Genomic DNA, 72,089 nt, shown 5'->3' with positions numbered 1-72,089 from the left:
TTAAAACTATTAAAATAGAACAACCATCCTATACCATCAATGCAAGGAAATGTTTTCATCATCATTTGACTAGTACCGAAAATGAAATCCAGTTGGCGCATCGAGCGAAAAAGTTTCACGTTTGAGGCCCACAGTTTATAATATATTTATATATTTGAAATCAATTAGATTAAATTCACTCAAGCGAATCAAACATTTTACTCGCCATTTTAGTTGTTCACTTCCTTATAGTCTTTTGGTTTGTTATGTTCAGATTAATGATTCTAAAAAAATAAATTAATTTTATTGCTTGAAAAAAAGTTACAAACTAATACTTTTCATGTTTCTCATCTTATTGAGCGCGGACAGAAAAAAAAAAAATGATTTGTTCTCTAATTCGAACCATCGAATTTTAAACAGATATCACTTTCTAGCACAGTCGGCAAATTTCTTAGTTACTTAATAAACTTTAATTAATAAGTTCTATACTTAAGGAAAAACTTTGATTTTTGGAAATGAAAATGAAAAAAATAGGATTTCTCGTACTAATATCCATACAAATTTCAAATGTAAAAACGGGATGCCACGACCTAATATTCTGCATAGTTTCTTAGGACCCCAGAAGAATAAGAAAGCGCTGTTCTAAAAAAAATATTGGAAATATTTTCTTAACACCACTCAACCAAAAACATGTTAGTCAAAGATGAGTAAAATTTGTTAGTCTCGGTCAAAATTCAAGATGTCCTTATTTCGCTTTCAGCCCATTTGGTAACCCTATCTATAGATTATTTTCTTGTTTAAAATGTCAATGAAGTCAAAAATTGCGATCTTTTAAAGTGGGATAAATGATCTAAAAAATTTTCAACGTTCAAGATCACCTAATATAATAATCCTAGACTTTGAAGGTTTGACAACTTCGGGAAGTTATCAACATAAAACAGCGTCTGCTTTGATATAGAAATTTTAGTGATTAATTCTCATAGAGCTAATTATGGTGAATTAATTTTTCAAAAATATTAAGAGACATGGTGCCTTCAGCAAAGTTTTTGATAATGTCATTTCAAACAATTTCGTTGAAAATATGAAGGCTATATGAATTCAACATATAGGGATTTAAATGGACTGGGCCTGCTATATTTCTCCTTAGTGAAGAAAAATTTAGGTGAAAACTATTTTTTTCTGCGCTACGGATAAAATTGTTTTAAACAATCATTGCGAGTTGAGAACACAAAACCTATAACTAAATTATGGATGGATGGAACTGAAACTTGCGTTTCGACTTCATCTCATCAGAATCCGACACTAGCTTGGTGGGCGGAATAAGCCAGCGCCGAATTGATGCTAGCTCCTGAAAATGGAATCACTCTTTGTGTTTTTGAGTCCTTTTAATCCCTGGGAATTATTTGTTTTAAATCCAGTTCCCTTATTTTTTTGTAAGCTTCAAAGGCACCTTGAACGCAATGTGAATTTATTATTTAATTACCGCACCGTGTTGTTAACTATATTGAATTGTTGTCTAAACTCTACACAATCTAAAAAAATACATTTTCAGCAAATGTTGAAATGTATGCAAGTTTTCGGTAAACAAGCTTATGTTTTATATGCAATCAACCTATTCAAATTTAGATTCCCATTCGAAAAATTGTCTCTCATCCATATTTTGAAGCATCTTTCCAAAAATGAGCTCATAATAATTCAACCAGTTATTTTATTTTACATTGAAGTAATTTGACAACTATGAGATTTTGGCTAAGAGATAAGTTACAAGATCCCCTTCCCACAATTTTCCAAAAGTTCTCATGACGCTTTAAACACAGTTCTCAATGTAGTGATCAGAGAATATTTTTCCAAAAATATTTTGTGGAATATTAAATTAAATTCGTCAGTATCAATTATTTTTTTTCAATCCAATTAATTTTGGTTGGGGGGGGGGTTTAACCACCAAACCCCCCCCCCCCCCCTGGCTGCGCCACTGGATCGATCACAGGAAAACTACGCCCTATTGGCCACAGGCCAATGGGGAAGTTGAAAGGTTCAATCGTTCCATTGGCAAAAGACTGAAAATAAGTAACGAAACACCTGGATCCGATTGGCAGCGGGATCTTAGAACATTTGTACCGTAAACTGGGGTGACTTTGATCATCGGGGTGACTTTGAACACTCGAAACTTTTTTCGTAGATCGCTTATTAAACCAGAATAGTCTACAGAATCATTTTAGTTTGAAATGATTTTTACTCTAAACTTATAAAATACTGATTTGTTATACTTTTTGACTATATTGTTCGGTTTTTGGGTACAAAAATTATTATAAACCGAAATTTGATTTTACCTTATTTTTACAAAGCTTCGTAAAGTGTCTATTTTTTATAAAACAAATAAATCTCAGATTTGAGCAAGAGTAATAAATTACAAGCGAGTTTTTATTTTCCTTTAGGATGAGATGTGCCAAATTTACTTTTAAGAGTTTGTTTATTTTAAATACATTTTTTTGTGAAACTAGTTGGCAATTATTTCAAATTATTTTAAGCTAAAATTCGCAACATTTTTTTATTGTTCAACATTCCAACCTGTTAAAATGGATGAAACTTTGTGTACATTGATAAAGCACTAAAATAAACAATTTTAGCAGTTTTAAAGGTGTTCAGAATCATTTATTCTAGTTGGACACAAATTTTGCGAATTTTGATTACTCGAATTTTACAGCACATTGAAATACTTTGTATAATATCAATTAACATCTATTTAACCATGAGTATCTTTCCAGAATTAGTTTAAACAAACATTTGAATGAAAAACATTGACATCAATAACTTAATGTGGGTGAACATGCAGGTTATCAAAGTCACCCCGGAATACGAAAACGGACTTCAACTTGAAATCATTTTTGGAAAAATAGCTGTAAGCGGACAATTTTAGGTAAAATCATCCAATCTTGTTCTCCATATATCAGTACATGGTTTAAAAATATTAAACTTGAAAAAAATGTGTTGTGTCTAAAAATATGTAATGATTAATGCGAAAAGTGATCAATGTCACCCCGGCTTACGGTACTCATGTACAATTCAACACCGCATTCAACAACTGGTGTGGCTCCGTCGATTATGCTGTTCGGCAGAAAACTTAAAGACAAACTTCCTGGTTTAATGATGAAAGATGAATACGTTCTAGAAGAAGTCCGAGACCGTGATCATATCAAGAAGATGAAAGAAGCGGAGTACAGTGATAAACGACGCAGAGCTAGGTCACATGAGATTGCACCAGGTGATACAGTAGTCACTAAACGCATTCATAAAGAAAACTATCGACAACTTTTAATCCTGAGGAATATATCGTAACTGGTCGGAAAGGCTCCGATGTTATTTTAAAATCAAAAGAATCTGAAAGAATCATTCATCGCAATGTCGCCCACCTAAAGAAGCTTTGTCCAACTCATCAATCAGCCGTCGGCGTAAAGGAGACAGAGAACGTTTCAGGAGCTCAAGAAGAATCGCGTGGCTAACCGTCAACTCCAGGGAGTACAACTGATGGATTTAGTCTAGGATCACGACGATAGATAAAACGACCTGCGTACCTTGACGATTATACAATTAACAAAATAATGTAGTGTGAAGAAAAAGAGGAATGTAATGTCTGACGTAGATTAAGAGTTGAATCCCACCTTTATAACAACCTTATCGTAGCTGCACCTTTGTATTGTAGAAGCATCTTGAAATAAAGAGTTAGTTGTGTTTGAGACAACCGCGGAAACGAGTGCGTTCCAGTTTCTATCGATCCGAAAAGTGACATCTCAACACACAGTAGGCCTGGCCGTTTTAATATTTGCGACATATGAAAATATGCTTCAAATATTACTATTGACAAGAAAAACACTACAGAATAACTGCAGTGTTTTCCAGGATGCTTTTCAATACTGGCTGTGTAAGGGTTAGAATAGAATAAAATAGAATAGAAGTACTAGCGTCCGGTTATAGTATTGAAGTCGAATGAAATAAATATGCCAAAAGCTTACTGATGGGTTATATATTATTGTCTGAAAGTTTGAAAAAATCGAAAAAATGTTTCGTTTCCTACGATGAATTTCGTGTAATGTACACTCAATATTTAAAATCACAAAAAAAATTGTTCATCAAGTCGCCATGTTTTTAGATCGTGAAATAAACGAAACCAACTATTTATAATGCACGAAAATGCTTCGTTGCAGAAAATGACAAATGGATTTGTGCATTGTATAATAATTTTCGTTCTATTTACATATTCATTATATATACTGTATACTGAAGAAATTAAGTCGAAAAATTCAATTCAACTAATCGAAGTAGGTGTTGCTACCTTTAGTACAACTAAATTTAACCCAACTTACTTGCGGAGAGACACAATAGAGATATTTAAGTATGCCACCTCTTTTGAAATGAGCTGATTTCTGGAGGATTTAATTTAATTGAAACAAGTTTGCAAATATTCTAATACCTCATTTATCCGGAAAGTAATTACTCATCTCGGACTCAAATACGCAAAATTCCAATTTATAGTGAAAATACGTTTATGGCAGCCAATCGATTGTTCGCGCTTTCACTGTCATGTCTTTAAAAGCTGTTTGCTCCAATCCCTCCATTACCAATTCTAATGTATCAGAAAATCCTTTCCGTACCGCCGTGAAACCGGTGTGAAACAAAAATCGTCCAATTTGCACACTTTTTCCACTGCTAGACTGATCGCATTTCCGTTTCAACCACCGACGACAGTGACGATTTCATGAAAATACTTCATCTACCACCACCAACCATTTCAGGCTAGCTACTTGTAGTGTGCAAACTCCTTCGGGAAGCAACCCGGCGTAAAAGATCCGCTTCGGCGTCGATGCTTATCGCCAGAGTCGGGGAAAGCGATGCTCGAGCACCAACAGAAGCAACAGTAGTAACAGGCGCACAGATAAGAGCCTCGCTCGTCGTCACTTGTTTTATCAATAATTTATCGTGAGCCAGAGTGCACCGTGAGCTGAAATTGTAAAGTGTTTCCCGGTGTTTGGGTGGTGCAACCACTTTTCCGACCATCCGGCGCGACGTCATCGCCGAGGATCCTGTCTGAGGGGAGTACGGAAAGGTGTGTAAGCACATTTACATTTTCTAGGTGCACGGGTTTTACCAACTTATGGAAATCGACGTGAATCCACAGACAAATGGATGTGATTCGAGCAGGGAAATTAAAAACACAGAAGTGAAATACGACCTTTTTGAAGGTGGCAAGTTTGTCGGTCTGTGAATTCTAGTGGCATCCTTGAAAGAACTTACCGGAGCGAGAAATGCGAAAAAGTGAGCGAATCGAAAATGGAAATTATGTTGATATTGATGGTCCGGAACGTTGATTTAAATCAAGCCCGAGTTCATCTGACACGGGGTAAAATAATGACCCAGGAAGCAAAAACATTACCTACCATCGTTTCGCATTAAACGAGGAAGGAAGGAGTCGCACGGTAGCTCAATTAATTTGATTCATTCATTGCCGATGGATGTGGTCATAAATCAAAGAAACAGGGTTATTAATTAACATATGTTTGAGTGTTGGCTTCGCCTCCCCCCTTCACCACTGCACTGGCTCGATTCGATTTGACATTTTATGCCGCTCGTAATCCCGGTTCTGCGGGACCGATGTTCGTTCTGGATTTACTGCCTCCCAAGCAGCGAGAACCATATATCATAAAACTTCATCCTCTCACTTTTGTTTCGTTGGCTGGTAGTTCGTTTGGGCTCGATCAGAATAAGAGATACATGATTCTATTACTAAACGGTGGGAGGGTTGGTTTAGGTTGGACCGACGATTATTGGGATAAGCGTTCTTCATCACCGCGAATTTTATGGACGGGCGCTAGCGCGTTATCGTTGCTTATGATGCTGTTCGATTTCAATTAGTTCGCTCGAACGGAACGACTTTCCGCTTCAGGTGTCTGGAGTTGGGGGGATAGTGATAGGAAGCAATCGGGATAAGTTTCAAGAGCCAACAGAACCGTATCAGCTTATTGTTTTGAAACAGATTGGATCGTAACTTCATAGCGATTCGGTCCACTGCATTTCGAGGTACTGGTAGTTTTGGAAGAAAACAACGATAAAGTAGTAGCCCAACATGGCAATTCGCTGGTTACAGAGCTAATGTACCCTTTTGCATTCCGTTACTAAGGCGTAACAGGTAACTTAGCAAGCTCTGAGAATGCAAACCACTTCCTTTTGCATCAACATATATACACTATGCACAGTAATGCATTCAAAACCATGAGGTGAAAGTTGAATATACCGAGGCTCAGTGGCGTAGCCAGGGGGGGGGGGGGGTTTGGGGGTTAAACCCCCCCCCCCCCCCCAAACCAAAATTAATTGGATTGAAAAAAAAATTGATACTGACGAATTTAATTTAATATTCCACAAAATATTATTGGAAAAATATTCTCTGATCACTACATTGAGAACTGTGTTTAAAGCGTCATGAGAACTTTTGGAAAACGGTGGGAAGGGGATCTTGTAACTTATCTCTTAACCAAAATCCCATAGTTGTCAAATTACTTCAATGTAAAATAAAATAACTGTCTGAATTACTATGAGCTCATTTTTGGAAAGATGCTTCAAAATATGGATTAGAGACAATTTTTCGAATGGGAATCTAAATTTGAATAGGTTGATTGCATATAAAACATAAGCTTGTTTACCGAAAACTTACATACATTTCAACATTTGCTGAAAATGTATTTTTTTAGATTGTGTAGAGTTTAGACAACAATTCAATTTGGTTAACAACAAGAATAACATTTCAGAAACTAGTTGAAAGCTGGTGTAATTTTGTCTCTAGCAGGTCAAAATCGGTTTTATGAGCATTGGATTTTTGTTGTATTATCAACTATATGAATAGCCTCTTAGCAGGTTGCAATGAATGGCGTACTAAAATTTTGTGTGCTACGTACTGCAAGTTGTGAAGTTGACTAATGAAGAAAAGTAAAATTAATGCTCGATAAATTTTTAACGGTCACGATCACATTCATTCGAAACTGCCAAATTTCGATGTTAAGTAACATTGAAGAATTTCAAAACGTAAAACTGTTCATCTGCTGATAGAATAATTTTGATAGTTAATCCTCCTAGAAGTAATTATAGAGAAGAATTACTCTTCAAGCAAATTTAGGTCGAGACTTAATGTCTTCAGCAAAGTTTTCGAAAGTGCTATTTCAAACAACTTTGTCAAAGACATAAATATCCCACATATTCAGAGTATCGAAATATAGTAGTAGAAAACCTTTACAACAAGCTATTCTGAAATTACTGTATTTGATAAATCTCTTCTGCGGTAATTAAATAATAAATTCACATTGCGTTCAAGGTGCCTTTGAAGCTTACAAAAAATAAGGGAACTGGATTTAAAACAAATAATTCCCAGATATTAAAAGGACTCAAAAACACAAAGAGTGATTCTTTTTCAGGAGCTAGCATCAATTCGGCGCTAGCTTACTCCGCCCACCAAGTTAGTGTCGGATTCTGATGAGATGAAGTCGAAACGCAAGTTTCAGTTCCATCCATCCATAATTTAGTTGTTCTCAACTCGCAATGATTGTTTCAAACAATTTTGTTCGTAGCATGTCTCTTAATATTTTTGAAAAATTAATTCACCATAATTACCTCTATGAGAATTAAACACTAAAATTTCTATATCAAAGCAGGTGCTGTTTTATGTTGATAACTTCCCGAAGTTGTCAAACCTTCAAAGTCAAGGATTATTATATTAGGTGATCTTGAACGTTGAAAATTTTTAGATCATTTATCCCACTTTAAAAGATCGCAATTTTTGACTTCATTGACATATTATACAAGAAAATAATCTATAGAAGTTTGAAAACTGTTCCATGTTGATCCTTCTTGTTTGTAGACTGGAACGACGTCTGTTAGACTACTTATGTTTTTGAGTTTTCAATAATTTATCAAACTCATATTAAATTTTAAGATTTTTTCAAAAAAATTGCTATTTTCATCAAAACCCCCTCCAAACCAAATTTCTGGCTACGCCACTGCCGAGGCTATTAATGTAAATATATTGTTATTTAATGGGATTTGTAGAATAATGGCGATTTATGTGTGAATTACTCTTTATCATTATCTTGAAAAAAATGTGTTATAGGCGTAATTTGTCGACTGTCTGTATACAAATAGTTTTCTACTAGAGACGGGTCTGGGTTTTTTCACCGAATTGATCGTGCTGGTTCGCACTAGCGTTGTTTGTGGTCCAACCAGGGTTGCTATGGTTGCAATGAAGGCCGAAATAGTATCAGCAGTTCGAGGCGGATTAAATGGATATCCAACGAACACTTTCTTTGACTTTAAACTAAGGGTTACAGGTGTTCCCAAAATCGTGAATGAAGTGCTATGAATTCTGGAAGAATCACGTTTTCACGATACGAAAACAAAAATTTCTCTTCAGTAACTCATGCATAACGCTTTTATTAGACGAGATATTTGTGTATGTTTCGTGAGTTTCAGTCACGGTATGTGAACTAGTTCACAACTTTATGAACAATATTCATAAAACCAACACAAAATCATGAAATATGGTTACTTTTTGGATGTTCGAAATTTGTCCATTGCCGGTCAAAAAATGAATAAAGGTAGGGTGGGTGAGCCAGTTATGACACTAGTTAAGCATAGCGAACAGGGCCGTCTTAAGACCACTCGGGGCCCCTGGGCACAACTGAGCTGAGGGGCCCCTATAATTAAACAGGTATAAACTGATGTAGAGTAGGATGATCAAAAAATGATCCCCAGCATCAGAGAACCATCTATACCATCTTGAGAATTATTTTTAAAATTTAAGCCAAATCATTCAACCATGTCAAAATATTAAAAATACTGCGGAAATCAAATCATATGCAGAAAAATTTAGATTTCCATCACTAAAGGGCGAATACGAAATTATTGCGACACCGAAAATGTCATGTCAATTTTCTTATAATGTTTAAAATCAAACCAAAATTTTAGGGTACTTTTATACATATATTTACTTCAAAAATCAAAAGAGAAGTTTATCGATGGAGCCTTGAGTGTAAAATTGAACTCATTTTCGCTTGATGCCCTCCATTAAAGTCTTTACAGTGTCATCCGGTACCAATTTCTCAGTTTTTTCCATTTTCTTAACATGTCCTTCTCGTCTTTGACTGTCTTCTTGCTCTTCCGAAGTTCCCGATTCATCATTGCCCAGTACTGCTCCACCGGGCGCAGCTCCGGACAGTTTGGCGGATTCAGAATTGGCCTCATACCACTCCAGGGCACTTTTAGAATAGTGGCAAAATGCCAAATCTAGCCAAAATAGCGGAGCTTCATCGTGCTGCTGCAAGAACGACAAATGGCGCTTCTCGAGGCACTCAGATTTGTAGATCTCGCCATTTACTGTGCCTTTGTCACGAAAAGCTCACTCCTCAGTCCGCAAAAGCAGATGGCCTGCCAAATGAGATATTTGGAGGCGAACTTCGACATTTTCTTCTTCTTAAATTTGTCGTCAATATGGAACTTGCTCTTGCCGGTGAAAAACTCCAACCCCGGAATTTGCTTAAAATCGGCTTTTATATACATTTCGTCGTCCATCACACAGCAGTCCTTTTGTTCTCCGGTCCCGGTTTTCTTCCAGCTCCTTTGCCGTGGTCTGGAGATGGTTGAATGGTGAATATTCAACATTTTTCCCAACTGCCGGTGCGACAGGTCAGGAAATTTCAGGTGTTTGGAAAGAATTTGTTCTCTCGACTCGCGTTGGTTCACCTCCATTTTCGTTGAATCGAAAAACACGACTTCGAGTTTGACAGCATGTAAACAATACACATCAATGAGAAAGTGTGCAAAATTTGGTTGATTTTTACCCAATGGTAAAAAAGTTATACCCTGCTGAATGTGCCGGAATAATTTCGTGTTCGCCTTTTATAGGTGGCATTGTAAATGTCCAGGTACCGGTGAAAAACGGAAGATGATTTTGATAGATCTTAAAAAGATATTAGCATTTCTAATGAATCTGACTGAAAGTGGCAAAGAGTCTAACACACTAACTTTATGCGGTTGTGGGAGTTCGAGGCAAGCTACGTACAGAGTTATGGACTTACCAGCTGCGTCATTCCCCCATATGATAGAGTCTGATCTTAATATTTGTAAGATGCTGTTTGAGGCTGAAAAGTGTCTCCGTCAATAATGAGGAATGATGGAGTAAGGCGGGTTGAACGTCAACACTACAATGTCGACGATTCATTCAATAACTGTCCTTACACTATAACCAACTAGGAAAAAATATTAAGCAATATCCCAATAAAATTCAACTTGGTAATAGATGACGACTACATGATTTACAAAAGTTACATTAATTCGTACAATGTTGTTCTCGATTTCTTACTGTTCCTGATATGATGCAGCTGGAAAAAGTCAATTGACAGCTTGACAAAAAAGCCCCATTTTTTCAATCATAATTCAACATTTACAAAATTGAATATTTCAGCTATTGAAATCAATCGATATTATGTCGAATCGAAGTGCGTGATTCATTTTAGATATTCGCATTTTTCGCTGCAGGGATAAAACGATTCTTTGACATAGTATCGCTTCATGCACAAATTGTTGGTGAGGTAGATTTTTGTTATATATTCTGACAGAAGTTTTCTGCTTCTTTTATAGTGAACGGCTCGGAGAGGCGAAGATAGCAAACAAGTACATTATAAGCAGGCCCGTGCGCAAAAAATTCTCAAGTGGGGGGGGGGGTTGATTTTTTAACGTTTATTTTAAAAAAAACCTACAGAAACCCTCAAACTTTGAAGATTTTTTCAGAGGCCTGGCCAGAGTCTGCTCAACAAATTGGGTAAATGTTTGTTATCGAGAAGGAGTCATCAAAAGACACCGCTGCATAGTGGTCGGAAACCCCAAAAACGTGAACTTAATTCACTAGAGGGCAAACCATCGAATATATCTTTGTATCTTTGGACGAATTGGTCGTAAGAATATTCCCCACAACCTGATAAAAATTAAAATTAGGCATGGCTTACTACGATCAAATTAAAAAAATAACTTTTTATGCTGACGAGGTAGAAAGTTGGTGTCTTCGACAAAGTTTTAGAAATGCTCGTAATAAAAAATTTTGTTGAACTAGTTGAACTTGTAGGATTTAATGTTATCGATTTGTAAAGCGTTTTCAATGGCAACACCCTTAAATTTAGTTTTTTTAATAACTTTTTCCACTGTGATTTTTCGTGCAAACCGTGCTCTAGACAAATATGGAGGTATTAAAACCACATAATATTGTTGAAGACTGTAAGTAAAAATACCCAAGTAAAAAACATTACAAAATGAGCTTAAAACCTTCTTACCTTTATTATGCGTAGTCCGGACATTGAAAATAGTGACTGCTCGTCCATCTTGGTTTGCACCTTTCTCTCTTATACGCAGTTGAACTTGGTGTAAAAAAATTTAAAATTCTTCAATAACTCTAAAACGAATGAGTATTTTTACAAGAGGTGTGTGCCGCGCCGCCGATTTCAGGCGAAATTTTTATATGGAGTGTTCAACAATATTTTTACATGCAGTCTTCAACAATAATTTAATTTTTACATGCAGTTTTCAATAATATTATGTGGTTGTAATACCTCAACATTTGTCTGGAACATCGTTTGCACGAAAAGTCACAGCGAAAACAGCTATATTAATAAGCTAAATTTAAGGGTTTTGCCTTAGAAAACGCTTTATAAATCGATAACATTAAGTCCTACAAGCTCAAGTTGTTCAACAAATTTCTTCATTATGAGCATTCCTAAAACTTTGTAGAAGACATCAACTTTCTACCTCGTCAGTATAAAAAGTTAATTTTTTAGTTCAATCATAGTAAGCCATGTCTCAATTTAAGTTTTATCAGATTGTGGGGAATATTCATACGAACAATTCCTCCAAAGATACCCTATGAATATATTCAATGCCTGCTGGCTCGTGGTGGATTCGGATTGGTTTGTAGTAGTTGTTAAGCCATCCGACTAAACTTAAACCTCTTGTATCTCGTAATCCTCATCCATCCAGGGGAACCGTTAAGTACTGCTTTAGTAAGGATTGCGTTCTTGCTTATTTTGTTTTGTGTGAATTGTCATGTTTTTATCCATAGCTACTTTTCCTTACTTGCTGTCAAACTTTCGCGATATATCTCTCCTGCTCAGGTCTGCTGCAAATATCGTATTGAGACATGAACCGGTCCGGGGGTGTCGACCATGAGAATTTACAACTGTTTACAACTACCATTGCCGGGTTTCTTATTCTTCTTGGTGCTAGTCGTTCCTATTTATCTGCTAGCTGGTGCTGAGAACTTCTTGGCGGCAGTATTTCACCCTATACCGATGCCCATTTTCGCGATCCATTTCGCTGCCATTCCAACGGAATAATCATCGGCGGTAAAATTTCTCTAGACAACGTTATCCCGATTTTCTCCAACTTCGTGTTTATCCTTCATAACTGCCGTTGCTAGCCCGCTGACCGACATCTGCAGTTAGTAGACAGACTTTTGCCAATACCGAAGCTTGTCGAAACGTTAACCGATCCTTCAGAGAAGCCGTCCAACTTGACATACATCCCTTTCCAGCCACCCTCGCAAAGTTTCGTCCTTGGTTTCTTCATTGACTTGTTTCTAGAGAGACCGAACTCAAGTGACATTTTATGTGTCCAAACGGTTTGCAGTATATTTTTTTTCTTGGACAGGAAGACAATAAATTTTTAAAGGTAATTCAAAACGCTCATGGGGGGGGGGGGTGTTTGAATCCCCAAAACCCACCCCGTGCGTACGGGCCTGATTATAAGTAATATTAATATGTTCATATTCAACGAATTAGTATCTCTACGACGGCGCCGGTAGTTAAGTGGCAAGTCTAAGGCTTTGATGGTAGAGTCGCCTCTCTGGTGTCGGTGATAGAGACAGAAAGGACAAAAAATAACAATAATCAGAGTTTTCACCATTCGAAAGTACAAATTTTCAATACCTTCATTGTTACGTAAACAAATAAACATAACAAAACATCGAAATTACTCGAACCTATCAATATGAACAACACAATTCATTTCTATAATTTACTACCAAAACTATTGGCAGTTCATTCATAATCAGCCACATACAGAAATGCAACCATCTACCAACGAAGCTCATCAAAGACGAAAAGCAAATGATATATTACTTTGACTATACAACATGTAAACCCAAACATAAATATATAAAAATTTAAGTTAAAATTTTTTTTTGCTCCTTTCGGGCGTACAGTGGAGCAACTTTGCGGCCATCTGGTGGACGCTGACCTACGGCACCATCTCTTTAATTCGCTGCTAATGATATCGCATCGTAATTTCAATACCAGTCATGTAGAACAGTCGAAATAGGAAACACATCGAATGCACATTGCCGTGAGGTACAAATCCTCGACTACTGATTCCTGATTCTAACGATCTAAAATATTTATGCTAAGGCGGAGCGTCGTACAAAAATAACATAATTGATTCTGTATTAGATTACGAAGGCACAGTGGAAAATGCCTAATCTGGCCGCGAAAGTATCGTGAAATTTCAAGAAGTCCAGGAGTCATTTTTAGAGGTTTTCATGAAGATTTGTCGATTCACAATTCCTGATGTGATGAAGAAATTAAAATTTGCCGAATGCGCGGATCGCTTGTCAAACAAGGATTGTGTACCAAATTTTGACATCTTCTTCTTACACTTTCTGTACAACTTCAATATGCAAATTTTACCACTTTGTTGCCGCTCCTGCTTGGTGCTTTTCGAACTTTCTATACGTATTCTAGAAAATATTTCATTGGAGCGAATAAAGGTGCTATAACCCACGATCATTAGCCAGGGCAGGGCTAAATACCTCTGTCCCATCTCAGAAGCTTAGGACAAAAGGAGTGACATTAATCCTCTTAGCCAAGTCACTCTTAACGATTTATCATAAAATTGAAACGGTCGGTACGGTTGTCCACGTTTCTCCCAAAATGATTCGTTGATTAAATTCTTCGTTAAATGAATAATTTGATTGCCGTATAATTTTTAATCATCTTCATTCTGTACGCTTCACAGTTGGCCTGGCCGCCTTAATGATTGTGTCAAATACCATATATACAGCAAACATTAATACTGATAAGAAAAATTGTAGGCGAACGTCTGCAATTTTCCAGGTTTCTTACATGTATTGGCTGTGTATGTGTAGACTAGAGATGGTCGGGTTCGGGTTTTTGGACCCGAAACCCGGACCCGACCCGAACCCGACGGGTTTCGGGTCGGGTTCGGGTTCTATAAATTTAAGCTTCTCGGGTTCGGGTCGGGTTCCGGGTTTTCAAATTTGGAAATCTCGGGTTCGGGTCGGGCCCGGGTTTTTGCAATTTTGAACTTTCGGGCTCGGGTCGGGTTCGGGTTTTTCAAATTAGAAATGATCGGGGTCGGGTCGGGTTCGGGTTTTGAACAAAACAACCCAACCTTTTCTTGATGCAGTTGGCGTCTGTACACAAAACCCAGTCTCTTTTTGTAGTAGTGTATTATACGTTTTGATATGAATGGATGCCACATATAACCGTACTAAATGTTAGCACATTTGAATCGCTAGAATTCGTCGTTGTTTTCTGGTGCTCAAATATTGTATTTTTTCATTATTGTATAAAATCTCTCTCTTCAGATTCGTAAGCTACTCGAATTATTTTATTTTTTAAACGAACATTCATTTTAGAGTATTCAACAATACGTTTCAAATCTAAAATCTTTTTGCAATTTATTTTTCATGATAATTAGTAACAAACCAAGTCCACAGAAATTTCTCGGAAAATATTGGTTCAACTTTCTATTATAAATTTCGATAGGTACTTTAAAAGTGATACTTAGGCCGCGATTAGAGTAAACGCGTGAAACTCGGCTAAAGCCTACAGCAAATCGTATCTACAGCAAAGCGAGTGAAAATCTAAGGGAAGTAGAGACAATAAATATCTATCTATTGATCCGCTCCTGATTGGTCGTTTTGACAGTCGCGAGAAATCGAAAAGTGGGTGTCGCGAGTATACTGAATAGTAGTACTTTTTGCTACATATTGAATTATAATTGTTTTAACTATGTATATTATAAATAGAAACATGAATTAAAAAGATAATTAAATTTCAAGGCAGCGCGATTTGCATATTCTTGGCATAGTTGCGATCCACGAGATGCTTTTCAACCATTGACTACAAAGACAAATTCCCATATATTGAACTCACAGATTGTCAGATTGTCTCCGGGCTGGGCCGTTGCATGATCCGGATTTCTTCATGAAAATATATGAATTTCCACGCTCTTGAGGAATTAATCGCTAATTGTGTGTTCTGTTGAAGCCATTGACGGATTTTTTAAAGTTTGGAGTCGTTCCGAAAGCTCCGTTGGAGATGTTGAAGCATCTCTACTGGCGCGCTTACTGTATAATCTGAAGCATAATATAATTTAGATACCCCATCATAGATAGTCCTAACGCTAATGATGTGACATAAAAAACGCGTCAGAGAATCTTGATTGACACCCTTCGACACAAGTTTGACCGTACCAACCAGTAATAAATTATACAAATCTGCCTTTTCAAGAATGGTTTTTGATAAAGAATTAAAAAATTTGGTTAAGTGCGACGGGCAAGGTTGTTTGAAACTGTCACCATTAAGCTTTTTGTTTCTCCTTGAGTTAGCCACCGATTTATCCTGATTTCCGATTAAGATATCGACGATTTATAAGTTTCTCAGAACATTACAAATTCGATGTTCAATAATAGTCAATATAAATGCGAATTCTACTCGCCAGTGATTCGTTTTGCTATAGACAGATATAACTTAATGCGTATGGTGATTCGAATGATTTTATTACTCTTAGATGAGCCTTGGGTCCAGCTCGGGTGCCTAAAATCAGAAATCTTCGAGATCTTTGGTTGATTCTCCGTACTAGCAGGTTGGGTTCTGATCGGTTCTGATTCAAATTTTAAATTTTCGGGTCGGGTTCGGGTTTTCAAATTTTAAAATTCTCCGGGTCGGGTCGGGTTCGGGTTTTACAAAATTTTCATTCTCGGGTACGGGTCGGGTCCGGGTTTTTCAATTTTAAAATTTTCGGGTTCGGGTCGGGTTCGGGTTTTTCAAATTTTATAATTTCGGGCTCGGGTCGGGTTCGGGGTTTTCAATTTTCAAGCTCTCGGGTTCGGGTCGGGTTCGGGTTCGAAAAAATTGAAACCCGACCATCTCTAAGTGTAGACTAGACTAGACTAGTATTGTCAAAAACATTTCATTGTTTTTGCTCAAAATGATTTGAAACTTGAATCGAAATGTTGGATTGACATTTGAATTGGTCAAGTACCATCCAGGTCATGTAGTGCCTCGTTCCCTACCGCTACCATCACTCCGTTTGATTGTCTGATGTTCTATAAATGTCACATGGGATAAGGTGCAATGTGTGAATCCGAGCAACTGATCGATTGTCCACACGCTAAAGAGTTACAAACAATGAAGTGCTACTATTTTTTGGAACTAAGCCTTCAAAATGATTCTATATTCATCCTAAGTTGGGGGCCCCTAAAAGCCCGGGGCCCCTGGCCCTGGCCCAGTGTGCCCATGCGTAAAGACGGTACTGATAGCGAATGAGTTTGGTCCTTCATTTTTGTCAATATACCACGCAAAATTACAATCTATATATATTTCGAAAGATCTGAGAGTTCTTAACAAGAATCTGTCTTGGATTCAACCGATTTTTCCCAGAAAAAGTTTTAAATGTGAAGTCAAAACTTTGTCCTTGCTCCAGTTATGGCACCAAGTGTTCCTTCGTTGGCCCTAGTAGTGCTCTATTTGTTGACACTATTATTATTTCGGAGATGTCTTAGTCTGGACGACTTTGAAGTGAATTTAACGATAATAAAACATTTTTCCGGTGTAATGAGTTAATATCTTTGGCATGTTTTATTGTGTATTTAAGGGTATTTAAGATCCGTTTGGTGTAGTGGACAAAAAATCGACTTCTTTTTTATTCGTTTAATTGTTAGTATTGAACCTCTAGAATAGTCTCTCGCAATCTCGTTGGCCACGCTGAACTTCCTTTGTTTTACACAGCCATACAATCCTCGCGCGTATTTGCTGTAACACACGCGGATTTCAATCTATCGGCAACTTTAAGGTGAAGATATGCGAAAGCCACGTTGCTAGGCACCGACTCGCTTGTTTACATTAGGAAAAACTGAAATCTGAAGTGAAAATTCAAACGCACAAATGAGAGTTTCCGAACATTTTCCTTTGGTCAACTGCACATTGGCAGAAAATTTGAAGTTTTGTTAGTAAACGATTAAAGCTTCGCGAGTGTTTTTGCAGTGGTGTGTGAAAAAAGTGCATTTGAAAAAGTGCAATGAAAACGAGAAGAAGTGTTTCGAAAAGAAACCCCAAGTGAAGATAGGCGATATTTTCGCACAAAATAGAAGCTACAGATGGCATTCCGTCAAAAACTCGGATTGATTGTATAGGAAAATATTCTAGCTTCCTTAAGTAGCAGTTTCGTGGCACACCAGCAAGGTTGGTGTGTTGAAAAACGTATTTTTATATTTGCTCATGTCAGATACATGGTTAGGCAGGGGAGAGGGGTGTGTGTGGCGCAGCAGCTATGTTATGGCTCGCATGTATAATGTCCTTAATAGCGGTTTTCTTGAAACCGCATTTTTCAAATTGGCGAACACGATAACTGAAAAACTAACCAACGAATTGACTTGATTTTGTTGTGAGAATGCATATGTTTAGCCTTTCGGTGAACCACAGAAAATTGAATTTTTTTTCTCGTTATTATTTTGTAGAAAACTGAGAGTAAAATATGAGATTTTTCGGTTTTCATGAAGCCATTTTCCAAAACTCGAACTTTTATCTATTTTTTTGGTTCGTCGAGTAACTAAAAGTCTGTAATTTACATATCTTATTCGGATCTTTTCATTTTTTATTTAAAAGTTAAAAAAAGGGTAGAAAATTAAAAAGTCCATCATTTTGTTTTTTTCTCGTTGGAAATGTTTCATTGTAGTACCGACCAGAGCCAATTCCATACAGAATATGAAACTTTGCCTTTTGCTTTCAGATGATTCGTTTCCAAGAAGTGATGACACTCACCATCAAAATGGACGAGTCTGAGCAGCTGTTTTCAGATCCGCCATTTAAAAAAATGTTTTTAAGAAGCTTAATATATGTACTTTTATCTGTGAAAAGTTTAATTTTGAGATATTTTTGGATCATTTGAATTATTAAAGGAACACGTTTTTTGGAGGAACCTGGCCTTAACTATTTTTTCCTCCTTCATCGTTAGCACAGATCTTGGCCCTGAAGTTTTTTTTATTCTGCCAGTGGCCACTGAGACGGTACCGATCCGTAGAATCGGTAATGCCGTATTTCTTGCATGCGGCATACTTCGTCATGCCATTGCGTATTCGTGTTATGCACATTTGTAACGCATCTCCTGGGTACCTCGCAGCTTTTATCTTGGCGCACTTCTTCATTTTGCTGTAAAAGTAAAATAAGGATCCATCCGCGGCATGATACATACTGCTTTAGGTACTTTACTCGACGATTTACAACGGAATTTGATGTAAAACAGTTTCCGCAACAAACAAATGTTTAAAACGAACTTTACGACTTTGGCACACAAGTAAATATTTACCAGTTTGACACCGCATTATGGAGTGAAAATTTCAACGGTCACTAGATTAAAAGCCCGGACGCATCGGAAAAATCAATTCACGCAAAGGCCAAATGAATCACATACTAAATTTGTGCACCAGTTCTTCGCCCTATGAAAAGCTACAGTAAAATATGCGAAACACTTTAAAAAAATATTTCATTTTAATATCTATGCATTATACATCATATATATGTTTCCAATGTATTGAGTGGTTACATATTTCCGTTGAAATTAAGTGAAACAAAATGTATAGTTTTTAGCTCCTCAGTTAGGAACACTGCTGATTTGTGAAGATTTGTATTTGAAATGAATTATGCATCGTTCAACATGAATGTTTCAACGTGAAACAAGTTTGTATTTTAATATTTGTTCACGAAATACTCTGGTTTGACTCCTATTTTTGCTAATGGCTAGTTGGGTCCAATAGTGCGAATATCTGGTGCTAATGCCACGACTGGCTCACTTACCCTAAACGTGAACTCATAATTCTTAGTATAATAGTTACGTCGGACCATTCATGCTCCTGAAATAGATTACAAAATCGGAACATATTGATGTATACGTGAACTTATTCATGATTCGGGTCTATTAGGTTAGTTTTTTGGCGAGCTAATGCAATGGTGTTTTTGCACTGATTTTGGTAAGTACTCGTTGGAAAGGCTGTGCCTCTTGCAAAATTTTGGCAACATTTTATGTTTGGCTAAATATTTGTCAAGCTAAATCCAATAAGACAAAGGTAATTTTTCGCTGTTTTTAAAATCTGAGGGTACGATAGGCCTAGAAAATAGTTGCTCAACTTTTATTTGAAGAGTATGAATACTGCAGATTATTTCAAAATTAGTAACACAAATTATCCATTGACATCATTCAAGTCAGTAAATGAGGAAGTGGCAAATCATTTGAAAAATCATGAAACCGCGGAAAAAATGTTGATAAGCCGTGTTCTTCAGCAGCTGCGTCTGGTTTTGTACTTGCGAATGACTTTTTCGGTGTCCTCGTCGTCGCTAGAGTGTGGAATGGAAGTTGTGCGTTTCGGTTCACGTCGTTTCCTAGTTGTAGGACGACCTCGTGTGAGCTCCGGAGCATTTTTTTATTCCTTGTCGTTCTCTTTTTTGATCATGGTTTTCTCGATTATCTACTTCAACAACACCTTAAATTATGTTGTTTACTCACGCTAAATATCTGACGCGCTTTCGACGAGCACACACGCACACGTAATGTTTCGAATGGAACCTTGAATTGTTTAGAGGCTGATCGAATACTGGTGCCATCTTGTACAGCTGCAATTGCGTTCTTTATGTCCTCTTCACTGCGTTTTGACGTTTTTCGCACTAAATTGCGCACCATTTTCCTTTCAAAATAATTGGAATTTGCATTATAGTAGTGACCTACAGTGGCACCAAACGGTTAACCTATCGTGCCCCTAAGCGCATGTTTCATTTTGGTGTTCGTATTTTTTCAAGACCTAAAATATCTGAAATCCAACGCGAAACTTGTATTCAGCAACATTTTTTCGTAATAAAAAAAACTCACTTTTTATATTGATTAAATGTACTGTACTGATGACCGAAACACAATGCGTTTTCGCAGAACAACACGTGAAAACATAATCAACCCCGTAACTAATACAGCATATCCACGGTAACAACCGAAATGACAGTCGTTAATGATGCTTTCTACAATATATCTAATTCACGCAACACGAGCGACCACTACAATAACAAGATAATGCCATATACCTATTTGACCCCATTCTACTCTATTCGTGCAATCGCTCACTAATTCATAAATAATTTTTTTTGTAAACGTGAACTTGTTCACTATTCCTAGTATAATAGGAATGCCTGATCATGCGTGTCCGTGAAATAGTTGACAATGATGGCGATGACTGGTGCGTTCTCAACAACACTTTCTGCTTCTGTAGAAGAACGCTTGAACATAAAACCACGCTATGTGTTTCTGAAACAAGAAGCACTTTCTTGTGCATTCCCTCTTAAAGTTACTAGGCTTTGATACACTAACCCAATAGATCGTGCTGGTGATTTGGGATTCACTTACTCCTAGTGACCTTACACTCTCATATAGTTTTCCTTTTAAAACTTTGGATGTGAGAATTCCTCCTAGCGAGGAATGGCTGTCTGGCTAGATGGAGCGACAACTTGAAGAATATGTAGTTTGTTATACTGACGGTTCTTTATTAGAGGGCCGAGTCTATTGTCGTGAAATGAGATCAATCCAGTTTCATTTGCTTGGTATATAGTGTACCGTATTCCAAGCAGATATCTTCGCGATTCTGTGTGGCGTACAATCGGCACTTCAACAGAGAATTTGCGCTAAAAAAATCTATTTTTGCTCTGACAGTCAGGCTACCCTGAAAGCATTTAGTTCGATAGATTCGAGATCGAAATTAGTAATCGCATGTCGAACTCAGGTCGAAGAGCTTAACATTTCAAATGCTATATGTCTTCTATGGGTACCAAATCATTCCGGTATTACTGGAAATGAATAGGCGGACGTATTGGCTAGACCAGGCGCTGCGACTGACTTCATTGATCCAGAACCAGATTTTCTACTGTCGATAAATTGGATAAAGCACAAGATTCGCTCTTGGGCTGCATCCGAACATGCCAACCATTGGCGTAGCTTGCAAACATGCGTTCAAACAAAGACTTTTCTGCCGGATGTGAGTCCGAAAATGTCAAAGAAATTGTTGCATTTTTCCAAGCACAACTGCAGTATTCTAGTCAGGACACTGACTGGACATTGCAAACTCAATTATCACATGGCTACTATTCAGCGCGCTGAGTATTATTCGTGTGATCTTTGTGGTCCCAATAACTTGGATTATTTACATGAATTTAATGAGTTGTGAAAATGAAAAATTTACTTATTCAAATTATATGTAATGAACCAAAAACTATAGGATAACGCATCGATTAGCGTCTATTTGAATATTGACAGCCAAAATAATTCAAATCGTCAGCCGTTAGGGTATTTCTTCGCTTCGATCCGCCACCGGGAGTAAGAGCCGTTGGGCTGCCAGATTTCAGGCACCACCAGTATCTGGGAGCTTCACTCTACAAATCTCTCAATCTCAAAAGTATGCAATTATTAGACTGATAGTCATTGCCACCAGCTAACGGATCACGGCAGACTCATTTACCCCATGACTTCTATTCAGTGCGCTGAGCCATTTCATGTGATCTTTGTGAATCTGTCTACGGAAGCTCTGCCTACTAGTCACGCGGTTGGGTTACAGATTTTCGAAACTCATGACCTACTAAAGTTTCGAATCCATGATATATACAATCTTAAGCATTTGAGAATGTCAGATATTGATTTGTTTGCTCAAATTTGGTAATAATCCTATTACATATATTACGATTATCAAGAAGAAAGAAAATTACAGAAATAGCGCTTTCTCATGGTGCACAATCTAAAGGAAGAATATTTGATTGATTACATCTGGCGATAGATATCAACCAATACAGCTTATATCGGTAACTTTTCCTCAGCTCTTCCCACGTCTATCTGTTTCCACCCAGAAAGTCAACTGTGCGTTAAAGACGTCGCGAGAGAATTGAAGAAGGAACTGACGAAAAGGACCCAGTGAGAAAAGTATACAGGAAACGGGCGCTTGAAAAATTGCATTCATGACGGTGAAACTTTTTCTCGTTTTTTTCTCGCTGTTCCGTGGCCTCCGAGCGGCGGCGGCGGCGTCTGAGAAATCGAAGCCAGGAAGGAAACAGCTTTCGTCGCGAGTTGACAATATTTTTTTCTCTCCACTCGCTCCATTTTGCTATTTGCTGTATCGATGCTGTATTTAGAAAGAGTGAAAACCACCGGCGGAGTCACGTTCCAGTGACGAACCGGCAGCAAGGTGGGAATCATCCCTACGGCGAAACGTGAACCATCGCATCGATTTGATGTAGGGAAGATAAATTGCCATCGATCAGTTGCAATGAGTGCAGTCAGGGCTAGACACAGATTGGAGCCGTATGCCGGGCGGGAAGAATACCGTTTACTTTAAGGGTTCCCATAAACTGTGTATCCTTTATTTCAGTTCTTTTTTGTTACGGTTTGGTTGGCAGAGTGAGACGAAAGAATCGTGACTTACAGCAATCCTAGGTGTCAAGTGTGAATGGGACGTACAATAGGTGGACTAATGACTTTAAATGGAGGGTTATGGTTTGTAATATATTATCGAGTTTGGTTCGTACTAAAAATTGCATTACACTTTTAAGGCTCCCGATTGTCTTGCGTTGCGTTGCGTTGCGTAAGCACGGTATACTTCGTAGATTGCAGACTGATGACTCTCATTTCCAGCCAGACCACTTGAGGAACATTGTTTGGGAATAACATTGATCCAGTCCAAGCGAGAATTTCGCCTGGGAACCACCATTGCTGGCCACGACCATCTTTACCGTAATTTGGGATATGAGAAAGGAAGTGTTGATGTGGTACTTACTTAACGGAAGGCCCCGACTCAGTGACACTCCTATAAGTACCACGGATTGGGTAGTTGGTGGGTTGTTAGTCAGGATTCCCTCAAGTAAGCGATGCGACTTTTAAGGCTCCCGATTGTCTTAGTCAAAAATTAACAAAAATCAAACATTTACATTTATTTATTAGTTTAAATTGACTTTTAAGCATGTTTTCTTAGCCGTTCTTTAAGGTTTTTGTTACAATTTTCAAACTAAACTAATAAACGGTTCTAATAATGTTTGGACTGAATTCCAAAAGGTACACTCATGATATTTTCATATTGATGATGAGTGGCCTCCTGCTAAGTAAGTACCACATCAAATTATACTTTTCCAATAGAACGGGGAAATGTTTTCGGCAGTGCAGTCACGTAAGAATTTGCGTCGATTCTAACTTATATTCGCCGACGTATCGATCCGTGGTTGGGATCTTCTTCAGGGCTCAACAATATTCGCCCTGAAGAAGATCCCAACCACAGATCGAAACGTCGGCGAAGATAAGTTAGAATCGACACAAATTCTTACGGCACTGCACTGCCGAAAACATTTCCCCGTTCTTACAATTTCCACAGTCGAAAAGAATCAATTTACCTTTTCCAAAAGTGACTCTCACTTCACAGGCTCAGGTGATTGTTTTTACGAAGACTGTGGCAATCGTTATTCTCAAAACGTTGTGCTTTAAGTAGTCTATGCTGAAGTGTGGCAGGCACGGAGCCAGAGGAGGTGGGGCTAAAGCCCCCCTCCCCCCCTGAAATGCTTTGAAAATAAATTTCAAAAACATTATTATAAGCGACATTTAGCTTGTAGTTCGTTTGGTTTGAGATAAAGTTAGAAGATTGCTGTTTCCAACAACCAAAATCAATAGTCACGAAATTCAGTGTGGTTTATGCTTATGTCCCAGCCAGTGTGAAGTGAACGTCAAATAAAGTTACTTTTATATTGTGTTGTTTGTCTGAAGAACAAAGGAAACTTCTACCATATTATGCCCTAGTAATCTGTCGAGATGAGTGAGTCGCAGAAGCAAGAAGTGGTGCACCGGCGAAATACTGGATTAGTGGTGATTCGCATAAGACCGAGTATTTATGATGAGGAACATTTACGGAAGGTGAAAATGGAGGCTATACTTACGATAGCTGCCTTTATTGAGTTCTACTACCTTAGGTATTCTGCGCACAAATTGGATCAGGCGAAATCATTGATTTTGAATGATTTAAAGCCATTAAATTTTAATGGTTGCGTGTGACAATGGTGTAATTAAGATCTTTATATAAATGTGCGCTGAGAGAATCAATGTTCGGTTACAAGATCGGATACCGCTTACTTGCAGATACATATCACACATGGGAGAAATGCGGTACAAAACTTAATGCGATAGTACAATTACACATAGTATTCTTTGCACTTATCAAAGGCAAACTAGTACGTTCCAGTTCTGTGAAAAAACGTCACATTACGATTTATTTACCGCTGAACACTAACTATTTCCAAATATGTGGCACATGTTCAGGTAATATTGACAACGGCAAAAGCTGCGTTAATATCTCAAAATGTACAGCCAGGACAATCATTGAGGAAATTCACAATCATAAAGGCATCAAGCAAGCATGTTTGCGAACATAAAGGCAGCAACCACGATTATGACACGGAAGTGTTCAATAGCGAGATAGATATGAACGACCCCCTATACGCAGTTGGTGAGGAAAAAATATTTCCCTGTTTCGTAAACAGGGAAGCTGGAATGGTTAAGAGCTTGCGTGAGGTTGTCCAACAGACCAGTAAAACTCATTTTTTATTTTATTGTTGGAAATAGATATAACTAGATAACAGAACCACTGTTTCGATTGGCTAAAGCATTGAACCGAGTTCACTTATGAATTATTTAAAAAATAGTAGAAGAAGTTTAATGGACGACTGAGTACTAAAACCCTCCAAAAGTGAACGCATCATTGCAAGTGATAGTCCCGTTTAACAAAACTCAGATGTAATACACGATATTGGCAACTCTATTTTAAATTTAAATGACAGGTTTTTGAATTGTACCCAATTTGAATTACTGTATTAGGTCTATGCACTCTGTACTCTAAGTATAAATACTAGACATCACATTCAAGCGTACTAGGCAAAAAAAAATTTCAATTTACTGAGAGCGATATAGCTAAGGCGACAGTTTTTGCTTTCGCGTCATTTTAACGCATCATCATTTTCATTGGCACTTAATTTCACTTTAATGCGAGGAATTCGTTCCGTTCATGCGAGTTCGCAACATTGTTGCGACTAAAATGTTGTGACTGGTTGAATCTATTAGTCCAATAATTTCGATTTTATGTCTTCAGTATATAGCAGTCTTACGATCTGTTTTTTATTAGTTTTGGACTAAAATGAGAGATGATCAGAAATCATGGAGGAGGAAAAAAAAATCAGCTAATCTAAGAAGCCTCAAGAGTACCTCTTCTATCTTTTCTATGCACTCAGAACGAGTGCTTTCGGAATTTCGCTCTGCTCCTCTCAATTCGGTTTAAATAAAACGGCATTTTCGAACACACATTACGTCTTCGTTATCGGCACAACATTCAACGTTAGGTGGAATAACGTTAATTGAAATTGTTTCCTAAATTTTTGTAAAACAAACCTGTAATTTCCTTCACCAACCAAAGCATTCATTTGTTATTATGTAGACAGTTCGAGCATTAGTGAGCTGCGTAATCTATGTCTAGTGCATTTTCGCTCAATAATCCCTCTCAAAGCTAGCATATAAACAAAATTCAGTTTGCTTCTGAAACCGAACATATGCGAACCCGAATGCGCTATGTCGGGAGAATGAATGATAAGAGAAACGAACCAAACATTTCATTCGTCGCGGCGAGCAGTAATTGAATTTCGGTTCTCTTTCAAGTTCACGCAGGGATGTCAATTTTTTTAAGGCTAGTCCTAATAATCGACAACGATCTTCGTATAGTTCAGGTTCAGTGGATCGTTCCAAGGCAATTGACGTAACGCATATCGTATGAATCTGCGCTGGACAGTCTCACTTCGTTAGCTTCAAGTTGTATGATGGGAGCACTAGAGTGCCCAGAAAAATGATGAATTTTTGAAAACTCAATCGGCCCACCCCTGAGTCGATTCCTAGTCCCACTAGGAGTACTTGCTCCAAAATTGTAGCAAATCGGACAAGTCTAGCTACCGGACCAACGTGCCTGAAGTTTGTATGGGACAATTTACATGGAGAAAACCCACTAACTCGCATTGTCGCCGCTAGGTGCATAGTATTGCCATTATAAGTGAAAATAAGAAAGATCATTTAATTGTTTTCCACCTGTGACCGCATAGAGGGCGCCAGCACTAACTTTTCATAGAAGTGAGATAGAATATCGAGATGTTCGGAAGAATTATTTAGAAATGCTTGTTCTACAACTTTGTAGAAGACACATAATCTCTATCTCTTTCCGTTGAAAAGTTAGTGTTGGCGCCCTCTATGCGGTAAAATGTGGAACTAAAATTTTCTAACCAAAACATGACTCGTATTACTTACTATAAATCTTCTGAACATACTATTGACCTAAACCTAACCATTATCTCACAAAAATGTTTAGTTCGTGTGGATCAAGTACTGATACACAACCATGCACTGCTAGGCCCCATGCAAAACTGACTCAGACATCACTTCGTTAAAAGTTTAATAACTTCTTTTAACAAAGCCGGATTCATTAGCAGCCTTCGACAAAGTGGTAGGCAATTGAATGATCTTTCTTATTTTCACTTACAGTGATAATACTATGCATACAGTGCCACCTAGCGGCGAAAGTGCGAGTTAGTGGGTTTTCTCCATGTAAATTGTCGAAAAATCCCATACAAACTTCAGGCACGTTGGTCCGGTAGCTAGACTTGTTCGATTTGCTTCAAATTTGGAGCAAGTACTCCTGGTGAGACTAGGAATCGAATCGGGGGTGGGCCGATAGGGGTCATTTTTTTCCTGTCACTCTAGGGAGCACCCACAAGACCACGTTTGCAAATTCCAACGGTGAAAATGGTAGCTTATAAATTAATAATAAAAACCAAATTCAAAAGCAAGAATTCGTCGATGAACTATACCATTTCTTGTATCAGATAACATCTTGTCTATTGCCTTAGTTTTAGACCTGTTTTCACTAAGAATTTTTCAAAATTACATTCAGTTTCAAGTGACAAAGTTTACGCAACGTGATAACTATTTCAATGACAAAAAAACTCTTAAGACTTCCATACTAAAAACTAAATTTCCCTTCCGATGCGGGATGCGGAATCCTTTTTTACAATAGATGATACGACTACCACGCGATGCCTTCTTCGCAATATAGCTCAGTTCAATTCAATTTACTTACCCAACTCGGCATCTTCTCTGCGGGGTTACAGTTACTGGTCGTGTCAGGACATATGCAGTTGCTCTAATCTTTACTGCAGGGTGCCACTCCTCCAAAGCTTTTTTGCATTTTTTTTTCTATTTTTATATCCGAATCGTCATTGCGGGAGATTTCCGATTTTTTTTTTCGTGCTGGTCTGTGACTGCAGCCAATTTCCAATCCATAAATGGTTCGGAAAGTTCTTCACCATCCTGCGAGAAGATGTATAAGTCCTTCTTAGCATCACAGACTGTCTCGCCCAAAAGGATGCACCGGTTATACCGACACACTCGACGAAGAAGTGTACCTACGGCTATGGGTTTGGAATCTGCACAAGATTTCGCCCTGCACTACAATAATAATGCTCTTACGGTCAATATATTTCATTGGATGGTTGTCGAACGAGTCAGTCGTCGTCGTCGCTGCCGAAGCTCAGGCCAGGGATGCTGCAGCAGGAAACTTGATTTATGGCATATTAACTTTTTTGATTCTACTTTGCTTGCTTCCTGGCCAATTACGGTCCATTCGGAGCTTTGTCTGTTCAATGTGTGCTTACAGGTGATATCTGAAAACATTGGGGATTTAGGTGTTTAGAATGTTTGTTTTTGTTGGTTCAGTGGTTGTTATTTATGATGCTTTTCGATGCTCTCTGTAGCAACTTTTTGATGTTTTATATGTAATAAACTCAGACCTTCGACAAAGAATAATCTACGATTAGAAGAAGTGCTATGAGCTTTTTAGGTTCGAATACTTTTTTCGACAAATTAAACGAAACTTACCTGCCCAGTATTCAAACGATAACACTCGACATTCAAATAAACATTCCACATCGAATGACATCAAACCGAACCGTGGGACACATAAATTCAAAACTAGTCCCCATTCATCCGGCGTTCAAGTTCAAATTAATAATTTATAGACCGATTGCGAAACATACGCATTCCTTCGCTGTCACTTTTTGCGTACAAGAGTAGTACATGGCATGCGACGATCAGGAACACGAAAAAATGACAATCCACAACACAACAAGTGTGTGACGAGCGAGTGATATGTAGTGCAAATTTTCCCTATAGCCTGGACCGTTGCCTAGTAGGCTGTGGGGATGGGATTGGACATTGCTGGTGCGTTGATAGTCTTGTACAAACCACTTCAAAATGATAAATATTCGAAAGCGAAATAAAATATGGATGTCACGCGATACACTCCTACACACCGAACGGGTGATTTTGGGGTGACGCAATGGAGAAAGGGACACGGCTCTCTCTGTATGACCAGCCTACCGAGGGCATCTATACAGTGTGCGGATTCCAGGGTATGTTGGGGTGGACAGATGGCCGATACCATCATCGTCACCGGTTGTTGTAGTGTGTGCAGTGGAAAACAGCAGCCGGTTAGTGGTCCGACTGTGCGTTCTGTGGTTTGAGGAACAACGCCATACTAAATTTTGCGATTCGATAACAACTGGACATTTGGTTTCCGGCATATGGGGGAGCGCTTTTTAATGGTCTAAACTTTATCAATGACAAATTTGTTGATGAACTGTTAAATTTCACCCACCGAACATCGACCGATTGGTATGGGTATAGAAATAGTCCTCCAGTAGGGAGAATATGTTTGTTGAGGGGAACCCACTGTGACACAGTAGTTGGCGACTTTCTCAAATCGAAAGACGGGATATAAATATACACCCTAATTGAACGACCGGCGGTACTATTAATGTGCAGATATGTGGAAGCCAGGCACGCACGCTTGTTGCCAGGCACCGGCTCGCTTGTTTACAACGAGAAAAAATGTAATTCGAAGTGAAAATTCGAACGCACACATGAGAAATTTCGGACATTTTCCTTCGGTCATCTGGACAGTAACATAAAATTTTAAGTTTTGTTAGTAAACGAATAAAGCTACGCGGGTGTTTTTTGCAGTGGTGTGTAACTACAGTGCATTTGATAAAGTGCAATAAATATGAGAAGATAAATAAGAGTATTTCGAAAAGTGTAGAGGTGTGATATTTTCGTACAAAATAAGAACTACAGATGGTATTCCGTCAAAAACGCGGGTTGATTGTGTAGGAAAATGTTCTACCTTCCTCAAGTAGCAGTTTCGTGGCACAACGGCAAGGCTATTGTGTTGAAAATCGTATTTTTATATCTGCTCATGTCGAATACATGATTGGGCAGGGGAGAGGGGTGTGTGTGGCGTAGGGGCCCAGTCAAAAAGGGCAAGTTGCTGGCTAGCGGGGGGCCAATTCGGATGCGCTAATTGCCCTACAATTTACCAGCAATTTGCTGGCAATTAGGGGGCTATTTTATATGCAACATTTGGGCGATTTGCCGTCGTCTTTTTTTGCCGCTCTACCCGTCCTTAAATCGCCCCTAAATCGCCCAGGGAACGCGCCATTTAATCGCCCTTAATTGCCTGATATGAAAATTAAAAATAATAATTATTTTCGGATTCACTATCTACTCACATAAATTTATCGGTACACTAGGTAATCACCACCAGACTATAGGAAGAATCGATGGTGAAATTCGTATTGCACACCAAAGCTTACCACAATCTGACTTTCATTTAGACTCAGAAATCTTGTTCCACTATACTTACACACGATTTCACAATTTTCCACATTCGTTGGGTAAATTAAGTGCATTTGTCTAAGTATTGAAATTGCCTTTAAATCGCATTCGCAAATTGCATTTGTTCCTAGGGGCAATTAGCACAGGCGAGTTGAGTCAAACGTCAAACTTTTTAAATCGCCTGACCATGTTCGTCCGCATTTTTTTTTAACAGGGGGCTATGTTGTGGCTCGCGTGTATAATGTCCTTAAAGCTGGCACCGTAGTCATGGTTCTCTTCGATTAGCCATTGAATTAGGTTCTTTACTGACGCAGTTAACCAGTACCGTCTTTACGCATGAGCACACTGGGTAAGGGCCAGGGGCCCCGCTCCTGGGGAGTGAATATAAAATCGTTCTATAGACTGTATTTCAAAGAAACGTTGCACTGAATTATTCATAAGTCTTTAGCGTGTGGGTAACAATAGATCAGTAGCAGCTAATAATCGCACATTTCTCTTTATCTCATGTAATTAAAATGTTTAAAGAGCATCAAAGCGGCAGGAAACGTGGCACTGCATGGCTTTTGAACCAATTCAAACGTAAATCGAACATTTTGATTCAAGTTTCAATTTATTTTTAACAACAAAATTAAAATGTTTGGTACACCCTTTATACAAAGTTTGGGACAATCCGGACCTTAGTCAACCAACCAGAAAACCTTGTTTGGCAAGCGAACTACGGATGTGGCTAAATGTTAACTTATTTGTCATACTTTAGTCTGTCAACAGACAAATACACATGGAAGGGTCCACAAGTGATTCTGAGGCCACGATAACTGTCTTCCCTCGTCGCTCCCTTCTTCTTGATATGCTCCATGATCGCTCCATTACCACGAAGCTGCCCCAGTCGACGGTAGAATCAACTTTCATTGTTACCGGCGACATCAACGTGATTCTTGGCGTCGTGCATTTCTTCGGGATATCGCTCGGAGCATTCGGCAGGATATCGCTCGGAGGAGAGTTACCGCTACAGAATCCGGTTAGGTCGTTTCCGGAGAGTGTTGGAGAACCACAAACACAGCGATCCACGTGATTGCCAGTTCTGTAATCTCTGCACGATCGATGAATTGGACAACCGGTTCTGGCAGCTTCAAGAAGTCTACGTTGAAAAGGGTTGGTCTCCGTCGGAACGATACTGCGAGGAACATTTCCTGAAGAACAGCACCCGGAACTCCGACGGCCGCTACGTTGTCAAGCTTCCCAAGCACGATGAACTGCTTCAGCAGTAAAAGGGCAATGCCTCATTTCTGGCAACTAGGGTGCTACAGAAGCTAGCCGACGATGAAGCGCAAAATTTTTCGCTGTTCTCCACGACTTCTACGTCGACAATTTTCTATCCGGTTCAGACGATGCTGAAACTCTCGGCGTTACCTGCGAACAGCTCATCGCAATGCTCGCTCTCCGACAGTGGTCTTCGAATCGTCAAGTTGTTGGAGCACCAAGACGCGGAAAAACTGCTCGATTTGGACCACGAGCCTTCTATGATTGCACTTGGCCTCCGGTGGGAGCCTTCGGCCGATTTCCCTTCATTCTAGACGCCGAATTGGAAGGAAGGCATGGTTCTGAACAAACGAACAATCTTCTCTCAGATCAGCAGCCTATTCAACCCGTTAGGTTTGATTGGACCGACCATTGAAAAGGCGAAGATCAGGCTGCAGAGTCGTTGGAAACTTCATTTGAACTGGGACACATCCGTGGCTAACGGATTCGCTCACGAATGGAAGCAATTTGACCAGAAGCTTTCATCACTTGCTCTGCGATCAATACCTGCCGAAGGACCCTACGGTTCGCTTGCTGATTTCCAAATCCAAGGTTGCTCCGATGGGGACACAAACTATTCCACGCCTCGAGCTATGTGCAGCTCAACTCCTGTCCAGACTTCTGTGACAAGTTCAGGACAGTATAGATATCGCTGCCACCACATACTTGTAGACCGATTTTTCCATCGTCTTGAACTGGATATCCGCAACTCCATCGACATAGAAGACGTTCATAGCCAATCGAGTGGCTGAAATTCCAAAGCTAACCTCTCACGCCATTTGGAATTATATCCCATCTCAAGACAATCCCGCCGATATCGTTTCTCGTAGAATGGTCCTCGATAAACTACTCACCAGTGCTCTGCGGTGAAACGGACCGCAGTGGCTAAAACCAACATTCGTTCCTTGGCCAACCGGAGGTCCGACAGACTATTACCTTTCCGGTCGTGCGTGAAGAATCGCCAGATATCGTCGATCGGTATTCCAATCTCCGTCAGCTACTGCGCATCGGCACACTTCTTCGACGTTTCGCCGATAACTATCTCCACCGCAAGAATCACCACTCCGGAAGCTGTTTCAAACCCAAGGCCACCAAGATGCAGTAGCAAACGAATGCGCAGACGACGGAATATAATTTTACTTCATCTCACCTCACCTTTATTAGCGTTCGCCTGTAGCTCTCCATGTAACCATGGTCATATTTAGTCATGCAGCTAAATACAAGAGTAGTACAAAGTGAACCGGTTTTATATTCTACAATTTTGTTTAAGTTTATCAATTCTGATAAACCGGATTTCCGACAAACTGCGGGCTTGCTTTCTGGATTTTGGTCTGCTCAGAAGATCGACAAACCGAGCGTTTCCTGATTCAGTCGAACCTTCACATACTGTTAAGAAGCGTTAAGCCAAACTGAACTGAATGCCATATTTTTTCTAGAACTTTTTAAAACTAAATTTTGTTTTTCAATAACTTATCAGAACATTATCAGAAGTTGAGGAACACTTATTTGCTTTCGTTTGATATTTGAGTTGCTAAAAATAAGATGTGTGTTTCTATATTGGGTGCGATAGCGTTTTTTGAACAAGTGTCTCAAAATAGCGCTCGGTCCTCTTTGGTTTAACACAGGCCATATAATGTTCGAACAAAATATGGTGGAAAATTCTGAATTGAGTTGAAGCTGCAAAGTGAACTGATTAGTTATAAATTAGATTCTTTTACTTGTTACCTTACCTCAGAGGGAAGCAGCAAATCAGGCGGAAATTTCTACTAAATGTTATTAGGAGATGAAAATTGTTTTAAAATTAATACTTATGCATTATCAGGTTTTTTCAATAATTAACAACTTCTATTGAGTTCTGCAAGATGACGACACGAATGAACTCATAATGAATGAAGTTCATGTTTGACAATTCTTGGTGGTTTGTTTACTCTGTCAGTTGCGTGAGTTCGGGTGCAACGGGTGCTCATCTGTTTCATTCGAACTCACGTAACTCCCAGTAAACAAACCACCGAGAGTTGTCAAACGAAGTTCATCCGGCTTATTTTGTGGGGTTATGTTGGTTGGTGTAAAACCTAATACATAGTAAGGTTCGATTTTTCGCTTTTAGTATCCGATTTAAGGACATTATACAAGCGAGTCACAACAGAGCTACTACACCGCACACAATCCATTTCATCTACCGTATATTTTGTGCGTAAATATCACCCCACTTCACTTGAGGTTTCTTTTCGGAACGCTCTTATTTTTCTTCTTATTTTCATTGCACTTTTTCAATCACACACCACTGCAAAACATACCTGCGAAACTTTAATCTTTTACTAACAAAACTTCAAATCTCCTGCCACTGTGCAGATGACCGAAGGAAGATGTACAAAAACTCATTTGTGCGTTTGAATTTTCACTTCAAATTCCATTTTTTCTCAATGTAAACAAGCGAGTCGGTGCCTAGCAACAAGCGTGCGTTTCTGGCTTCCACACATCTTCACCTTAAATGGTGCACAAGGTTACTAAGACACAAAGTTATTTTTTCCAAACATCGAGCCATGGTTACAATGAATCACTATAGCAACCATCAACAAAATCACGTACTCCTTGAAATGATTCTCTCTAATCAAGCATCATTGTCAAACTGTGGATTGTTGATTCAAGAAGCATAAAATGCAAATCCGAAACAAGTGTCAGTCGCTAGTAAACTAATAAAGGAAAACCGAAGCTGGCCATAAGCGAATATTTGATCAATCAGAAAAAAAATAAGTACGAAAGATAGAAATTACGTTTTGTTGTTTTTGCTCTTTCCTCATTCGCTGTACATCATGTTTCTGATAATGTTAGTGATATTTTTTGTCCAATAGGTACAGGATTAATATTATTGGTTCCTCTACGCTGATGGAAAACTATCATGTAGTTAACAGTACAGGAAAAGCATAGTGTAACGATACTCCAAATGCTCTCCAGTTGGAATCTTCACGATTCAGAGAAAATTTGAAAAGGCAAGGTAAAGCCTGTTTTTTCCAATTTTCCTGAATTGCAATCGTATAATTCTTAATAATAGACTTCTATTTGAAACACCTATATGAATATTATGTTATTTAACAAATCACAAGTGATGGCCACATATCCACCGTACCCCATAAGCAGATTTAATATTCCAACATTATTTCTTTTGACAAATGATTTCAAGATAGTTACAAAATTTAATTGTTCAAGTCCACAAGCTCTATTTATTTTATTCCTATGGGACCATTCATAAATTATGTAACGCAAAAATTGCCCAAAATTGATTCCCCCCTCCCCCTATGTAACAAATTGTCACAAATTTCTCCATCCCCCCCCTCCCTGTTACGTAACAAATTCCAAGAAAAAATAATTTTTCTTCGATGAAAACATGTTACGTAACGATCTAGTTAACACCCCCTCCCCCCTATGTCACAACTTGTCACAACTTGTCGTACCCCCTCCCCCCCCTAAATGCGTTACGTAATTTATGAATGGTCCCTATGTTGTAAATATAAAAATTCAACAGGTTCAGAAATGGTATCCGGAGCGGCACAGAGTTATGCCAGCGATCTAGAAAGTCGGAAACATTTCCACCGGATCCGAATACCCCAGCTAACTACGAGAGCATTTGAATTTCTCGATAAACATATGATTACGGCCTAAAAGCCAACTGTCAAAATCCACTTTGAATGGAAATTCCAGACAAACCGTTACTAGTCGAACACAGTTCACAACAGTTTATGAAAGAGAAAACTTTTCTCTTTCGTTTACCACCAACATCTGTGATTGGCGTGTAACGGTTTGTCCAGAATTTCCATTCAAAGTGGATTTTGACAGTTGGCTTTTAGGCCGTAATCATATGTTTGTCGAGATTTGTATGTTTCGTGTTCCATTCGTCAGTAAACTAAACTGGCGCCAATTAGGCACAAAATCCAAACAGTACACTCGATGTGTGTGAACGCCTAAATCAGCTGACTGGCACAAAGTGATGTCTCTGTTAGTGAAGAACAGAAGCTTTGGGTCGCTGCAGAATATAAGCAAACGAACTGTACTTTGGGATGAGAGCCTAACGCCTGCGAGTATGCAACATATTTTTTTCTTAAAGGAAAAACATTGGATAAACCAATTTGTGCATGAGGGCACAAGTGAGTTTGGATATATCGTCTAACTGGCAGCAAGTTGGTGTCAGTTACTGACGAGTGGAACACGAAACATTCAAACCCTGAACTCTGATAAAGTTATGTCTTGTGCCCTCATGCGTAAATTGGTTTATCCATTTTGTTTTTCCTTTAGGAAAACAATGTCATACGAGAGAATGCCGAAAAGATTCAAATGTACCGAGGGTGATATCCTTATCCAGCTAAAAAATATAATAGTGTGCGAAACTTTTCCAGGGAAATACGGTCTTTCGTTTTTTGTTAAATTATTGATCTCAGGCTTTGCGACAACTAAAACTAAACAAACGTTCACATCTTCATAAACATAATCTTTATTTTTTGAACTATGGGACTTACAGTAGTGTTGTTTATAACATATTGACCGTGTGCAGTACCACGTTCCGAATGTGATGAAACTGGGCACAATTGGCTTCCAACTTGGAAAAAAGCCATATCATGTTTTTCAAAAACCATTCCACTTCGGGCTTTGGAAGTAATCAATATTGTGTTTGAGAATCCCCTTCGGATTAATTCATTTTCGAGCCTCACATCTCTTGCTGCTTGACCAGGAATAACGATTTTTTGGTTGGTCGAGTGTCTGTCACCGTGAATCATAAATTGTCTTTGCATTTGGAATTTATTCGTATACTAAGGTTTTAAGTTTAACCAACACTGAAATCAGCAGCTCAAAAATGTTCTACCTGTGATAGGAATATAAATCCAAGAAATATTCTTCAATATAAATAAAGATTGGGCCGCTCTTTTGAGGTTTTCATGGCGCCAGCAGTGCGGACGCCTAGCATGATTTTATGTCTATCATCATCCAAAACCCCAGGCCGTGGCCCAGTGTGCCCATGCGTAAAGAAGGCATTGACTAAAGTCCGAGTTGATAGTTAGCGAATTTGAGTAGGCTGACACCAACGCGGTTGCGTGTCTGTTTTCTAAGACAAGACAGTAGGGATGTTTCTTTCTTTGGACCCAAAATATGTATAAACAAATTGTCCAAATTTGCCAGAAATACAGGATTTGGCAGGCAATTTGCTTGTGTGGATGGGAAAGTGTGCTTGAAAGAATTCTTCCAAAAGTGTCTATTTCCAGTTCTGAGGTCTCACTATGGTCCTACACTTTTCTGACTGGATTCTACCTCGTTCCAATATACGAACATGTTCTGGAGTGGTACAAGATTAAGGAGGTCAAAACATCTTAATCCTCCAAACGCACCGGAGTAGCTGTTGATCAAATACTAGGTCATCACAAATCAGGCACTCCGGAAGCATCATACGGAAGTGAAATCGGGAAGCAGATATGAGGAAAAAATGGAATTCTGCACAAAAACAAGTTCCCTTAAACGTTGCACAGGACCTTTTGAGCGGGTGTAGCTTAAGGCCTGATTTCTGATAAAGTGTACATTTTGTTCCAATAACGACAATCAATAGCTTTGTCAGTTCAGAGATAAATTGGAGGTAATGTAACAAAAAAGTTTGTTCCCCAGAACGACATAATATAAAAGAATATATCAAAATTATTTCCATATCCCTGTTCTACGTTATTATCTGTTTTTCTTCGGTTTCCACTCTCCCCAAAATAAAACTTCACTCATCACTTCCGCTCAATCGACCTCCACCGCGAGATTGCCACCGCGATATTGGTTGATCTGAACCCGCCTAGGGTGAACCACCCCCAGGAATAAAAACATCTTTCAATCACTCCATCAATAAATCGTCCCATTTCACTTTCCACCCAAATCCACTCCCACACATATCGGGAGAAACAGCGCGCGCTCGGTCGTGGAAACGTCAAATCACGGATAAACCGTTTTTTCATTCTGCTCCTACTCCGGTCGTCTCGGTACGGCATTCAGCACAGTTGGCGGGATCCATTTCACTCTTTTTCCGCTTGATCGGAGCCCACACAGGTCTCATTATTCTTTCATCTTCCGAAACCGAAGAAAATGAAAACGTCTTTAACGTCTCCATTGACTCGGATGTCGTTGAAATTGCCGATGGGAGTAAGGGATGATCCCGACCGGTTTCCACGAGAGGGGAGGGAGGAGGATGTAGAGCACCATCATCGTCATCATTAGTTCATCATCTGGGAAGCGAAGACGATAAATCAGTACTGCCTGGCTGCCTGCCGGATTGATTTAAAGGTAGAGAGGTTCTGGTAGTAGTCGGGGGGCGAAATGCTTCTTGATTGCATAAATCAGGGAGAGGATCCTCTTCTGTACATGGAAAGCGAACCGTTGACGTTGTGTGGCACGAGACAGGTCGTCGATGCCGGAAGTAGAGATAGATGTCATACACCGTGAACGACGTGTGATAGAAACAGATAATGTTGGATTTTTTCGTGCTCTTGAGTGCCGCGATGTGGCTGATTTAGCGGTCGATGCGATAGTGGTTGCCAGTATGACGGGAAGAACAACCAGAGCAATCTAGTGTTCATTGAAAAGTAACTGAAAGTAAAGCTACTTTCCTGAAATTTGCAGCACTGACTATCGCGATAAACTGTCGAAATCGATGATGATGATGAAGCAAAATACTGTTTCAAAATTGCTCTTGGATCGCCCTAACTAAGTACCACGGCAGCAGACGTACGAAAGCTGGTAAGCACTACCACTGTCTGCTGCACCAGCAGCGTGCGTCCAGGTTTACGGATAAGATAGATGTGCTCTTGTTATGGATCTACCGTATCCCACGCGCGCGTTGATCGCTATTGGACCGTGAATGATTTGTAATGAGAATGAAATGCATGAGTAAGGAGAAAAATTGTTTAAATTTGCATACAAAAAAGAACTGCGTTTATACAGTAGACATATCTTGCCATGCTGCCGTCTGTGCCACTATAATCCTGAAGAATGGCGTAGATCTCACTCGACAGTCTCGTGCCTCCTTCCAACGTGCAACTGTTCCGTTACTGCGGGTGATTGACGACAACGCGTTTGCGTGTGCTGTAGATGGGAAAGATAAACCGGCTTCAGGTCGGACCTCCCACCGGCGGCGAGGTGAGTTTCGAGAAGGTCAACCTTCCACCTCGGAGAAAAAGACCGAGACTGCTTATTTTTGAAATTGAGATAAATCCCTCGGGTGGACTGGAAGGGCATCTGAATCGGAAATGATGACGGGATGGTATTTGCCTACACTTAGCAGGAGATTTTCTTACGTTTTCCGGGTTTTATGATAATCTTGATTGTAAAGCACAGATAAGAAAGCAAAATGAATCGAATATTATCAGGACAAAGTGGAGGACAGGAAATAGGCACAAAGGATCTGAATTGAGTGCAATATTTTGCTACAAAGGATCTTTCTACTGCCTGTGCCATTAGGATAAGTAGGAGTATTGCGTTGTGGTTAACTAAATTGCGGTTCTTGCAAAACCATAATTTCATCGTTTCCCGTTCACTGTGCCTGTTTGACCTAGTTTTTGCCATCGTTGATATTTGTAACTCTCATTGGTATATAGTTTTTTCAGAAAGGGTATAAAACAGGGATATATTTGTATACCAAAAAATACATGTTAAAAGTCTTAAATTCGAAAAACTTCATCAAGTTATGAGCACGGAAGAGTTCAAAACACTTTCCTCGAATAGTTAACTAAACTTTATATATTTGATCAATATGTTTTTATGAATATGAATAAATATGAAAACCAGTTATGGGAGTCTTCATTTTCTAATTCTAATTTTCTTTTGAGGTAAAAAGCTCGCTTGTCAGAACCGTCAATATGTGGGGTGTGGCACCTGAAAGGCTCATTCAAATACGTGATGTTATAAATAGAAGTGCCGTGTGTCCGTTTCTAACATTCGTCGCTCGTCTGCCAAACGAGCAACTTCTTGGCTATAACGTCCAGACGGTGCAATAAGCGGTAAAACAACGCTAACCATGTTCGAATTTGCACTCTTTGTTGTGTGAAAAGTACTTGTTGCGTGAAAAGTACAACGCGTGCGATTCGAAATGAACGAGTATAGTAATGCTATGACATGGTTCGAATCGTGTACACTCGATGATTTGCAAAATTAAGGTAGCATGAGTTTGGATTGAGTTCAGCACATTGTAGAGTGCGACGTGTATGTGCTGCTTGTTAGTTTGCATTGGAAAATTTTTTTTTTCTTTTTAGCAATATTCAATTAGCTAGCAATTACGAAATGGGGAAAGTTTCTTTTCTGTTTGCCGTTCAAACGCCGGAGTAGAGCCATTGAGAGTAGCCATTGCCCTTGCAGTGGTAGCGGGTTTGCTACTATATGTGATTTGGTGGCGTAACTTAAGTGTGTGATCCTGTCACTTCTAGTTTTCCGATCTGTAAATTTCACATCCTTGCTCTCACTTGAGTACTAGGCTGTCGAATTTTCATAACTTTCTCTACTGAGTAATCTCTAGCTAGGGCAGCTGACCCAATAGTTGCGATAGCAGGTATGGTTGTGATAGTGATAGCAGGTATGGTTGTGAAAATTGGTTGTTTTTGATCATTTAAATAACGTTAAGGGAAAAATATCAGTTTATAAATTTCATATTTCTAATATTACTTAGAATACTACAACAATTTGTGCTCTAATAGTATCAAATATCTGCATAAAATGCTTTTTTTTTGCGGACTACATAACGACAGCAGCGCGCTAACCATTTCGCTAGCAGGAGTAGTTTTTTTTCTATGCGTATAACTAAGTGAAAACTAAACCGATCGTGTATATTTTTACATATATTTTCTACTAAGAAGTTAAACCGTACTTTCCAATATCAAACGTTATTGTTTTGGTTATTTTTTCGCATAAAACGTGTATTACAACTATTGGGCCAATACGGTCTGCCATGTCGGTATAGTTGTTATAATAATAGCTTTATTTTTCTAACTGCAAAGCTGAGTAAAAACAAAACGCAACATGAATATTTATACATATGCATAAAAATAAGGTAAACTGCAGTTTCCAGTATCAAACAAATAGCTTTGGCTATTTGTTCTCATAAAAACGTATAGCACGACTATTGGGTCAAATCAGCCTGCCATGTTGGTATAGTTGTGTTACCTGCTGCATTAGTTGTACTACCATTTCCGTTCTTATCAAAATGTTACGGGTAGATATTTTCTTTTTTGTTTCCACTGCTGCTCACATACTCTTATTCTGGTTCACTTTTTAATCGCCTGCTCTCTCAGTCCAGCTACCACTGATATGACAGTTGTGTTTCTTTCTATTCTCTACATAAATAGTTTGGGAATATGTAACATCTTTTTCCCATTCAAAAGATTGGGGTCGTTTTAACTATGTTGACAACTTCAAAGTGACAATATATTACGAAAATTACGATCAATGGAAAAATAGAAATAAGTACACAAGTAGCCAGTTGTTAAATTGATTATTCGTAATTGTCCTCGTTTATTATTTTTACTCTTTATGATTTTTAACCAACACAAAAACACCTTTAACTTTTAAAAACCAAGAATCAAATTTGTTACAATTGTTTCAGAAATCTGTTATTCATCGTTATGGGACCATATGATACTTTGACATCCAAACGGCAACCCACGGCCCCACGAAAACCTGCTCAGGAATGTCCGTTTCGGGGTCAAATCATGAATTTTGATACCCATATTGCCAGTATCCCTTTGAAATTTACAAATGGTACTCCAATACCGGATCATTCCTCCGAAACATCCGAAATCCCGACAACCAGATGAATTCATCCGGTTCATTTTCACAGAGTCTAAAAGTAGATGGGTTCCTGAATCCAAAACAGCTAAAAGAGTCAAAATGGGTTAGAAAATGCCGCAGTTATGAGCATTTTAGTTTTTGGGAACCAGGGTGCCCTCGTCGGCTGTTACGGGGTAAAAAAATCTAGAAGCCCTTGCTCAGGCCCCCGTTTTCCACATCATCAATTTTATTCCCCAAAACGCTAAGCTTGGGGATGTTCCAAGATGTCACTAAATACCAATCCCCAGCTTGGAGAAGAACACTGGAATTTCATGGATTGAAATATGAAAGGATACCCGGGTATCCTGTCGAACACATTACTGTAAAACCAAAAAACTGAAAATACAGTAATAATTGTTTATACAATTTATACTATTATACTATTAGAATTCGATAATGTTTAATGTTCGAATCATTATATTCGTTAAAATGGCACGAAATAACCCATGTGGATGAGCGAAAACAAATATTACAACTATAGGAACATAGACTTCCAACTATAGGAACACTATCACAACTATTGGGTCTTACACAGCGTTTCCTTTTTTTTACAATTTGGCAAAAAGTAGAGGTTTAACTTACATGTATGGATATTTTTAGCTGTAGAATGTAGAATGTAGAAGCTGTAAAAAGTGAAACAGGAAACATGTAACTATATATTAGTCATAATAAAAAATGAAAAAAAAATTGAATGCTTGTGTGTACGTTAGGATGGTAATTCTCATGTCAAAATGCTTTTGGCTGTTTGTAGGTACCTATTAACACACACGTTTCTTATTTCGGGTCTACGTGAAGCGTTTTTATCGCTAAAGCATCTTATAAGATGCTTCTGTAGGTATTCCTAAAGCACGGGCGCACTCAACTGGATTTGTGCTTACTTAAAGGCGGGGGTTAGTTGGAGATTTTAGTGGGTGAGGAGATTGAGCTATGTTGGAGCAGGGACCAAGAATGGTTTTTATTTTTATCACAGGTTTGCAAGCACTAGTTCAAATTCCATTCAGCAGTGTGGGTTTTTGTATAGGACTTCAAAGGGGAATTGAAACGGAAACGATAACATCACCAGCAGAGCGTTTTTTTATTATTTCAAACAGCTTTGTTTCGAACTTTGAAACTGATTTATGCTGCCCTTTTGTTTGTTGTTTCATTTGAAACACATTTAGATCTGTGTTTTGAATAAAGAGCATTCAGCACACTACACTCAGATTCGATCGCCTGGGGAAGATAATTTCAAATCAAGTTATGACCGAAGGACACGTTCAAGAGTGGTTCAGTTCTCGCGTGTTTTTTGAGAATAGCCAAAAAGCTAACTGTCAAAATTCACTTTGAGAGGAAATTCTGGACAAACAATTAATCGCTGATTATTATAAATCACAGCAACAGATGAAAGAGAAAACTTTTCTCTTTCATAAAATGCCGACTTTCCGTGAACATCGACATGTTTGTACCTGTGCGCAAAATTTCGTGCACACGTGCAATCTCAAACATGCTTCGTCTCGATGTACAGTTTCGCTTCGAGCATCGAACCCAAGCGAACGATGTACAACATCTAGTTGAAACGATTCGCACAAGGCGAAAAGAGTCAACGCTAGTGATGATGAGAGTGAGAAAGAGAAAAATGGTGCCACGAACATATATGTATGCACCCCGTGTACGTACATGAGGTTCGGTTGTGCAAGCGAACATGTGCACATGTTTTGGTACGAAATAGCGTGTTCGAGTTCGTACACAAAACGTGAATTTAATATGAGCACAGAACCAGAGCGAACAGTGTGTACGATGTTCATTTGGGAAGACTAATAATTGTTAACATGTCCGTTCTTGGCGAGTTACGGTTTGTCCGAAATTTTCTCTCAAAGTGAATTTTGACAGCACGCTTATTGGCCCTTCTCAAAAAACACGCGAGAGTTTTAGATTTTTTATTGTAAATAATATTACTATTAAAGTAATAACAGTCCTTGCAAATCACCATCTAAAGCGACTTATTCAGAGTTTCCGATGATAATTTACGGCACAAGTTAGAAGGGAACTGAATTTTTCTTTATTGCGGTTATGTCTCTGACATTACTTGCCCATTTTTTTTGTTCTTGTCTTCCATCCAGCACAACTTTTCACTGATCAAATCAAGAATTTTCCCACTGAAACACGTGTATTTTGCAAGAAAATCGCTGTTAGAACTTTCCAAATTTGCCCATTAGTATAGACCAATGCTACATAATTAATAATGTCTGAATATTAATGTGTCCTTAATTTGCTCTAAGCCAATTTGGTAACCCTAGTTACAGATACAAAGCAAAAGGATGTGTGCTGTGACTGAGCCTGAAGTAAGTGGATTTTTTCGTCAACGATAGAGAACCATCTGAAATTCTCCTTTTTGATGTTGGTGAGATACAAAGCGAGATGATAGTAGATTCAGGAAAACCTGTTAATATTGGTCGGGAATCCACATACCGAAGGAAAAGTTGATGATCTACATCTGCGGTTAGAGTATTTTGCTTCTGACTCCAAAATGATGTAATTAGGATTCCAGATACAGAGACTGGAGGCATGGACGTATTTTCTAGTTGCTCCAAAGGACCAGACCGATTTGTTGAGCAAGGCAACCGGTTGTGCTCTAGGTGTTCTGAAAATTGAAGTTTGAACCAAATCAGCAGTGGACTGGGAATTTCCAAAGCTAGCTGGCCCTGCTTTGAAAATTCCAAGTGGCCGAACACATCAAACCTGTTGTCCAGGTTGCAAGACGCCTTCCTATGTCGTTGAAAGCCAACGTTGAAAATATTGACACCCCGCATAGCGAGAATATGCAAGGTGGCCAAACTATCGAAAGTGGATCCCGAGTCAGCTTATTATCATATCGAGTTAGAATCTGCGAATAGAAGCATTTATACCTTCGCTTCAAGAAGCGGGATATACCGTTTCCACAGATTGATGTTCGGTATTAAGTCTGCTCCAGAGCCGCTTCAACGCGAAATGGTTTTGACCGATTCGTTCTTCCGAATGGAGATCCGATATCCGAGGAACATGATGTTGTTCAGTGGTAGATTAATAAAACGAGACCTATTGCTATTGGAACGTTAAAACCGCAATATCTTCCGGAAACTGGAATCATAATGCCCTTCTGTACAAGACCGCTACAATCAAAGATGATCTTTTATGTTATGGAGAACTGTTGCTAACTGGACTAACGTGCCTTATTTAAGACCTACGCATCGCTTTGAGTTCCCTGATCAATAACAGCTGACAGCGGTCCTCAGTTTAGACCCTCGGAGCTTATGCAATTTTGCACTAGTTACGGTATTCATCTGAACCTCTCCACTCCGTATTGATGGGATATATGTCGAAAAATCAAAATTAGTGTCAACTAAAGAACAAATTGGGATAGTAATAGTTTATTATTGGAATCTTCGAAAGATCGGGACAAAAAATCAGTCATAAGAGAACAGTACAGTATTCGATCTGATACGATACGCCATGTCGCTGCTTATCATCTTCAAATAGAAGATATTGTGATCATGCGATATTTAAAGCTGGGGTTGTTCCGGAGAGGAACAATTTGAAGTAATTTATATTAATGTGGGATAAGTGGTTGTCAAATTTAATGAAACGAATAAAATGTATGAGGGGAATAGTGCTCATTTTAAGTTTCTGCGCAATGACGAAAAGTTGAGCGGGGATGAACGCGAAGAAGTTATAGAAAAGGATTTCGAGAAACATATCGGACAGCATGCTGAGGATGGAGGTGTTTGTAGGCAGGGTAGAGAAACACGCAGACCCAAGAAATACGAATACGGCATGCTTTAAACCATCGCGGTGTTATTTCTAAATCGTAGGAGAGATGTACCGTCGTGCTATGTCAGTCCATAATATGAAGAGCTCTCTAATGAATACACAAGTTTACGTGAGTAAACGAAGTAGAGCAACTGAGAGCTTTCGTGGAGATGGTTCACGGAAGGATATTGAGTTAGTTAATATACAGACTCGAAAGCGATCGGAAGTGATATCAACGTTACATGTAAGAAAAACTGTGAACTCTATGATTGAAAATGCAGAAAAGTAGATTTTCCCATGCAAATTCCCATAAAAACTTCAAACGCACCCTACACCGCGTAATTTGACCCCAAGTTTGGCACAGTAGTTAGGGAACTAAAAAACTTTGTGCTGAAAAAATGATCATTTGCCCCACTCTAGATCATGTTCCACTAGGACATTAGTAATGCTAGAAAATTGGGTCATGTATTGCATAAATGTATTAAGGACATTTCGCGGTTTAAGAAAATTGTCTCGGAATTAATTATGTTCCAGTGTGGCAAACCCGACGGATTTTTTTAAACCATGAGTATGTGGTAGACAGGATCTGGGATTTTTCAAGAGCTAATTCCTTTTTAAATGTGGCACCTACATATTTTCAAGGTTTTTAGAAACGTGTTTACTGGAAATCAGGCTGAGAAAGGATGACCGGAACGACGAGAATGAAAAAACGGTGAAAAAATTCATCTTTTCATTGAAAACACTGAGAAAAGATATGTCCTTAAATAGGAATTGAACCTGCGATCTCCCAGTCTCTAGTTGGGTGCGTCCGCAACGGCCATATTGTCGGTTTTCCGAATATACCAGCTATCGAGTTTATGAAGCCCGGCTCAGTTCCTCATTTAGCATGTGTTAACAGCGACGTTATGCATAGCAATATTTACATGCTGCTCTCTTTAGTTACTGTTCGCTCCGCTCGCCGGTCATGTATAAAACAGAATCGGTGTTCGTTCTTTTGTATGTAAGGAATGGGTTTACCCCGTTAGGCATAAATACACTACACACACTTGAGCTTTAGGCATAATTTACCATGTTAATCACTTGAAGTAACTCATATTTCGATGATAATGGCGTCGATTGGTAAAAGCGTGAATGTTTTCGCTTTTTGGGTTTAGAAAGTTAGAAAGTTGGCTAAACTCCATAAACATTTTATTTTACTCTATAAACAAGAGAAATTTTTGTTCAAATAAAGGAAGCAGATCTTCTAAAAAGAAGATTCATACCTTGAAGCACTGCTCATGAAATTAAAAATGCTAAATTATGTTATTATTCATTCATTGCTTCCACAACGATTCACTCCCATATTATTCATTTCAATGATTATATTCTTCATGCCATACTGTGACGAAATGTCGAAACAAACAAGGTGCTGTCGTGAACGTAACAACCGCAAACTAATATTACCACAATAGATCTAAATAAGTGTCGCAGTGGTTCGTATCCAACACAAAAAAAACCTAATATTTTGCCTGCCCAGAATACTGTTTTCATAAGTTCCAAAAATTTACGTTTGTTTTTAAAGGAACCTTGTTTATTATTGTACATTATTCATTAATATTTGGTAACAATATCATCGATAACACATATAAATGGCTTGAAAGATGTTTGAGTCAAAACTCCTCTCTTATTTTACATAAACTGAACCCTCCTTTTGCAAAAACACGGAAAAATAAATCTTGCAAAGTTTTGTTGATTTTGCGGTTTCTCGTTGAGGCTATAAAACGGGATGATGCAGCATAGCACAGATTTTACTAACACGAAAAAAACAGGCTGTAAATTACGATTTTTTAATTTTTTGTGATAATTACACATTATGCCTAAAATACACACTAGCCTGGCCCAAAATACCTTAAATCTCGAAATCAAAACCTATGATGATAGTTTGGGTGGCTAATAAGCTTCCCTGAAAAGTTCAGCTCATTTGGTACACTGGAAGTGGTTCCGCAAATGGCTCAAGGTTTGGATGGAAAAAACTGACCAAATGTATGAAGAAACGCATCAGTTTCACATTTTCAGATCTAGGTGACGCTGTAATCGACTAAATATCGTTAGGGTCGCTGATATGTTTTCGTGTTTTTTTTAGGTATATAATCCAAGCCTTACTCAAAACACTGCTAAAAATGTTGATATTTTTATGCAAAAATGGATTAATTTGCCGGCCGTTGTACCGAAGCATTTCCTTACAGTAACGTTAGTGATGCGATATCTCTGCAACCGATGAGCTGATTAATCAATTTTTTTTACAGTGCTTTTAATAGTTAATTTTAATAATTATATCTTGAATGAAAAGGATTGCAATCAAATTAGTAATTGAAATAGCGGTAATTTCTTAAAAAATCAATGAGTTTTTGTTTCAAAATTTGGGATGGTTTGTAGTGATATCATGCTTAACGTAAACGCTATTTAAAATAAGAAATGTTTCTAGAACGTCTGCAGAAATATTTTATCGGTTCATCGAATGCATATTTCGTCTATTTTTTTTATTCATTTCGTTTATTTGATAGGCACAAATGCGTTAGATTGGCGGTGCCAAATTCTTTTGTTTTTACATTTTGGATATCTTAAAACTAGGAGGTTACAATGTTGAAATATTTTTTTTTACAAAAGAAAAGAAAGTTTACGGCTATCTTAAGACTAGAAATAAGATTCAATATACAAGAGAGGGCCTAAAAATTTTTTTATGAAAAATTTTAAAACAAGGGATTCAGTTTGAGAGGGGGAGTAATAGTATTTTACGAAATATTTTACAAAACTAACTTTTTTTAAAACTAACAATATAGTTTAGTACACAAAAGGGGAACAAATATTTATGAGAAATTTCAGATATCTTAAAACTAGGGATACAATTCTATTTACAGCATATTTCGTCTAATTTGTTATACCGTCATTGTAATATCTGTAAATTTTTGGATGCATGGAAAGAAATGCGTAACGCTGTAGATGTCCAATATCATGCGCATTCAAATTCTTTGAATGTCGATTTCAAGGATGCTGGCAGGATTTTTGAAGGGATAAGATCAAGCAATCCAGATACTCGCCCGTAACAGGAAATCGATGGTTGATTTTGATTCACACTTAATTCGGAATGATGCTGATCCTACTGCGACGGAAATGGATTCTATATAACACATTTTCTCATTTGATCAGAAATAACTGCACAATATATTGAAGAAGCTCAATCTTTTCATTCAAGATTAACAAAGAAGGTGCTTTGCATTAAATTGATTACATTCCATTGTATCAGAACAACGAATTCCAATTTTGGACAGTAACTCCAGGAGCTGCGTATATCGTCCAATTGTAGTCGTAATTACCAAAATTTAGGTGATACATATAGCCAAGAAAATCATCAAAAGAAGTTGATGTTGCGTAAACTTATTGACGAGCTATCAAATGATTGAATGATTTGTAGGACACCAAATCGCCGTTTTCTGACAACTGCTTCCAGGACAGATATACATATAATCAAACGGGTTTGAAAACTTTTAAATTTATTCTTTTTTTTTCAAGAAAATCATTCACCTTTTTATTTTTCTTCTGTATTCCCGGGATCCTGGGATTTTCCGGGAAATTTATTATTTATTTCCCGAATCCCGGGAAGCTGAAAACCGTCGGGAAATGGAAACTCTATGCGTGTGGTGATACAGAGTAAACGTCTGAGCACGTGGTCCTCGAATGCCCGCGATTCGAGCACTAGCAAATCGAAATGAGAACCATTGTCAGTGAGGACGTTAACATGAACAATATTGTCCAAAGAATGTGTGCGGACAAACATAAATGGTACGACCAGCAACGTAGCAGTACACGTAGACTGAGCCGATGCATCGTCATTCTCCCCCCGGAATCGCAGGACTGACTTTGGCTCCTAACCGACCAGCATCGTGGTAACGGTTACGAGAGAGCTTTAGACGTTGAGAAATTTCTACGTTGGAGTAGGCTATGCCCCCCACCGGGGACTAGTTCGAGTATATCGTGAAGTAGCACTGGCAAATAGTTGTCGGGGCGACTGTGAACTGGAAGTCAATCCTCCACCCAGAATCGCAGGGCTGACCTCGGCATCGGACCGGATTTCTTCGTCGGAGTAGGAAAGATCCACCATCGGGGACTATTCCAAGTAGTCCATAGCGAATCACCGGCTTGAACCGTCGGGGAACCAGTAAACCGAACGCATTCCTCCACCCGAGATCGCCGGATAGACCTCGGCATTCTACTGGGCTGAATCGAAGCAAGAATAACGCGTGCGTCAATGGTTGAGGGAGACATTCTTTCGTCGGGAAGCTCTCCGCCGAGGTAGGCTAGTTCCACTGTCGGGGACTATGCCGAATAGCACCGAACGCGACAAACCACCAGCAGGCCCGATGAGAGGGGGGTCAGCCAGGGCAATTGCCCTGGGGCCCGGGTCGTTGTTGGGGGCCCGCGCTTTTACCCAGAAGATGAGCGAACACGTCCAGTATTCATAGCAGAGCAAAAAATAGTAATAGTAATTTCGTTGTAATCGCTCACCTTATTAAATTGTTATACGATGAAAGCGTAAAAATGAAAACTTTATTTGATAGTTGACATTTGTTAAAACAAACGTTCTTAAAGAAGATGTCTACATTGTGTACAAGTTAAAAAACGAGTTTTATTGCTTGAATCGACGGAATACACTACAAAACGTTGAGAAGTCAATTCAAATTATTTTCGAAGAAAGCAATACAGCGTCAAAAAGTAATGCGAGCGCACGGACAAACGCATCCGTCCTCTTCCACGTTCGCTTCTTTGCTGGTGGTGCCGGTTGTTAGCTTGGAGACACTAGGCGCAATTGTTGTTGAGTGAATATTTGTTCCTTTCAGATCCGTAGATATTGGTTTGTAGCTGTTTTTTGTTTGGCATAAGATAACGGTGTGCTGTTTACAGTTATAGTAGGCGGGCTTTTTTACCTGCAAATACACAATGTTTTCCTTTGTTCAGTGTCTTTTTGCAGAATTCGCGCATAGGAAATTACTATGGGTGCACAACCGGTGTTGTCTGATAAATCCCACTTTTCGGTTGATCTGCATAAAATGGTTTCGTATGGAGGAGTTGGTTTATACGGAAGCATTTTCATCACAAGAAAACGTCAGGAACACCCGGGAAAATGCGAAGATTCAGCTGTTATGGAAGCCACTTCTCCGTCTCTTTACATAAATCTCTTAATCACGATGCCAGGGGTGTGTGGAAATAATTCATGTAAGCGCATCTCTGTGGAGCCATTTCCTATATGTACAAGGATGATGTTGTTAACGTGACAGCTTTCGTTCGTGTGCGGCATGTTGTTCCGTGAAACCTAAGACTAGACGTGACAATCGGCTTCTTATTTTTCCCTCGGCATTCTTCTTTTCGCACATTTTAACCCTGCCGAAATCTTCCGAACAGTGTTGCTATTTTTATAAATGAAATTAGAGTCTTGTTAATTTATTTTATTCCGGCAATATATTGTATCTTGAATCCACTATATTGACGAAAGGCACCGTTTTTCCATGTCATGGGGTAGTAAGGTTTGATAAAGTCATTTTCTGAATAATTTCAGATTATAGTGTGGTTTCTGTTTTATTTTTGTTAAAGTTAATCGACCACGTATACGGCAAATGCATGACTAATACCCTTTTCACTTTGCTGCACAATTTCAGTTCAATTTAGTCATTTTTACTTTTTAACGATAATAATTTTATTTGTTAAAATTAATAACAATCTTTTCCTATCAATATAGTAACACTACCAAACATCATTTCGCTATCCCTGCAGTAACATTGCGTACGGTGGAAAAAGTCAGAATCAACCAATCAGGAGTTGTTTTTGCCGTGTATTTATAGCGGAACGATTTTTAGCTGCTACTCTGGGCATGATGAGAAGGTAGACTGACCTTAATTAACCGGATAGTATGTTTTTTTTTGTATTTTTATAGCACGTTCTAGGAATTTTCCCCCAAAAATGCATTGTGTTGAGATAGATAGATCTTGGGCCTCACAAAACATGTGTGTGAAGTATATAAGAACCTAATTATAATGTGCGAAATAAAGAAATCAAATCAGTTCAGTTCAGCACAAGGGGTGAGTCGCTTAGAAGAATGTGCCATACACATTGTATCATCTACGATAACACGATATAAGATTACGATTCACAGTAATACACGATCATTACACTTGTTACCACAATGTGTGGCAGAATGAGGCACACTTTTGACAACTCAAAAACTGTCAACAAAGTGTAGTTGAATAATCATAGCAACTATTGCTTTTGTTTTACTGAACACCATGGCACACGTCACGTCATTTACACGTCAAGTGCGAACACGATAACTCTTGATAAAATTGTCTGGCACAGGATATTTAATAAGATTTATAAAGCTTAGACTTGTAGTTACTCGATGAACCAAAAAAATAGAAAAAAGCTCGAGTTGTGGAAAATGGATTCATGAAAACCGAAAAATCTCATAATTCGCACACTTTTCTTCAAAATAATAGGAAGAATTTTTTTTTTATTCAGTTTTCTGAAAAGCTACACATATTGTGCATTCTCATAAAAAATCAAGTAGATTCGTTGATTAGTGTTCGCCATTTTGAAAAAGGTGTTTCGCCATATAACGGGTGCCTTACATAAATTTGCGTCACGGAAAAAACGCTGTAGAAAATAACTCATTGGGTATTTTTTCTTGAAAGTTTGGGTAGAAGTAGTTTAGAGTGTATTGTTTACACTGTATTTTTATCGCTGTCAGTTTTTCGAAAATTGTTGCCGATAGATTTAAATATGCGTGCATTACAGCAAATACTAGAAGGACTAGGAGACTATTCTAGAGGTTCAATACTAACAATTAAGCCGATAAAAAAGGAGTCGATTTTTTTGCCCACTACACCAGACGCACTCCTTAAGATCTATTGTTAAAAGTACAAACTGAGCTAAAGCTGACCAATGTTTACACCCTACAGTTTCACCATGTTAGACATAGCGTGCTGATTATGTTCCAGACCATCAATCCAGTACAAGCGTTTGTCGCGGAACGAAATATATCGTTGGTTGTGGCGACATGAAATCAGTACCTCTGTATATATATAGGCGATGACATAAATGAGGTACGAATACACGAATTCGCACCGTGCACCTTTAAAACTATGTCAATTTTACCCGATTTGGAAGAAGCTGTCGAAATTCACCTGTCTGGCCCGCTATCTGTGGATGATGTGTCAAAATGAGCCAACCGGAGAATAATAGAAACCACGAACTCACGAGTTTCTCATGGCTGAAGAGGTACTAACTCATCCTTAACTAGAGGGCTTAGATTTAAAAAAGCCCGGCAGTAATACAAGCCTTGGGGGCCCGACGCGGCTCTCGACGGCCCTGACCACCAGTATAGGGTCGTTGGGGCATCAGTGAACCGGAAGGACTGATATGGCGGTTATGAGACCAGCGAACTAGCACGACCAACTAGACCTAGAAATAAGTGAATTGCATGAGCACTGCCTCCCCCCGAAGTAGTCATTTCAAATGGAATCCGGGAGATCAGGAAAATTTCGGACTCCTTAGAGGAGTAGGGTTCAGAGTTATCTTTTCTGTTCAGAGCACCTCACTCTGGCACACAATGGATGAAATCACTCGAATTGGACGAGTATGGTCTAACTATTGAACGTGTTCTGGGTCGGCGTAAAAGCTTTACCAACAAGTAAAAAAACACATAACCGGACACCATTGTCGACCCTTGATGTAACCCTTGCTGTTGTGACAGCTGGCAAGATTAGGCCATAACGTAATTAAGCTATCATGGGACTGCTGATGCTGATTCTCTTGCCACACCATTTGTTTCGAAAACAAACTTTATTCTGCTAGAAACCGTGAGCAATAGTCTTGTAAAATTCGAACCCCTGCCTTAATTTGAAATTGGTTTTCAAACAAGTTCCATCGTCGATCACGACACATCCACCAAATTTCGTCAACACCTAGCCGTACAGCTAGCGGGTCCAGGTTCTGACCGGTTTCTGTTGTTTGAGCCTATTTATTTGCTCGGTGACATTTGTAGCCTTCTCGACAACGGATTTGCCACACAGTTCAGTGTTCAGTTTTTTCGCCATAATGGCATAGATTTTTAACGAATAAACCAAAAATCAATTGTCCTAATTGCTTTCCTTGTTTCAAACCTATAGGCATTTAAACCAAGAGTGAGCCTAAAGTACCAACCCTTCAAAGGCTGCATTACGATATTGAATTTCAATCAACTATGGTCAACGAGTGAGAAACGGCGCTTCTAAATAGACATCTTTATTGAATGTGGTTGAATCACCACTTGTACTTGGACCTGTGCTAGTTGATCTCTGGTTGGTTTTACGTTGGGTTTACGGAAATCGTGGAACGAGGAATTCAGCTGAATCAGTGAAATGCAAAAGATGCCAATTTAAAGGGTTACTTTGGCCGAATAGACGTCAACTGACTGACAGGACTTTATTTGTTTGAAAAATGGTACCTTCGCAACAACTCAGGAGTCACACAAGGAAGCAATATGGGTACATTACTGTACATGTTGTTCTTCAAGGATGAAGAATTTATATGTGATGTTGGGTCAGAAAAATTGTACCATCACATCAAACAAAATTTCAATTTATTTAATCAGTGAAAGTAAATTGAAAATTCGTAAAAATGGACTTGATTAACTGGAATACAAAAACATTCACCACGTGTTGTTTATGTTAACAAAATCAGTAGTGAAATGGACTCCCTGGCGATTAGTAGAGAAAAAAGAATAGTCATTGTATTTAGGGATTGTGTGATTTGTCTAACTATTAGCCAATCTGTAAATACAAACCGTGTTAAAAAATAAGTTTCCAAAATTCGACACTATTTTGTCAGAAAGGTGTGCCCCTCCCTTTGCCAGCCGGCTGGAACCGCCTATGCTGATAATGAGTCATGACACTCTTTATGCTAAGACCACACTGTGTAATTAAATTAATCAAATGGCTATACTACTCGTAATTGTAAGTCCTTATGGAACGTGGGACAATTATGCTATCATGGGTTGCATATGTGAATTCAGTAAATAAACTGCACTCTACGGAAATCAAATCTGAGTGTTGCAAATCATGAAAGTGTACAACAAGTTTGTAAAAATGCATTGATATGTTCCATCTTACTAATAATTTCTAATTCAAAACAAACAAAAATTTCAATACACAGACTTCAACATCTCCTGTCAATCTTCTGACCAACCAACAACAACTTTTCAACCAGCATCGAATGTTCAAAAGACTATTGTCCCAAGTATGCAAAAATTAACTTGTTGATTATCGAATTTTCTTCACGACGAACACTTTTCACTTGGGCAATACTAGAAATATATATTTGTTAATTCTCGATGATTTCTTCTTTTCGGCACCGTGAAAAAGAATCAATAATTGACACAACAAACCAATTACCATCAAAGCAAGCGAGGAAAACACACTGCAGATTACCGGTAATTAAACCAAAATGATTATCTCCCTGTTCGAAATTGCACTCCTGCTCTACGATAGTCCTCTACAGCAAACGAGTTTAGATGGAAACGAAAGTGAGACCTTATACCTATCTAGCAACGAGAGCTTGCGTAATCGTTTTTCGCAAGCCTTTTCCCACCGCAACCTACCCGGTAACACCGACTATGGGAGAAGGAACCCCATGGGAAATCAGAATGACTCACGTAGCGCAGTGCAAAGACGCATAAAATTGAAATACCATTATCATCCTCACATATGTAGGTGGAAGGGGGAAACCACCTCTACCTGTTAGTACAGCATGATCCAAAAATGGCTGGAACAGGAATGGAACGCATAACCACGAGACGGATTATGAGGAGTAATAAGACTTTGGAGACTTCAATCTCGGTTTGTTCGTTCCATAATTGCCCGATCTTTTCCCAGCAACTCGATGACGGCTTCAGTGGAATCAAGGGAACTTATGAGTTTACGAAATTTTAATCCTATCCGCCCGTAGACGATGAGACTGTGGTGCTACCTTGTCAAGTTGGACCGAACCGTATCCGTGATCTGTGATACTACTGTACGTCTTCGCGTTCGGTTAGTTAAGACACATAGTTGGCCATGACAGTTTGGAAATGGAACTCGTGTACAGTGGTTTCCTTCACACCCTACGTAGGCGGGTGACGTTTTGTAGAATCAACACACTGGTAGCAGGAACAACAAAACATAATGGTAGGTACTTTTTTGTTTCAAGATTTGTTTTTTATCGCCTGCAGACGGTCGTTTGCGGTAGGATTTGCGTTAGGCTTTATGACCGAATTATGGTGTGAAACAATGTTTCTTCGGCGTGAACTTATTCGGCAGTGGGTTTGGGTAAGCCTTCTTGAAATTAATGGCCACTTAATTCCCTATCGCTGAAATCTCGGATAGTAAGACAGTTTTGAAGAGTAATTATGCTTCACAAATGGTTGTTTTCTGGCGACTGTGTTGTACGTGCAACTTATTGCGATAATACCAGTTTTAGTTGAACAGAATTTATGGCTATTTTAGTGTAGACATTGTAACATTTCTTTTCATTAAAAAAGTCTAATTAACTGAAAAGTTTATGTTCGATTGGAAATTCTCCTCTACCTCACACTAAATCCCGAATTCCCTCGTTAATCAGCTGGCTGTCGGCAGAAGAGTGGAACACCGACCAAAAACAAAACTGTAAGCCAGATAACAACTTAACACGCTGAAGTGTACAAGTCTCTCTCCCTCCACCAGCACTGGATGATCCGTAAGGCATGAAGTCTAACCATAAATATCAAGTAAAAACAAGCTGAGCGAAAAAAAATCAAACTTTTTTCCCTGACCTTCGCACTCAGCTAACTGCAGCTCAAACAAGCCAATGAACGCGAAAAAATACAAAACGAAACAACAAAGTATAAACAATATTAATTGCTTCCTATTTTATTTACACTAGTCCCTGTTCGTAGCTCCGCGGCTAAATGGATTATATTAAATACTTTATTATCAAAAGTTTTTACATTAATTCCTTCTTCTTCGCACTCGCCGAATCCGGGTTCTTCGGTTCATTATCCTTGATTTTTGCTACTTCCCTGCATCCAGAGTGAAGCACAATTTCCCTCCATCTGTGTCAGATTCAAATTAAAAAGAAAAGCTTTTCAATTCTTATTCACTGAGAATTTTTTTTTGCTCTTCCAGCAGCGACTTGCTATTTCTACCAGGGATGAGAAAATCGCACTCACTTGAGGGAAACGAAACTAATGAAAACGGCATGAACTTTTCGAGGTAGGTATGTACTCACGCTGCTTGCTGCAAAGAACTAGGTAGGCCGAGATCTAGCGGGGAAGGAAAACATCGGCTGCTTAATACCGAAAGCAAAAGTGACAGAATAAGGCTCCGAATAAAAATCGGAAAACTTAATCCACCCAGCAGTGACTCGGAGAGCTGATTTCCGTATTTTGTATTTAGCTTGGCTCGAGACTTCCGGAGCAGTAAAAATTGATCTTATTTGGAAGGAAGATCGTTCTTTGTGGTTCACTTTGCGCTGCACAGTTGTACTGTATGTGACAAAACCCAAATCATTGAAAATCTTTTATTACGTTATGTCATTTTTTAGCTTGCTTGAATTTTTTCAATAGTTCCAAAAATGAATTCAGCAACCCAAAATAAATCTACAAATTTTTACTCATATAAACCAACGCCTCTGAAAGCCACAATTATTTGGTGAAATTCTTGACATTTTTTCATTAAAACACTGGGCTGGTGATTCCAAGACACTACCATTTGGAAGAATGATAAAGAATTTCTTACCGTTTTAATTTCAAATGCTAATTATCCAGTCCGTATCCGAGAGGAGTTATTCGCTAATCACACTACTGCTATTAAGAAGCGTCGCATTTTCCTTTCCGATGTTTTCGATGCTCAAAGACAATGTGATTACAGATTAAAAGTTTTTAATATAGAAAATATTATCTTTCGTTTTTCATCCCCGTCTGGAAGTGCTATGTACTATGTCTCCAATTTCGACTATTCGAAAATAATTTAACCTATTATCATTGTCGCCAGTGAGAGAAATGCCTGAGAAAATAAAACATCTAGCAACCTCAACTGACGTTTCGGATCACAATACAACATTTCTGTATTATTTTGCATTTACATACACAAAATTCATTTAAAAGTCTCGTACAACGTGAATCAGTATACCACAACCTTCTCATATCTTTTTTTTAGTTTCTTTACCCCCGTTTATACTCCCCGGAAGAAAATGAAAAAAAAAAACGCAAGTTAAGACTTTGTGCATTTTGTGGTGGCGTTTCCTTCAAGGACAATCGGTAAGCCACCATCAGTGTAAAAAGAATTGGTGCTGATGGGTGGCTCGAGCTGTCTAATGGTTGTCTTATCTGCGGCGTCAGACCGGAAGTGTGACTGACTGTCAAGCGTCTGAGTAATGAGAAGCTTAAATAGTAGATTAGAGGAATCGGGGGGACATAAATACTGTTGTTTGTTGCAATCGGTGGTTCCAGTAAAGTTATTCCGGCATAATAGAATCTGTTTTAATAGGGTTTGCGTCATTTCATATCATAGTTTTGTCGATTTTTGTACCTGATCTATTGAAGCCGTTACTCCAGAACCAAAAGTCTGAAATTCCATTGGATTCTATGGGAATAATGCACTTTTCATGTGACATCAATCCTAAATAATTTGACATACATTTTGACAAGATTTCTACCTTTTAGGTCTAATGATGGTACCAGTTTAAATCATGTTTTAGTTCTGTTGCAGTATTTATTATCTCGTAACTCCAGAACAGAAAATCCGGATTGGCAAGAAGTTCTGTTACTGCCGATTGTACCTTCAATACATACATATACACAGATACAAACTGCAATCTTTCATCTCTACGAATTTAGTTTAATGGTTTATGAGAAGTTAAAAAGTCAGTTTTTGCAACAATTGCAAAAAATTTCAATATGAGAAGGATACACTTAATGTACACTTGACTGCCCAGAGAATAAATAAATTAAAGCCAGATTTACTTGCAGTCTTCGACAAAGTTGTAGACAATTAAATTGTCTTTCTTATTTTTCCTTGCAGTGATAATATGATGCATACAGTGCCATCTAACGGTGAAAATGAGAGCTACTCGGTTTTCTCCATGTAAATTGTCGAAAAATCTCATACAAATTTCGGGTACGTTGGTCCGGTAGCTAGACTTGTCCGATTTGCTTCAAATTTGGAGCAAGTACTCCTGGATGGACTAGAAGTCGACTCAGGCCGATAGATGTCATTTTTTTCTTGTCACTCTAATGTACACATGCCTTTATAAAATAGCAAAAAATGAGTATTATACCTTATCCCACAAATACGTGTTCACTGGAATTGCCGTCGCAGAGACTTTTGGGCCTAAACTTTTAAGGTGTGCCCGGTTTGAAAATTCAGAATGACCATAAATATTTGCACCTTAATGTATATCAAAACCAAATTTTTAGGAGCTAGCAATTAGTCTGGTTGGCGGGTTGTGGGTTACAGTGTATATCATAAGATGTGAATCACCAATCCAAGTACCTCCACGACATTCCGGTTATGTCCCAGACATTATCCATCTATCTTTATGATAATAAGGATAAAACAAAGATGCTTTTATGTGCTATTGCTGATAAAGGTATATACACATACTGCGAAGAAAATTGGTAGCATCCAGTCATACATCAAGTGAAGCTAGCTGACCACATTCTTGCATTACCATCCGCTGATTCGTCTTTTCATTTATTTAATCGCCCGTAATTTGTGCCTCTACTTTCGTATTCAGTAAATTTTCATTTTACATCGGGCTCCACAACCGCGCATAAATAAACTTTCCTGAAAAAAAATATTTAACTCGGTTGGATCATATCTGATTAACTTTCGGATTAAACATAATCTGCTTATTGTTCTAATGATTCCGAAATCTTCAGAATATTAGAAATATTTTGTCTAAAGCAAGATTACATTACTGACGACAAGCTTTTTATTGAGCATTACCGCATCTACATACCCGCTCACAAAGTTGAGATCGACGGGGTTGGTTGTTTCAAGGTGCCCTTGCGAAGATTTTGACTGAAAATCGCAACGGATGGTACAACATGGTGTGTCCTTTCAAACCTGAGATTGCGCTGCGCATTCTTCAACGATAATTGTCTGCCTGTTCGATTGTTTGTACCGAGCGAATGGGCCAATGAAACGATAAAGCTTGATGTGACAATTGCGCAGAGAATCATGAGGATGATTCTTACATTGGGAAGTGCTGAAAAGTATGATCGCATCGATGCAAAGTAGTTATGAATGTTGTGTTTCAAGTGCTCCATGTATGGCCACAGCGCTTGCGATTGTGACAATCCCATCTGTTGTCCCATTTGTGGTGGTGATCACTATTCCACGGAACGTAAAGCTGATGCCGGCAAGTGTATTATCTGCGAACTAACGAATAAACAACGCAAGCTTACACAAGACGAAGAACTGAAGTCTATTAATTCAGCATGCAGCTCAAATTGCCCTTTGGACTTTTTTTTAGAATACCAAGCATTATTTACTCTAGCAACCAACTGATGTAGCATGCTCTACTGCTGTTATGGGTTAAAACGAGCTTAGTATATGTCCTATCGTTGCTACAAAATATTCTGCACCAATTGAACTTATTAAACCATTCATGCCCATGTTGTTTGTGGACAACAACGTTTTTAAAAAGCTATAACTTTTGTTTGAGGCAAGATGTCTTCACAAAAACAAGTAAGGCTAATAAATGTGACTATTGCCTTTCATTTGAGTATTAACAGTTGCAAGGATCAGCTCTAGAACTGAAATTATTGGAATTAGTCTGATTGGATTCCGATGGAGCAGTGCTACCAGGGACAATTTATGTTGATGACGGAAAATGAATTTTTCATATATCTTCGTTATGTTGCAATATTTTTGAAAACTGATAAAACATATCAATTTAGACTGTCTTTGGGTACGTTTTCCACACAATTGGATTATTGTAAATATTCTAGAAGTATTGCATTGAGCATTAGAAGGTAAAAATTGAACAGCTTCTAGCACTGTAAGGGAAGCACCTATCTTTATGAAAAAGCCATGATCCCACCGTTTTCAAGGAAAAATAGTTTTGAAATTCTACATGCACTAGAAAAAAGTTGGGCATGAGGGGTTAATTCGACACAGATACCAGACACCGCAACCTTCCTAACACTCGCAAAATGCGCGTCCCTGGATTCGATCGACTTTTCTGATTATCTTGCTGTGGACAATCCTACTTGCTCAGGTAATTTTATTGAACGTTTATGTCACGCCGAAGCTGGAGAAGATGCTGCTCACCTTAATAGCAATTCGATATTACAGTCAACACCACTTTCACCATGTTTTAACGGACTTATTTTGGATGCCAACCCAGCTGATTCTGGAGAAGAACTATCGTTTAATATCAAAATGTACGTGGACCACGCACCAAAATTGACGATTTCGTTCTCGCCGTATCAGATGCTTATTATGACGTAATTGAACAAACGGTCTTAATGAACGACCGCGATCAACATAACAGTCACAAATCCGCGACGGTAGAGTTCATATCGCAGAGGTGATTGGATGAAATAGTAGTACATATTTCGCTAGAGCAACTCTGGGTGAGACTTAACCCTAGAACGTTGCACTGGGGGTACAAACGTACCCCACACGTTTGAGTGCATTTTTCACAGGTAAAAATGCAAACAAAAGAAATGTATACTACATCATTTTCTTTGTTTTTTAATTGCGAAAACAGCTGTGTAAGCGAATGTATGGAATTTATTGAATCAATGATACATAAATTGGCTTGAACAAAAAAAAAATTGGAAAAATCGCGGTTTTGACTTTATTCACGAAAATTACCATAACTTAGCAAATTTTTAACCGATTTGAAAAAAAACAAATGATTCTTAAGTTGAAAGAATGGTACAGAAACGATTTAAAATGTAACTTCGACATTTAAAAAAAAAGAGTAATTATTTGGAAGAGTGAATTTTTAAAAATCGGGTTTTGGAAAATACCACGAAATGGGGTGGAAATAGAAATGAAAAAAAAAAAATATTTCCGAGCAGTAATATATTGGTAACAATACAACAAAAAATCAATAAAAATGAGAACGATTTTTTTACGTCAAAATTAAATTAAATTAATTGAATAAATGATTAAAAACGACTATATAATACTAATTGTTACTTATACTATGTTCACATTAGCGCTGATATCACTTGATATACCGAGGTGATATGGATATCACGTCAAAGTGTTCACATTTGCGCGAGATGATATCGTTTGACGTTTGAATTGACAACTGAAGTGTCATCAATTTTAATTTGGTCGACATGCGAAAATAATTAACGATGCACCGGAAGAAGTTTAAATTGTTTTAATAGCCGTATTCAATGTAGTGAATTGAATAATTTCTGTGCGTGTTGCATTCAAGAAACGACATTTTCTGAATGTTTTGAGTTTTCAGAAACAGCTGCAGATTAGACAGCTCAAGAATATTCGCCAGTAAATTTGAGTACAGGGCAGTTGCACAATATATATTTGCTTTGGTAAATCCACTGAATGCTGCATTTTATTGAATTAAATTGTGACGAATTATTTCAACTAATATGAAATGACTGAAAATTGTGGTTTAAAGGTTTTCCTTGCACTATTAGCCGTAGTTTGCCGATTTATTATTTTATATCCGCCCATAACCCGGACTTGCTCAATTTAGAAGACTAAGTAACTTTAATTGGTTTGTTTTGTATTGATCACATCTCCAAAGATTTCCGGAGACTGTCAAAGTAGTTAGTGTCGTCAGATTAAAATTTAATGGTCACCAGTGATGTACCCTAACAAGTATGAAATTCATCACAATTATATGAAGAAACATGGTTGAAGGAGACAATTTTAAGTTACTTCACATAAAGGTTGTTACTTGATCTTTGATAAAATAAACTCGACCTTCAACTTCTCTCGACAACCCGAAATATCCGAGAATCATGGTGTTTCCCCAATAAAATGAACGGGAGATGTCGGAACCACTTCATGATACATATTATCATCCGTGATGCAGGATAGGCACATCCACTGTTGGTTAATGAAATATTGCTCGCTTTCACTTGGTCATTCTGGAACCAATTTTGAACGAATCTTGATGTGCTTTGACAAACGATACAAATTATACATATCAAACTTCACAGATTTGCAAATTGTGTACTGGGGAGATAGTGAATATAGCATATATGATTTTTTCATCTCGACATCGGTTCTGGGTACCAGTGGGAGATTAGGATCTTGATCTATAAATATTGTACTGCACAGAAACCAAAAGAAGAACGCTATTTTTGCATTCAGCGGGCTCTTACTCCAAAATCGCCAAATTGTGGATATCTGCAATTTTCTTGTGTGATGTCATCAAATCGTTTCCTGGAATGGTAGTGGCACCTACGATTAACATCTGTGTTAATAGATATTGAGATTAATCATAACAAATATAGGACTCTCGGATTGTGATTTTATCCGGAATGGCCGTGACAATTATAGTACCGTCGGGAGAATCTGTATGAAAGAAGGTTACTTCCACAATGCTTTTTCTAGATACTAACAAGGGCGCTGGAACTAATACCTTTGAGAAAAAAATACCACAGAGAACGTACATAAGAATATGTATTGTTTGTAAAATATGAAACTCGTACAATTCTTGTCTCCATTATAGAAAGACTATTCGACTATTTTTAGCACTTAATCTATATAATTTAAATGTGTTGGAGTTGGTTTTCTTTCACTTTCAACTAGTATCACAAAAATACTATATTTTTAATCTTTTATTGATTTCCACCAGCGCTCCCTCATGACAATTATGGAAGATTTCTTCATTTTCAGCAACTCGTAATATTATTGTTTCCAATTCCATTACATTCTCGAACTTGCAGTCCAGTTTGTACAGCAGAACATACTACTTACATTACGCATTAACTGTCGCCATATATTCGTATACAGCAGCATTGTACCTATCTTGTGGACGGCACCGTGTCACAACGTCCGAAGGGTAATGCATCATAAAGTCCGGTATATTATGACGCACTAGTGTGCTTCAAAACATCCGAAAACAATAATGCGTTAATAAATCCGAAACCACTCTTGTGTCGCAATGTCCGAAAGCGGTGCTGCGTCGTAATGTCCGGGATCTTATGATGCACAGTGATATTGGGATGTTATGACGCAGAGGTATTGCATCAGAAGTCCGGAATAATATGACGCACTAATTGTTTCGGATATTTTTATGCACAGGTACGTCATAACGTCCCAGGTCATACAGCATTGGGATATTATGACGCTGTTCTTATGCGTCATGGTATCTGAAACTATAAGTGCGTCATAGTATCCACGAAATCGACTGTGACATAAGATCAGAAAATGAACGTGCGTCATAACGTCTGGGACATTGCGACGCACAAGGGGTGCATCATAAGATCCGAAAACAAATGTGCGTCACAAACTCAGGGGACCTTATGACGCTTTCGTGTACTATGACACAGTCTGGTGCGTCAAATTGCCCCAGACATTATGACGCACTCTTCTTTGAGTTTGTCATATTATCCTGGACCTTATGACGCAATTCTTCTGCATCATTACATCCTAGTATCAATATGCGTCATAAGTTTCGGGACATTATGACGCAGAACTGCTTTCGGATGTTATGACACAGATGATTGAGGACTTTAAGACGGACATTTATTTTCGGACCTTATGACGCATATGATGCATGACGATGACGATGACGCATGATTATGACGCGTATGCGGACCGCACCCTTATGCGTCACAATGTTCCGGACGCACATTATTTTGGGACGATATGGTCATGAGACATTATGATGCAGTTCATATGCGTCATAATATCCGAAATTATAGCTGCGTCACAGTTGCTAGGATATCGACTGTGACATAAGATCAAAATCGAATGTGCATCATAACTTCCGGGATATTATGACGCACGAGGGATGCATTAAAAGACCCGGTAATAAATGTGCATCATAAAGTTCCAGACTTTATGACGAATGTTACGACGCAGCTCTGTGTGTCGTGATGTCCCTGACGTTATGACGCACCACCCTTCGGACGTCATGACACGGTGCCCCTGTGGACATACACCACCGCCGACACCACTTCCCACGAACTGACTCGGATGAGATCCATATTTGATTTGGGGAGCGTTCCTAGGGTGCAATCCTCTAGTACCGGAGCGATCAGAATAGCGAATGTGAGCTGAATCCAAATAGCGTGAATTTTGTGCAGGTACGATTCGATCTTGATCGTCACGAGGATCAATAATAGCCAATATTCCGGATAGCGACACCACCTCCGCCACGCTTAGAATTGTCCACTCGGTGCAAATCGTCAACCGACAATAGGTTGTAGTCATCGCGCGACTTGTTGTTATCTCAGCATTTCATATAAGGATAGTAATTCGAATGTTTTTGTCCCCAGTGGATAGACACTCCGCGACTAGACTAATGAACAACGGAAAGATTGATGTTCAATTGATTGAATCAATCGGTAAATAGTAAGGCTACTTACCCAGAAGCTGTACGGTTGCATTATTGCTGTAAAGCGCCTCTTGGATGTTGCACCCTTTCCTATTCAATCATTACGTAACCGTAGCAGCGGGTTCCTAGAGGAAGGGGTATTTGACTACTTTTGTTCCGCCCATTTACGCACTAGGAGAAACTCAATCACAATTCGGTGGCCGAATCAACGGTGGCCGTCCCGGTACAATATTGCGGAACACCTTTGCTTCGGACCTTTTTATTATACCATTCTAGGTGGTTTGATATTTTCATGTCATGTAAAAAAACTACAGCCGCTTACTGTGATGCACTCAATTTTCAAAATGACATTTCGCAAATGAGTGCGTTCAATGCCGCTATCCGTGTTGCCAGTCGCTACTTTTGACAAATTCACTTGATTTCGTTCATGATATCCCGGATATCACACGGGAATGATGATACGAGATGTCATTCGAGTTGTATGGGATATCAAGTAATATGGCACCTAATATCGCCGGATATCACGGAAATCCGCATATCACTTGATATCAGTGCTAATGTGAACATAGTATTATTACGTAGTAAAACAACCAGTATTTGGACTGGTATTGTCACGAGTCACATTCTCACTGACAGCACGAAACCTGACGAAACGCTAACGGCAACCGTACACTGGGGTACAAACTTTAACACCTGCTTCCACGAAGGCTATAAGCAAACTGACTATACCACATTTTCCTACTCTTACTAGGAACTCTAAATTGAATTATGGTTATGATACTAGGTCGGCAAATGCCGAATTTTCGTCTTCACACGGCTCCAAAGAAGGCGTGGGGTACATTTGTACCCCAGTGCAACGTTTTAAAGTTAACAATTTTCTCAGAATTCTCAGAAAACATTATCTAGAAATTCCTAATAAAAATCCTAAATTTAGAGTTAGATCAAGAGGTCGAAACTATGGAAACGTATTTTAACGCTTGATACGATTTTTATCTCCTAAATCTGTTTCGAGCTCCAAGTCTCAAATTTTTACTTCGATTAACTCTGATTTGGCAAGCTTATCTTGATCTCTTCTGAAAAGTGCTATAACTGAAGTAACATTTTTGAGGGCAAAACATTTAAAAATGTTGGAACAAAACTAAACATATTTTTGATTAATTAAATATTATAAATTATAATTATGAAGTTCAATATTAATTCTTCAAAAGGGCTAATGAGATTTTTGTAAACAAACTTATTTCGCTCATTATTCCGCTGCCAAGTTGAATTTCATACATAATGCACATGAATCAACATATTTACCCTTTGTAGAATCAATTTCAAATGTTTTCTGTGTTGAAATTATAACCAGTTAAGAGAAAATAGCAAAAGAAAAGTTTGTTTACAAATCTTATTAGCTCTATTCAAAAGTTGATATGGAATTATGAAAACAACCTTATGTCATATGAAACATCGGAAGAAGCTTATTGATACCTACCCTACGTCATTCAATCCCTAATAGAACTATATAGGAATGCGACAGCCTAAACTATTTCAACCCAAGCGCTTAATGATGTGTGGAGGAACAGTATATTCTACGAGTAAAGCATTTTTATGCCAAACTCATACAATAAGCATAAAAAGTACTCAAAAGATATTTCATAAGAAATCTTAAAATCCAAATAAAACAAGTTATTGCTAATTGTGGAATTGCTTAGTATAGTCTCCCTAGGATCTCCTATTTATAAGTTTCAACGAGTAGTCGTAGTCATAGAAAAAACAATTTGCGTAATAACCTACAACACGTCGCTGAGTGTGAACGCGTTAGCACCAACGTCCCATGTATAAGGACGATGGCAAAATCGTGCAGCTGATTCTGGATGAGTCAATATCGGAAAGATATTCATTTCATTTTATGGGGGCTCCTGTTATATGGATGAACGATATTTGCTATGTAATAGATGGCTTTTCGAGTTTTAGAAACACCTTATGCTATATCAATAATTATTGGAGAAAATCCCCATGCAACAAACCTTCAACCCATCAATGCAATATATGACTCCCGAAAATTACAGTTGTATGAATTATCGCGTATTGTATTGCTCACGAATTTATATGTTACTTATTTACGAAATTGCCAAGATGCATTCGGCACAATGGATATATTTCCTAAACTCCTTTACAACGTGAATATTTATTTGGCCAAGAAATATTTTGCATAAAATTATTTTGTATTTGGCTGCAAATCGGAACTTCCATTATCGGAAATATTAATGAGTGAAGACATTTATTACCTTCCAAACCCTGAATTCACGACTAAGGTCCAGTGTCTGCCATCTTTGTTCAACAATAGAGGCACTCGATTCGAGTTTTCGTTGCGCTCAAACACGAGAATTTCAGTGTTTTCAGCGCATTTGTGTTGTTATATTGGTTCTTGACAACGAAGCAAAGCTGTTGATGTAAATTTTTACGCATTCCATTGATTGTATGCCGAGAAATTAATTAATTAGTGAGGCACCCTGCTTAGTATGTTGAAAATAGGCACTTTACCCTACAACGTGTTTCGTTTTTTTGCCATTCTCAAAATAAAAATTATCATAATGGAAAAACCGTGATTAAAGTAACAAATAAGAGTGAAAAAATAAAAGGTAAGTGTTTTCGAAAGCTTGAGGCTCCTATTTTATGGAATGATTTTTGTTTGGATGAAAACAAAGATATTTTCGAGACGCTCACCACTTTTGTGCTAAATGAGCATACGGGGCTATTCGGACTCCCCATTCCGTCAACCACCGTTTAGCGGCTTCCGGCTGCGCACACCATCGCATACGCAACAGCAAAGAAAACACATGGGCCGCCAATCGACAGCTGTGACTTACCAGATTAGGTTTTTGTAAAGGATTTTTTTTGCTTCTTAAGGAGTGTCTCTTATAGATATTTCGTAGGTAACCATAATTCCATTGTAAAAAAAATTAAAGAAAATACATTGTAAAAGGATGGAAAAAAGTAGAGGTTTGCAAATCGTCACCTAGCGCTGCCATTGAGTGGTGCTAATGAACCTTTTATGGCCCCAAAATGTAGCTAAGGTTTCAAACTAAAAATTAGGACCATTGACCGGTAAATTTTTTCACATCCATCCACCTAAAAGGGCGATTTGCTTAGGTAGGTCCGAATAGCCCCGGATTCCCCTAAATAAAGCAAACAAATCAAATATACAAAAAGAATAGAAGTGAAGAAGAAAATGAGCAGAACAAAATGAATTGAATAAAATGAAAAATTAAGCGATGGTGAAAACATATAAATTAAAAAAAATAAATTTTGTCATATAAATAATTTGGATGAAATCAAGAAAAAGTGAAAAAAGGTCAGATTATTAAAATAAAGGAAACTGAATAATATGTATGAAATGGAAGAAACGAATAGAAAGCATAGAATGAAAACAGCGAATAAAATAAGTTAAATTAATGTTATGAATAAAATGCACGAAAAAAGAATAAATTAATCAGAGTGAATCCAAAGAATGACACGAACAAAGTAGACGAAATGAACCCAAATGAACAAAATTAATAAAAAGAATGCTGAATGAAATTAATAATTAAAATGCAATGATTGTATACTTAAAATTAGTCAAATATTTAAAATGAATAAAATAGACAAGACGAACGAAATCCACGAAGAAACTGAAAAATTGACTATTTAGAATGAAATTAAGAACCATTTTTGAATAAAATTAATGAATAAAACGATTTGTACGAATTTGAGAACCATTGTATCTGAAAGTTATGAATTGTTTTTGAAAATCCCATGATCTGAAAAATGGACTTTCTAGGGTTTCCTTTCTTTTTTGTTTTCACCATTTTGTTTTCGTTCTTCTTTTCTTGACGGCGTCGTTTAAAATTATCTGGTGTTTCTACTTTATTGGTGGACCTTAATTAGTCATCAGGAACCTGGAACGTTCAATTTGTTTTGAAATACAAGGTTGTCTTTTTGGCTACATTCCAGAGAAAACAGATTTTTGTACGCGCAATTGGAAATAGTAAAGTGAGACAGGGTCACACGTGCTTTCAAGCCCCTTGAACAGAGAGCGACAAAGGGAGAAGATGATTCGTGAACTAGACAGGTAGATATTTCGAAGTTTTCATTTGCATTGAAGTAAATAGTGTGAAGCTATGCTATGTCGATAGCACAAAAGCCGTTCAGTTGATTATAATGCACTCTCTTCCCAGTAATCCTTATAGCTAGCATATTGTTTCATTCGGAATTCTTGTTCAGGAAACATGGATAAATGAGTCCTATACAAACCAATACTATGAAAAATAAATGGTTCAAACTTTCAGGACAAGTATTTAAATTGTTGGAAACGCCAGTGGCCATAGCAATTGTCCCTGGACTAAAAGCTGCTTTTGATGGATGCACATGCTTGAAATTACAAGTTCTTATTTACGGCGAATAAATATGTTTCTAGTCACATTGGTCATGAAAAGGGTACATTTTTTGGTTGCTACACAGTAATGTGTTTGACAAAAATGAAGTCAGATCAGCTATCTGTCCAATGCATAAACTCTGATTGTAATCTGCGCTAATTTAATTATACAATACGAAGAACTTAAATGAAATATGTATTGAATTATCCAACGCCTCTCTACTAATTGTGACTGTCATTGAAACATCAATTGAATTGTACTCAGTATAGAGCAAAAATGAACAATCATAAGTTAGAAAAAAAAACATTGTACTTGCATCCCCCATTGAGACTGGGGTTTTTTGGGAGACTTCTTTTCCAGGATCTAATTCATTGATATTTTTAGGGTTTGATCTTTTATTCTTCATAATAGTTCATACTAATACAATGAATATGTATTTTCAATAATATCATCACAAAAAGGTGTTCTTACTTTTCACATGACATATTTGAGCATGTTTCATTAAAAATTCAATAAAGATACGAAGAGTTGAAATAATGCACGTGAAACATCTCTTTTCAAAAATTTTCAAAAGCTTTTCTTCAAACATCCATATTACCCAGTAAAGTTAAATATTTTTCTGAGATAGTCATGAATATGTATTATATCACAGAGTACCTTGATCGCAGAGACATGAAATCTCCGACAGAACTTTTCAGAATGATTTTCTGATTTACATAAACGTAGTCGGAAAGTCAAAAAACTCATATTCTTCACATAACAGTGAGATCTAACCATTCTGATAGTATTCATCACTTATGTTACTTCCATTTGATCAATCAATTGCCATGCTATGTTGATTCAAGTCCCACAAATAAGTCATTTTTTGTTCGAAATCGGAACAGAAATTATTTTTAGTATTGGCAGAAGTGATGCATTTTATTGACCTCGTGGTAGTCCAAAGTTTGTTTTAAATCATTCTGGGAATTGAAGAAGTTATCCGAAAAAATGTTAATAAGGAACCTAAAACAATTAACAGGCTAATCATTTCTATGAAAACTTTTAATGCTTCTGCTCACTCTTAAAATCCTTACATAAATGTATCATCAGCCAATTCATTGAGCAAATGCAAAAAACAGTTGCAATAAATTATACCAGAATGGTTCAACCTCACCGTAAGGTGAATTTTGTCGGTTTTGGGGCGCTACGTGCAATAGATTCAGAAAATTATTCTGGAAAATTCCTTTGAAAACACCAAGGCTATGGGACGAACATGAAGTTAAAAGTATTCATAACGTTAGTTCAAGTTTCAGAATTTTTTTAATTCGTTTCTTAAACTATTTTTTTCAATGAGGTAAACGAATATAATTACTGTTTTTCGTAAGAAGAATTTAATTTTTTTTTCAATCTCCACCCACATCCCCCTTTCAAATTGTCGGGTCCGTTTGTGTATAGCTATTTATCGCGGTCTTAAGGTAACCTCGTGAATTAGCAAGCAGGACCCGCTCTACACTTTGACGTTGACTATACAGATAATACAAAAAATGAGAACCCCCGTGAATAGCACAAAACTCAACTAAAAGAGTGTGAAAACTAAGAGAATAATGAGGAAAGTAAGAGAGTAAAAGAGTATGAGATTTAGCGAATATGTTCGGAGTAAAAAAAGTAGAATAAGTGGAGAATGTAAGAGAGTAAGTGTAGTAAGAGAGTTCGAGGGTAAGAGAGTAAAAGAGTAAAAGAAAAACTACAAGGGGCAGCCCTATGGGGTTGCACGAGCTGTTGACGTAGGACTACACTACTTAATGTAAAATATTCATTTTCTTAGTGCATTTATAGTAATAATAAATCAAATATATTTCTAACGTATGGTTTAATCATAACCAATCAATATCGAATATTACATATTGAACCAAACCTTCTTGGTTATCAGGTCATTTCATTTGTAGTAGGTTAATCGAATCCGATTAAACTTATTTGAGAAGATCTGAAGAAAGAAAACAGAAAACCGCGACTGAACTAATATATGGAACTAAATCTTTATAGCATAAGATTAGCTTGTGAAAACTTTTCGATTGTGTGTGGTAAAAAACCCGGGACAGTGAGGAAAAATCAAATTTTAGACAATATAATTACATTTCATGTATAGACCAAGCTTTCTAGTTATATTTGCCATTATCGTAACTTTTCTAAAGTACGCATACGAATGTAGCGAATGCAGTGGTCCTAATCATATATAGAAACTATAAATATACAAGAATCGGAAACCATTTTTTTATATATGGACAAGATGCGTTTTTGCAACGGTTTTTCAAGTGGCAGTGTATTCATTCATAAACAGGCTTTGTGGTATGTACCTATTAGTAGAATCAAAATACTATAGGCTGAGTGGAAATGAATCACGCGAAGGGGAAATGAATCAATGAATTGATCGAACGAAAATAATAAACTTTCGTTGTGCAATTTATTAACAAATTAGATCTACCTACTTACACATTCGCCTCAAACATTGAACCCAAGCGCACAAAGCAAAATGAATCAACGTTGATGATGATGAGTAGAGCGAAAGAGACAACTAATACCACGACACTATGTTAACCGTGTTTGCAAATGGAGCTCGCATGTGTAAACGATTTTGTGTACGAATAATTATACATAGAAATATGCTGGAAACACCAACAAAAAATAAAGCATAGTATTTAAACAGACAAGCTCAGTCGCTGTTGGACAGCACTGGGTAGCGTACCTCCACAGCCAGTGTAACGAACTTCTAACTCAGCTACACTGGCTGTGAAAACACACAGCGTAGTGATCTGCTCCGCCTACCGTTCAACAGGCAATTGAGCTTGTCCGGCCAAATCCGTTCTTTAAATAGTCGATGATGACGTCATTCACAGAAGTGTAGTGCGCTAGGTACTCAAATATGTCGTGCTGGACTTGGGAAGCTCTATCTTCTGTGTGTAAATGCGCGATATTTTGACTAGGTTGCGCATTAATTAAATTTTCAATGCCGTGATATCAAAAATTTTTAGGTCTATCTATTGGAATCTATTCTTAGAAGTATTTCAGGTCGACATGCGCAAAAAATTTGAAAATTTATCGTGAGATAGCTGA

Source organism: Topomyia yanbarensis, chromosome 3 (genome assembly GCF_030247195.1).
Source record: "Topomyia yanbarensis strain Yona2022 chromosome 3, ASM3024719v1, whole genome shotgun sequence".
Classification (NCBI taxonomy): Eukaryota; Metazoa; Arthropoda; class Insecta; order Diptera; family Culicidae; genus Topomyia; species Topomyia yanbarensis.
This window is presented reverse-complemented; position numbering follows the sequence as displayed.